This window comes from Thamnophis elegans, chromosome 8, assembly GCF_009769535.1.
Source record: "Thamnophis elegans isolate rThaEle1 chromosome 8, rThaEle1.pri, whole genome shotgun sequence".
Lineage (NCBI taxonomy): Eukaryota > Metazoa > Chordata > Lepidosauria > Squamata > Colubridae > Thamnophis > Thamnophis elegans.
In genome coordinates, this window is record NC_045548.1 from 16174148 (window position 1) to 16246236 (window position 72089).

The following is a 72089-nucleotide window of genomic DNA, read 5'->3' on the forward strand; positions in this document are numbered from 1 at the left end:
TAAAGAAATCATTTGTAGTTTGGGATTTCTGAAGCACTATATGTGCTGTGGCTCAAAATCAATTAATGTATAAAAGTAATCATAGAATAGAATAGAATAGAATAGAATAGAATATTAGAGTAGAGTAGAGTAGAGTTGAATAGAATAGAGTAGAGTAGAATAGAGTAGAGTAGAGTAGAATAGAATAGAATAGAATAGAATAGAATAGAACAGAATAGTTGGAAGGGACCTTGTAGGCTATCTACTCCAACCCCTTGATGAAGCAGGAGACCCTATACTATTTCTGACATATGACTGTCCAGTCTCTTCTTGAAAGCTTCCAGTGGTGAAGCTCCGACAACTTCTGATGGCAAGCTGTTCTATGTGGTTGATCGTTCTCATTGTCAGAAAATTTCTTCTTATTTCTAGGTTGAATCTCTCCTTCATCACTTTCCATCTATTATTCCTTATCTGGCTTTCAGATGCTTTGGAAAACAGATTGACAATCCCCCCTCTCTGTGACAGTCCTTCAAATATTGGAAAATTGCTATCGTGTCATCCCTAGTTCTTTTCTTCATTGGACTAGCCATGCCCAATTCATGCTCAGCTGAAATGTGTATGCTAGCATATATGTTTGCCTTCTTAATACTGCTATTCATTAAGTGTTAGGTCACCTTAATTTAAGACACATAATAAATGAGGTTTTATTGGTGTTTCGAGGTTGAAAAATCCTGATAGGAAGTTTTTGTCATTATTTTATTGCCTTAAGGTATTGGCAGAAGATGGGAATCACATGACCAACCTTAGCTGAACTCAATATCTAAAGATGGAGATACCTGGTTATTTCTTGGTTGGGGGAATTTTTAAATCTTAATATTAAATTAAGAATACAACAGCAAACCATTTCCATTATGGTGCCAAAAAAAATGCATAAATGCAATCACTTGGAATAAAGCTGAACTCAAGGACAACTTTAATTTACTTAGTACATGCTGCTAGTCATACACATTAGCTTGCTTCCAATGAATCCAGTGAGAGCGATCATCTTTCATTTTTGAAAGATTATGCCTGTGTACTTGAGGAAAAAATATAATATACAATATTCAAAAATATCTTAGAAAAAGCTATTTAAAAATTCCATAAATGCCCATTTCTGTGAAGCCTACCCATGTTTGAGAACCAAAATATTATTAAGAAGGTCACAGTTTTGGAAGCTCCTTGTCTTATAAATATCTCTATATATTTTCCTAAGTAAAGATTGCACAAAATGACTTGGTGGAGATACATAGATGCGCGCATCCTGCATTTCTTCATGTGTTCCTTTCAGAGTAAGGAATGTTATAAAAAGATCTGAAAGGAAGTATAAAATAATAAACTTAAATACCATGACATTAAGAAAAGGAAATGGAACTGAATCCTATTCATAATTATACAAAACACTATATGCATCGATCATTCAGTCACTTTTGTGCAGCACCCATTAATTCATTCTTGAACATTTCTCTTTTTTTTGTTTTACTTCTTAAGCACACTATCCCATTGCATTGAACTTTTATATTTATCCTACTACATACTCACTCTCACTTCCATAATCCAAAATAGGAGAGGAAACATTCTTCCATACCGGCATTTTCACTTCTGTCAGAAAAGGTTCTCCTCTAAATCACATTTCACTGTTCAGCTTCCTAGCAGCATTTGCACATCTTAACATTTCTCCACCGACTTGCTTGTTTCAGTAAACATTCTTCTATTTTCAAACTAGCTGATAACTTGGTGCTGCCCAGGTATTTATTTAACAACCCCACTTCCATGAATCTCCCTGCAATTTCTAATGTTAGATTTTCCCCCTTACCAGAGGAGCCCCCTTGTGTAGTACTGGGAAGCCGTTACCATTGCAACTCCACAGTGCTGTACAGTAGAAGCCATTTTAAGGCACAACAGCCTGTATCTTAACAGAATACACACCCAGGGGGGTGTTAGGGGTGTCTTATCCCCACAGTATTTGTTTCCAGAGAATAAGTAATCTGTGTACCAAGTTTGGTTGAAATTGCTCGAGGCGTTCCAGAGTTATGCTGGAACATACACAAACACACAGCCATTTGGATGGATGGATGGATGGATGGATGGATGGATGGATGGATGGATGGATGGATGGATGGATGGAGATAGATAGATAGATGATAGATGATAGATAGATAGATAGATAGATAGATAGATAGATAGATAGATAGATAGATAGATAGATGATAGATTAATAACATTCAAGTTAATCATAGATTCATAGATCAATCCAAGTTAATGTATAAAAGAATAAATAAAAAATGAAATAAAGAGAATTTTAGTCATGTTTGTGCATGCACATGAAACATAACTACTCAGAAGCAATATATTGTAACTGTGATGATCAATTTCATTTGCTTACAATATATAAATGAACCATATGAATTAAACAGAAAAAAACCCTGCAATAGTTCCTTTCTCGTGTTCTGCAGGAGCTGCTTAGATGAAAGAAAGCTAGAATGAACAGGATGAAAGCTGTAAATCAAGTCTGAGTTTATTTCTGACACATAAAATAAATTCCTGGGGTGCACCTGTTTTTCTTAATTCTCCAAATATATTCCATATTCATGTCAAGATGACTGATTTTCCCTGAACCTCCAGGCATAACCAGGAGACACTTTGTGGAAGATTGACAAGGTTTCTAGAATTGCATAAAATCTTCACATTTGTTTTGTGGTTGGTGATAATCCTCTCCTGGAGGAAACCTTTGTGATTGATGGCTAAGAGTCAACCATGACTTGATGGCCTATAATCACTCAATCAATGTAGTAAACATCAGCTTCAGGTCCCAAACATACAAAACTACAGTTTCTCGTGGGAAGGTAGAAAGCAAAAAAAACAAAACCTCTTATGTATCTGTCAAGTCTTCCAGTTTAGAAAGGACTATCATGGCTTTGGGTCTATCCTTCTTCTTGGAAAAAGATGCTACAGTGGGTAGATCCTATGGGGCTTTCAAAAGCAACATTCTGTAGGAGGTATGTGAAAGAGATTCCCTGCTGTGATCACCAATTATTTGAAGAAACTCATAGCAACAATGACCTGATCCTGATTAAGACCTCAGTTGCCACTTTGGAACCATCATTTAAATAGGGAAAGTTAGTCAGAAAGAAGCAGGATGTTGCGAAGATCAGCAGGGTGTATCATAGGGATACAAGCCATGAAAACTCAAAGGCATGGTATGGTTAGGTGTAAAGATGTGAGAGTAATTTCTTTTCAGTGAATTATTTTGAAACAGAAGGGATGTAGGTGTTCCTTCATGAGAAGTTCTTAAGAAGAGATCAGACAGCCACTGTATTTGTCTGAAATAGGATAGTACATAGCAGTCTTCTACTTGAGCAAGGGTTTAAAAGACCTCCACTGTCCCTTCCAACTCTGATCTTCTGCTATTCTGTTATACTGTCATCTACAAGTGGATGCTTTTATTTTCAAAATTATATTGTTATGACATTAAAATCATTTTTTTCTGGTGCCAATCAGATGTGGTATTCTACCGATTTGGACCAGTTCACCCAAACTGAAAATCGTGGTAGCCCCTCCCCACCCACCCTGGCTCTATGGCATCCCATTTAGGCCCTTTTTTCACCAAAAGTGCATGTGTGGAAGGCTGAGCACAGGTGTGCATGCTCACATTTGCGAATGTGCATGATCACATTCCTGGTAGGGAAGGTAAGTGAATACTACCCCTGGTGCCAATCATGTCTCAACACTGTCCACCTGTCCAGAATAGCCACACCACAGTGGATGCAGAACTTTTTCAGAGTTTGATCTTAATGGTGAGTGATCGTTTCATGAAATCGATGAGCAGTGATGCCTTTTATTATTTGAATATGTTTTTTTGGTATTTGTTGATCTATATAAAAGAAAGACGACAACTTCCTATTTTTCAAAAGCTTTCTCTTTTTGATAGCAAGAGCAATGAAATTAAAGCAGGAACCTGGAAAGAAAGGCTTTTAATGGAATGAGGCCGTGGCATCATATTTGAGGAGGACCTCCATTTCAGTTTTTAGGGAAACAAACAATTATACAGCCATCTATTAACTTTATCAGAGGTCACACAGATAGCAGAATAACAGAGTTGAAAGGGACTTTGGAGGTCTTCTAGTCCAACCCCATGCTCAATCAGAAAACCTACACCATTTCGGACAAATGGTTTTTCAATCTCTTCTTAACAACTTCCAGTGTTGGAGCACCCACAACTTCTGGGGGCAAGTTGCTCCACTGATTAATTGTTCTGTCAGGAAAATTCTCCTCAGTTCTAGGCTGGTTCTCTCCTTGATTAATTCCCATCCATTGTTTCTTGTCCTGCCTTGATAATTCAGCCTCTTTTAGAAACAAAGTCCAATTTTGGTGAGACAATCTCAAAGAGAGAGTTTGTAATTCCGAGTGGATCTCAGACTTCTCAACAAGAAAAGAAAAATAGCCCACATCTCCCACCTTTGCTAGAGAACAATAAGCATGTGGGAATTAATAGCTGGATCTGCAGTGTTCTTTTCATTTCATGTTAGACCTGAAACTTGTCTGCATTTAGAAAGCGTTGCATTTCACTACTTCTGTCAAGAGCTGTGTGCAGCTGAATAAAACTGTGTAATTTAGAGGCATTAATTCTGCCAGAAGCCCTGACAAGACAACACTTATGTAGGCTGCAGCAGAAAGCATGCATAGCAGCCTTAAGAATCTGGCTCCACATATTTCATTTAATTGTTTGTACACTTCAGGTGTAATGAGAAATTCATCCACATCAAATCTGTAATTGTAACTCCCCCTTCGGTGGCATTTGCTCTCCCTCAAGCACCACTAGAGGGCTGAAGAAAACAGAAGGATCATTTGGTAATAGAATTCAGCATCTATGGAGCCTGTCCTTTTGCTCTTACTAACAATGGCCATCATCGCTTCTCAGCAACTCAATCCCTAATTTATTACTGGATGTCAGGGCTATTAAATTCCCTTGGGCTTCACTGAAAGGGAAGAGTGTGTGCCTTTCGCAGAGCATCTAAATGAATGGTTTCAAATGGGCACTTGGGATGTTTTGCCCCATTTATCCAATGCATTCATTATATGAAGTCCTTGAACGTGTTTGCCTGCATTTGTACAAATGCTATATTAAACCAAACATGTTTATCTCTTCAAAAAATGTATAGATCCATCAACATAGTATGCGGCATCCATACATCATACCTATCCAGCCTGCTGCACAGTTGTCAATATTTACATCCGTTAAAGAAGGCACACTTACCATTTAAATTGTGCTTCTCCAGTGTTCATGCCAGCATGCACTAATCTGAAGAGACAAAGGCACTTTGCCAACAATTTACAAGGTATTCAGACCAGGCTGCAAGCTAACAGTTCTGCTGTTGTGTGTATCTACATTTGAGTTCCAGGAAAACAATGGCAAACACTTTTTTTAAAGTGTCTGGATCTTATTGGGTTTATAAAAGTTTTATTATTGTTGGTCTGAATCAGCCTAGGGCAGGATGGAAACATCTTCACTGAAAATTACACACACACACACGCCAGAGGTGGGTTCCTACCAGTTCACACCAGTTCAGTAGAACCGGTTCGTAAAATCTACCGAACCGGTTAGAAGAGGTTCCACCAGTGGACCCGGAAAGCAGGCCATACCTACAGAAGAGGTCCCAAAAATTTTTGAAACCCACCACTGACAAACAAACAAACACACACACACACACACACACAGACTCACACAGAGAGAGAAAGAGAAAGAAAGGAAGGAAGGAAGGAAGGAAGAAAGAAAAAAATAAAGAAAAAGTGAGAGAGAGATGAAAGAAAAAAGGAAAAAGGGACAGAGAGACAAAAGGAAGGAGAGAGAGAGAGAGAGAGAGAGAGAGAGAAAACACATGGCCAGCAAGCCACTCCCACCAGGTCACATGGCCGGCAAGCCACTCCCACAAAGGACACCACATCCACAAAGTATTTTCAAAAAAAATTTGAAACCCAACACACACACACACACAAACACACACAAACACACACGTATATAATGCAGGCATAATAAGCAGCTTTAAAAATATGGTTCTTCTTTTCTGTATGAATGAATAAGTTTTACATCAGCATTGCTAAAACAGTGCAGGGGTTAAAACATATGTTCATCATAATTTAGCCAAAAATCTGAAGAAATGTTGGTTTTTTTAAAAAAATATTCTTCTTTCCTTGAGTAGCTGGATTTTTTTTTCCTTAGGCCTTCCAAAATAAAAGTTTACCACTGAATAGCCAGCATTTGTAAACACTTGAGATGGCAGAGGTCAGTCCCAGCTCCCAAATACCAAAATAGCTGATGGTGACTAAATTAAATGGTGGCCTGAAAAAAATGGTATAACAATAAATCTATGGGTGCTTAAATATAAAACAAGACAAAAAGCCCAGAGGGAAGGAGATTTTACTTGGGGGAAAAAGAAAGGCACACAGACATAAATTTTCTACCTGGTTTCAAACGAGCAATCTTCTCCACAGGATGCGAAGAGGAACCAGTGTGCTGTTTCAGCATACTGATAAAGAAAGGTATAGAAATTATTAGAGTGCATAATAAGCACTGGCTGAGTTGATATGTTGACAGCAAGAAGAATGCTTTATGCACAAAAATGGAAAGATATTTTAATTACCGCAATGGATGAATGGCTGGAAAAACTGCCAGAACTAGCAGAGTTTGGCTAAATTCACTTTAAACAAAGAAAAGAAACATCCAAGTTTGTTTTGGCTTGGAAGCTGCTTCTGAATTTTGTGCTGGAGATGAAAAAATATGAGAAACATGACTTTGAGTTTTTCTGATGAAGTCTGTTGTTGCGGAAATGGGTAGTACATAGAAGTTGGAAGTTGTACATAAAAGCCCTAAATAGTTGGAAGTCAATGCTTTTGTTTCTTTTTTCTCCTTTACCCTATTTCGTCCTCTTCTCTTTTTCTCTCCCCTATTTTCCCACTATTTCCTTTTTCTTTTCTATGTTCTATTTTGATACGCTTAATTAAATTATTTTTTTAAAAAAATAAAAGCACTGGTTCAGTTGAGCAGGGGTGTTGGTGGGCCTTCTTTTGCAAAATAGTTACAGCTTCTGATTAGCCTGCACAAAGGGAGGCACATTATCCCATCCAGATTGCAGCACTCAAAGTGACAAGATGTTTTCTAACACAACATGTCTTTTTTTTAAAAAAAAAAAAGTGGTTTGAAGAGCAGTGATTTAATCTATCTGGGAGATTGGAAGAGGAGAGGTTTTTAGGAGGGGAGGGAGTTGTAGTTTTTCACTGTGTATTGGATTTTTTTCTGCTTTGAAATGGGTATTTATTGTGATTGGTGGAATTAAAACTGAAGTATTATGTTATTCTTAAAGGTAAATGTTCCCCTCATACATATGTGCTAGTCGTTCCCAACTCTAGGGGGCAGTGTTCATCTCCGTTTCAAAGCTGAAGAGCCAGTGCTGTCCGAAGACGTCTCCGTGGTCATGTGGCTGGCATGACTAAACATTGAAGGTGCATGGAACACTGTTACCTTCCCACCAAAGGTGGTTCCTATTTTTCTACTTGCATATTTACATGTTTTTGAACTGCTTGGTTGGCAGAAGCTGGGACAAGTAATGGGAGCTCACTCCATTATGCGGAGGTAGGAATTCAAACTGATGAACTGCTGACCTTTCGATCGACAAGCTCAGCGTCTTAGCCACTGATCCCTTTTATGGTATTCTTCATAGTTTTTATATTAGCAGAGTAGAATATCTATTTTAGGTCACATGCTTGATAAAAGAAGTCAACTGAAGCTATGGTAGTTGACTTCTAATATACCTCCTGTTAATAGCTTGTTTAGCTGCTATATTTTGTTCTTTGCATTTTTCACAGTACTTTATGATTTAAGATTTCTTTTAAATTTCACTACTCTGTGTTCCTGGAAATCTGTCACTTACCTGTTCAAGGTGATAATGAATTTGTACTCACTCCCCAAAGTCATTTTTGACATGCTTATTATGTTCAGATTCGTGCAAGATTCAATCTTATCAACCAGTAAGTAGAAGACTATATCAAGTAATCAGTGACGTGTGGTGAGCTTTATGACTGGTGAGGCAAGCGGGCAAAAGCCGCCCTGCCGCCCCAGCGCTGTGTCCGACATAGAGGTGTCCCGCTTTGTCCAAAAGCCCTGCCGCTATGTCCAAAAGCTCTGTCGCTATGTCCAAAAGTCCTGTGGCTATGTCCAAATAAAAAAGTGCCAGCCCACGCACCAGCAGAGGCAGGTAAAGCACACACACACATACATGCACGCACACATATTACTTACAATAATACAATTACTTACAAATTACATTAATTTTGAATTCCTCCCCCTCCCTCCGACCCACATACCTTTTCCAGCTGTTTCACAGAGGATTTCAACTCTGCTCTCATCTGCCATGATGAAAATGTAAAAATGTAAAAGGAAAAAGGCAAGAGCTGCTGAGGTCAGGCTGGGTTAGCTGCTGCCAGAGTCTCCAATGGATGACTCTGCTTAACTGTTTAAAAAAGCCTCTAAAAAAAGTGCCCTCTACAGGAGGAGGCGAGAGAACCACGTGCCTCATCTACATAAGGAATTTTTCAGCTTTTAACCCTTGCTTAACTCTGCTCGAGTGATCATAAAGATAGAATAAATGAGGCACGTGGTTCTCCCGCCTCCTCCTGTAGAGGGCACTTTTTTAGAGGCTTTTTTAAACAGTTAATCACTAAGCAGAGTCATCCACTGTGACTCTGGCAGCAACTACCTCAGCCTTTTTCCATGATGACAGTGGTGAGGCCCTGCCTCCCCTGACTACATGTCACTGCAAGTAATTGTTACAGTTGGCTTTTTTTTGTCTTCCTGAAAATGTCCTGGAAATGTTGTCTTGCTCTTTTTAGCTAAAATTTACCTAACAAAAAAAAACATAATGGAAACAAGAAGCAGTCGACATAAAAATATTATCTTATTGTATTAAGTTTGTGATGTTTTTGTTTAGTTGTGATTTTTATTTTTATTTTGGTTGACTATTCATCTGAATAGAACATATGCATGAATAATTGAAAACTGTAGTTGTGTGCAGACTTGTGCCTTAACTGTGAATTATTTTTCACAGTTCCCAATTTTCAGAGATTGTAGGCATGCAAAATTCATATACCCGTAATCTTGTGCTGACCTCCAAACCATGAGGGAAAACCAGAAACAATGAGAAAGAGATAACTTTTATCCCTCACTGAAGTGATATGATATGATATCTTCAGCAATAAAAAAAATTGCTCAAGTTGCATTAGACTTCTGGAGATTCCAGGGGAATCACATCTAGTTTCAATCCAGATCCTGCTACCTATAAAGACTGCGTAGCAATAGATGTGATATTCTTAACAACATAGCAAAGTGCATGAGGTTGAAAGATACTAATTTCAAGAGTTCTGAAGTATAGCTTATGTGAAATGAAGTTTAAAAAATTAAGGCATGGAGTGAGAAAATGAAAAGGACAGGGTAAACATTTTTTTAATGCAAATATCGTTCACTCTGCTTCATTATATCATACACATATACAATCAATCTCCTACTTACACTGAATATTTTCTTTATGATATTGTATGCAGTTTTTAAACAATCTGTTAAAAGTCTGCTTTGAATGTTGCATTGATTTGACAAGACACTATATTTACAGTATTTCCCATATTCCTATCCATGGCTGAAAATTTTGCTTTCATAATACATTACAGCTCAATTTTTTTTTCATTCAGATATTGACCTATCAAAAAATATTCACTAGCAAAACGCATTGCCGTACATAAATGGGCTTGCTCTGTTCTTCCGAGTTACAAAATTGTAATTTTTTTTCCCTAAAAGAGGAAACATGCCACACTAACAAGAAAATAATAATCAAATATTTTACTGTGATGCCTTCAAACTGGACATGGTTTCAGTTTTCATCTCCATTTCCTCAGTCAAATTTTTAACCCACATGCTTCAAGTAAGTGAATAGCAAAAGGCTCTACAAAGAATAAATATGACTCACTAAGCTGGGTTTCTCCCAGTGTTTTAATTAGCTCATTAAAATGTGGTGGTTCAGGGCTGCCTGTGTGGTTGATAAGATATCTTGCTTGTTGTTCATTTGGCATATCTGTGTTGGCGAGATATGTAGGAACCAAAAAGATGCCTTCAGAGAAAGGAATTTTGAACTATTTATGACTTGATAGCTGCCATGGATATTGTGAATACTCTATGTTCTATACTATAGTATTCTGCTCATGGTACAGAATGTAACAGGGAAGGGGACAGAATGATAAGACTATGAAGAGCCCAAAGGAAATAATTTTGTCTGTATGTGTGTGCATGTGCATGTGCAAACACACACATACACACACACACATTGTGGACCACTTGCAGAGCTCCAACAGCTTGGAATGTTATTCTAGTTTCTTTTTTCCTTGATAAAACCATTGCATGGCCAATTATTCAACTGTATGCATCGTTCCAATACAGGAGAATATTTGTAGCTCAGGGATGAAATGAGGGATCCTTGGTGCTCTCTGAGCTTGCTTGTTTTCTTGCAGACTTTTCATTGCCCTAACTAGGTAACATCTCAGTGATGATGCACTAGCACCAATGGTGGGATTCAAATAATTTAACAACCAGTTCTCTGCCCTTATGATTTCTTCCAACAACCAGTTCACCAAACTGCTCAGAAAGTTAACAATCGGTTCTCCTGAAGTGGTGCAAACTGGCTGAATCACTGATCAGCATTGATTGTGTTACCTAGTTAGGGCAATGAAACATCTGCAAGAAAACAAGCCAGCTCAGAGAGCACTAAGGATGCATTTATGCATCGTTTTTATGCAGCTATTTTAAAAGCATGCAAAAATAATCAAGGTTTTTGTGCAGGTGTACCATAATTAAACCGCTTAAATGTGCAAGAACATATGGGGAAAAGCAGTTCTCCTACTTGTGTAGTAATCAGACGAAGGGGAAAAAATAAGAAATATTACTTTCAAGGATATTGGAGTCACATGTACTTTAAGGTTGATTAATTATGATACACCAGTGGAATATGTAGTAAGTTAGTTATTTTGATCATGCAAAGCCTGAAGCCCATACAAGCAGTGTTGAAAAAACAATTGTGGTACATGAAATGTATTCCCAGAAGATGGTCCCGCTTGCTATTCTGCCCATGCTTGCCAGGTTTGCTGCACTCATGGACTTGGCAGTAGCTGAGGAGATGCCCCTTCTATGCTAATGCTGTGTACTTTCTTGTGCTGGATGCAACAGAGGAATAGATGTTCTTGCAGCTCATTTGAATCTTGGAAGTCTCTTGCTGCATAGTGATTTTGGAGATATCTGCAACGGCATGGGCTGTTACGTATGCCTATAAAACAGCATGTTACATCTCTGCTCCATGAGCTGGCTGCCAGTCTGCTTCTGGTTCCAATTCTAAGTGCTGTTTTTGACCTTTAACACCCTTTATGACATATCAAAGTTAAAGGCAAAGAAATAAAGAGAGACTACTATAGTCATTTCAAGCTGTTTAGCTTTCATCAGCTAGCCATATCCTTCTGGGATTCAAACCCAGGGCCGCTTGCATATTAGGCAGATGTATTAACCTCTAGGCCACTGGCTCCCCTCACTTTGTTGGTTGTACCGGGGAGGATCATTTTTCCGGTAAGACTGGTCTATCAGGGCAACCTGGTCTACCCAAATATGGGACAGAGCCAGAGGTGGGTTCCTACCAGTTCGCACCTATTTGGTAGAACCGGTTCGTCAAATCTACCAAACCGGTTAGAAGAGGTTCCACCAGTGGACCCGGAAAGCAGGCCACACCTACAGAATAGGTTCCAAACTTTTTTGAAACCCACCACTGGTCCTTGGATATGATTATTCTACACTATCATGCTCATATTTATAAAACTCAGTGCCTCTGTGAAAGGTAAGGATGACTACTGCATTTGTGGTGCAATCAGAACATTGCGTGTGTTGAAGTTGTTTTAACGCAAACCAAAGATGCCTTTTAAAAAACTAGTTTACATCATATTCTTATGCATGCCAGTGCTGTGTGTGAGGTAATTTAAGGTGGTTCTATTCTCGAATACATTTTATTTATTTCATTTTCATTTTCATTTTATACAATCACTTATATACTGTGCGTAAAAAAAAAAAGAGAAAAAAAAAACCCAACATGACACTTCATTCCCCCATACACCCTCTCTTCTCCCCCTCCAACTTTCATTTCACCCCTCCAGCATTCCCCTCTTCTACTTCCCTTCCCCCTCAGACATCTCCCCCTCCCTCCATCTCACCCTCCTTGCATTCCCTCTCACTCCCTCTTTACTTCTCCCTCCTCTTTCCCTCTTCTCCTCGCTTTGGTGTATCCATACATTTCAGTTTGTTTTAAAAGAGAAAAAGAAAAAAAGAAAAAAGAAAAACGAGCCGCAGTATACAAGTGAATTCTTATTGTTCTAAGAATTGAAACTGTAATTCCACCCTCCCCCCTCCCCCCTATAATCCCCCCTCCCTAACCCCCTTACGGCTTCGCAGGTCCCATACCCGGCATAATTCTTTAACAAGCATTTGAGTATAATAAGGCCAGCTAACTTTAAAATTATAAAAAATAAAATAAAAGTAAAGCCAAAGGAAAAAAAAAAAAGAGAATAGTAAAAAATACAAAATAAAAAAACACACACACACACACAAAAAGAAAGGAGAAACAAGAAGGGTCAATAAACCCACTACGTTAACACAGCTTCCCATTATCTGTAAATCTTAAACAATGTAGCTCATTCCAAATTTCGGTTATTTTACTACTTGCAGGGTTTCAAACTGTATTAGAGCCAGGTAAGTTGATCAATTAGGATTCCCCAACTAAAAGTCTCATTGCTTTGTCTATCTATTCAGACCTTTAATTTATCTCTTTTTTATCCGAATATCCAAACCTTTCTATAAAACCATTAAACTCAAGTACTTCTTTCATTTTTCATTTCCAACACCTCCCTTTCTATCCTTACCCACCTCCACATGTAAATTTTTTTACCTTCCACCCTGCCTTTATCCATATCCACATATATATTTTATCCGCATCCATTGCTCCTCCCATATTTACTCCACTTTCCTGAAGACTCTCCGACCAATCTTTCTTGACCTTATATTGAAATAGCAACTCAAACAAACATCAGCTTGCATTCTAGCCCCAGGTAGTCTAATTAAGCTTTCGCTACCCTTCCCTCTCCCACGCGCCTCCCAACTCCGTTCGTCCCAGACCACAACTCAAAAAGATCGCAATCTCCGCTCTCCTCGCCTAGGAAAATAATTCATGCGCAATTTGAGTTAGAGTTCAGACAAATCTTATATACAATATGTGTCCACAATCAGCAACGCTTCTTTCAGTCTCCATGTCTCATCATCGATATACAACTTTTCCATTTTATCCCAGACGGAAATCATAAAGCTTTAAGAACATCGCTAAGTCTTTATTCTTTAGTCTTCTGCCCTTCGGGAAGAGGAAAGCAACACCCTCCGCCTTGTAGCCACGTGTCTCGCTGTTTGTCTTCTCCTTCTCCTTGTCTCTCCCCAGGTCCGGATGAATCAGGAAGTCTCGCCTTCAGGGTCTCGTAGTAAAATTCTCGGGCTTCACAGAGAGAATTAATGCGGTGTTTTTGGTTGCCAAATGTAACTGTAATACCAGCTGGGACTTCCCATTTGTATGGAATCTGAGAATTTCTGAGTTCTTCGGTTAAGAAAGCGTACTCTCTCCTTGATCTTAATATTTGAGATGGTAACTCTTTAAAAACAATCAAGTCCTGTCCATCAATTCTCAACCTCTTGCTGTAAAGCCTCTGTATTATCTCATTTCTGGATTCCCTTGTGGTAAAGTATATAATTATGTCCCTCGGAAGCTGTCGCTGTTTTGCTACCCACGAATTCTGGCGGTAAATTCTTTGAATCTGCCAATCAAAGTTAAATCCCGGACTTCCCACCAAGCGGCTGAAAGCCTCAAAGAAGATCTGTTTCAAATTCTCCTGTTGGTTTTCACGCAATCCTCTAACTCTTATGGCAAAGGCAGTCTTATTATAATTTATCATGACAAGTTGTTTTTGAGCATTTTCAATTTCCTGTTGTAACGTTTGAATTTTGGATATCAAATTAAGATTAGTTTCTTCCAAAAGTTCCAATTTGTCCTCCGTTTCAGCAATATAATCTGTCATGACTGTCATTACTCCGATCATATCCTTCTTTGCCTGAGCAATTTTAGCATCAAATTGATCATATAAATCCAATATCAGTTGATTAATTTCCTGTCTGAAATCATTAAGCGTTTTGAGAAGAAATTCTTGTGTTAACAAATCTCCCGTGGAGGGTGTAGGAGGCAAGGGTAGCGGCTTCATAGCAGTTTTTGGAGATATGTTATTAAGGAAGCGCTTCTGTTTAGATTTGGGAGCCATTCCAGAGTAAAAATAAAAGACAAGCAATCAAGCGAGCCAAAAATCAAAGTCTCTGCTCCCCTCAGTTAATCTTTTAGCAATTAGTACGGAGAAGCCTTCAGGAGGGTAGGGCTGACTAAGTACGTCACATCAAACACAAAAGCTACGAGATCGCCATCTTGTGACGCAGCTAAAAAAGAAAGGGAGCCTTTTGCGAAATTGAAGCTGGTATTTTATATAGTAATAGAAGAAATACCTCAGGAATGGTCCCCGCCCGGATTGACTTTTAAATAGCTTAGCTTTGTCCTGGGGGGGGGGCAATCTGCCTAGGGCTGCAAAAAAGGCAGCGCGGAAAACTGGCCGGAGTAAAGGCTCAGCTAATGTTGAACCTCTTCTCCATTCACAGCAAAAAAAGGCTATGAATTACAAAGAGATCCTAACGACTGACCTTCTCCCTGCCCCTTTCTGCCAGAAAGGGGAGATATCTATAGATCTTATAAGATATACGAACCAGAATCCTGACAGGAGCTTCATTGAGCTCCCGACGGCGGCAGCCTCCTCCCCCCGAAGCCCGTAATTTAAGGTGGTTCTGACAAGTGTCATCGGCATCTTCATATCCGGTCACATGGGCGGCAAGCCACTCCCATCCGGTCACATGGGCAGCAAGTCACTCCCACAAAGGAGGCCACACCCACAGAGTAGGTTCAAACAATTTTTGAAACCCACCATTGGACAGAGCATACTCCAAAGAAGAAGAAAGGGGAAGCAGTATGCTCCATCCCATATTTGGGTAGAGCAGGTTGCTCTGATAGACTGGTCTCACCAGAAAAACACCTTTATGACAGAGGATTAGGTTATTTGAAGGACTACTTCTTCCTGATCATATGTCCCTATCCTGTCCTTACCACTTTCTATAGAGAGACGATCAAGAGTCTTCTGTCATATTGCATTATAGTCTGGTTTGGAAACATTACTGCTTGAGACAGGAAGGCAGTGCTGAGAGTGGTGAGGATGGCAGAAAAGATTATTGGCAGTTCACTCCCTTCTGTCCTATAATAGCATATAAGCTATATAACCCCGTTGATTGAGCGGAGACCTCAATATTTTCTAGGACACTTCACATCCTCTTCATGATCTGTTTTTCTTGTTACCTTCTGGAAGGAGAATTCAGGGTATATGGAGCAGAATATCCAGATTCAATCACCATTTTCTTCCATACAGTATCAACCTTGTGAACTCCCAAACTTCCTCTTTCCGCTATGTATTCAAGATGAACAGTGTTTAATATTTATATGTATTCATATGTAAGAGTGAAGGTATATACCATGGTAGGATTCAAATAATTTAACAACCAGTTCTCTGTCCTAATGAGCTGGGTAGGCATGGTTCATGTGACCGGGTGGGCATGGCCAACTCAACCTCACTCAGGTCGATGGGTGCTTCACCTTAGCTGTTATAACATAATAAGGGTTACAGCAGGGCAATAAAGATTAGTCTAGAAACAACACCAGAATGTTTCCTCCCTGCCTTCCTTACAGGATTAACCCTGTAAAGTCGGGGGGGGGGAAACAAAATGAGAATTCTTCCAACAACTGGTTCTCCAAACTGCTTGGAAAGTTAACAACCGGTTCCCTCGAATAGGTGCGAACTGGCTGAATCCCACCATTGGTATATACATATGGATGTGTATCACGTATCTACGTGTGTGTTATGTATGTGTACACTTTTGAAAGCAGGCAACAGAATTTGATTTTTAACGCGTGCCAGTGTGCCCACAGTTAAAAAATGACAATAAAGGTTATTTTATCTTATCTATCTTATCTTATATCTGCCCATTGTATCAGATCTGGCAGAAGAAGCATGATACAGATACCATCTGCTAGGAAGCTACATCCACAGGCCTCAGGAGGCAGGCCTTTTCTGCTGTGGTGCCCCTTATGCAACATTGAGAAAGGCTAATTCCATCCCTGTTGATTTCCCCCCAAGTCACTTAAAATCTAGTTATGTCTTCAGTCCTGGCAACCAGCAAAGTACTAAGGTGGCTCCATTGTTGTTAACATCTGCTGTCCTCTTTTAGCCTTTGTGGTTTTATTTTTTAAATATTTTCATATCTTAAATATTTTACAATCCTATTGTAAATTGTTCAGAGAGATGGACAACCATATAAATTTGATTAATAATTAAATCAATAAACCATATGTCACATTATCATTGTTTTTTTATTTTTTTCCCATTAATGGAGAAGATGCTACTTGATATAGAAACACTTTTATTTACACTGATTGGTCTCCTACGAACTTTCAACACTTGTACTTATATAAAAGAAATGCCACCATGAAAATAATGAGGTGATCTGACTGTATATGCATTTGTAATTCTTTAGATGACCTAGCAATTAAGCTGTACTCTTGAAGTATGTAAGATAGAGAAAAGCAAAATTGGTACCATATTCATCTTTAGATAAATGTATATGCTACAAAATGTGACCTAATTAATAATATGTACATATCAGATCTTCAGGCTAATTGCAAAATATCTACTTTTAAAAAAAACATTCTCTTAAGTCTGCCCCAGTGGGATCAATAATGTTTTGAAGCCATGGCCATTTATTCACAAACTCTCCCTGAGCTATTTAATTTATTTTTATTTTATTCCATTTCTATGGACACCCATCTCAAATAAATGACTCTGAAGAAAATTGCATCAATATAATAACATAAACAGAACATGAAAAATGAGAATTCCCAATTAGAGTAAAAGTGTGGGGGGAGGATCAAGCAAATAAAACTCTTAATATCTCGCAAGCTCATTTAACTTCATGACCCCGTCTAGGAGCTCATCACAGTGACTTTTTAGGGAGACTTCTATGGTTTCAGTGACCCTAAAAAAGAGGGAGTTCCTGGTAGGATCAACCTTGCTAGTAGGGCAGGGGTATCAAACTTAAGGCCTGTGGGCCGAATCCGCAGGGTGTTTAAATCTGGCCCATGGGGTCAGCCCAGAAATATCAAAGGACTGGCCCACAGTGCCTCTGCTGGCCAAAACAGGCCATGGGGGGGGGACACATGTGGGCCGCCTTGTGGCCCATTTCTAGCCTCCATGTCCTTCTGCAGCACTTTGCCAGCCAAAAATGGGTCACGTGAAGGCCCCATTTTCAGCCTCCCTGACCTCCAGCAGCACATGGAGGGCCTTCAATGCAGCTCATGTTTGGTTAGGAAAGTGCTGCAGGAAGCCAGGGAGGGCAAAAATGAGGCTTGGGGACCATCAGGGCACTGTAGGAGGTATCCATCCCATTTACACCCCCCCCCTCCCAGCCCATGGAGGGGAACTACAATGCTGATCTGGCCTTTGGAGAAATCCAGTTTGACACTTCTTTAGTAGGGTATAAAATAGTGAAGGAGGAAGACAGATCCAGAAAGCAATGGCAAGCCACTTTTATATTGCTACCTAGAACATTGTTATGAACATGGTTGAAAATGTTAAGAGAAATTTGGGTGAAACATCACTTTGACAAATAGTTCCAAAGACTACAAGGAACTGGTCACTGACAGTAGAACTGAAAATAGAGTTCCTTGTTTTTTAAAAAAACTGATAGAATATGAAATACCTACGAACCAAGAAAAACTCAACACTGACAACATGGAAATATCGTTTACCAGATTGGGCATCTTAAGAGTAAGAGAGTTTAGGCGAAGTGGAATAGGGACTTCAAATCAGATACTTTCATGGATTATCCAGGGCATAAAACAACATAAAAGAAAGAAATGGCAGAAAGTTTATTGCTACGTGATTGTTCAATTATCGAACAGATGATGAATGAATAGTGTGGAAATAAACAGAGAAAAATGTATAACAATAAAGTATAGCGGAAGTTTTGACTTGAAAGTTGTCCAATCCAACTAGGGAATCACTCTAAAGAATAGATTCAGTAGACTTATAAGAAGAAGAAGGAAAAAAAAACCCTGATGGAAAAAGTTAAGGGGCATTGTGAAAATAGAAGCAGAAAAAAACATTCCAGCACTTCAGATGAAAAGAATAAGCTGCAACAAAAGCAAAATGGAAAAATAAAGGCCTTGGGAAACAAGGATTCATGACTAGCAAGTGAAAATTTACAGTGTTGTGCAAGGAAAGACAAGGACAAATAGCTCAATCAAGAATGTTAACAAGGAAATAAAAATAACAATGAATCTTGTTAGAAATTTTAAAACTGAAATAGAAATAGTAAAGAATAATTACGCAAAAGATTTAATAGAGGCAATTGGAAAGAATAAAGGAAAATGTAAAAAACTACTGAAATGCATACAAATGGGATTATAGGATGATAGAAACATTTCTGCATTCTAAGCAAGTCAATACTCAACATTATATCTTAGCTGATGGGAAATGAACAACAGCAAAATAATATCTAGGTTTGAAATCCTAACTTGCATAGGATGTCCCAAAGGTGTTTTTCAAAAACCAACTGGACTTTTCTTACCCCCTTGAAGATGTTTCACTTCTCATCCATCACTTCTTATCTTGAAGCTTCTTGGATGAGAAGTGAAACACCTTCAAGGAAACAAACAAAAGAAAGTCCAGTTGCTTGGACCTGGATGACTGAGAAGCTCCATAGACACTTGCATAGGTTGGCAGGAGCACAGTTGGGGTAAAACTGGGCTTTAGTTGTGCTTCCTGTTACATTGTTAAAGATACTCTCATGTTGACCTGTATATGGTTAGCAAGAAATAATGAACATGGCACAGGTTTACACTTTCTGTAAGTTAATTAATAATAATATGTGAAAGCCCGAATTGACAAAGGCTATAATGGGACACAGGCTGTTCAACAGTGTAAATGGAAAGGTCACTCTAATGTAGGTTATACTGAAGCTGACCAGGAAATATATCAACTCATTTGCCAAACATATGGTATACGTTGAGGACATCGTGGTATAAAGTTAATTGTGATGTATTGTAAATGGATACACATAATATTTCTTCCCAGTATTACTATCTTTTAATAAAATTTGCAATAAAAGGATCCTCGTCTTGTGTATATATAAACTAACTTTCTTTCTCTTTCTTTTCATTCGTTCCTTCCTTCTTTCCTTTTTCCTTTTTTTTTCTCTCTTTTGCATACACAGACTCTCTCACACACATGCACAGACCTCCTGTATTATCCAAATTGAACCACATTCCAGATTTGCCTGGTTACAACTGTAACTCCAATACATTCTGAGAGTAAATTTAGAAAATATCCTCTTCCTATTTAGCATCCCTCTTTTCTTGGTTTTGCATAATTAGAATTTATAGTCATCAGTCAAAGTTTAGTTAATCTTTATCAAAGTTAAAATATTTTCATCTTTTAAGAGAGTCTCAATCATATCCAGTAGATATGTACTACTACGTCTTCAAATATAATATGCAACATCTCTGTTGCATCTTATCATATTTTGGTCTACAAACATAATTTAATGTATTTATCATTTTATAAAAATGTTTTATCCAGCTCTTCTAGTGTTTGTGAACTACAGATATATATTAGCCAGTATACAATTAACATATATATACATGAAAGTGATTATTGGCAGTAAAATGTTAAACTTTTGATGTTATTTCTAAGTAAGGATCTTAATTGGGAATCAAAGAGAAGTAACTCTTTACTCAGTGCTAAAATGAAGCAGTTTGTGAATTCGAATTGCCAACCTAAGATCTGGTTTTTATTTAAATCAACAAAATAATTGGGTTTTTTCTTTTTACTTTTCTAACACATTTATCAATTGAAGAGTAAGATATTTATTCTTCTCGCCACCCTTACCTCTCTCTCTCTCTCCCTCTCTCCCTCTCTCTCTCTCTCCCTCCCTCTCTCTCTCCCTCCCTCCCTCTCTGCATGTATTTGTTTGCTGACATTATTATGAAATGGAAAATGAAAAATACACCTGTGGAAGAGTAGAGCTGACTAAAAACAGAATTGGAAGCAGATAAGAGGAGATTCAAAGAATGATGAATAAATGTTAAATATGATAAGACATATTCTGAAACAGGGGGATTAGTTTAGCACATGATGGAATGACACTGGAAAAAAGAACAGCTGTATTCATGCATTTATGTATTATGTAAGGCAAAAATGGAGGGAGACAGATGTGTCTTTCAAAAGGCATATGAAAGAGGTAAAGGTAAATCTCTGTCAAACACCAATTTATGTCATGATGTGCATCAGATAGAAGACAAGATAGATAGATAGATAGATAGATAGATAGATAGATAGATAGATAGATAGATAGATAGATAGATAGATAGATAGAAGTTTTGAAATAGGTTTCACCTATTGCTATAATTTTATTTACCCTTTTATCAATGAAGTTACTGCAATACAATTTGATGACCACTATTTATTTCGCTTACTCTTAGAAACAGTATCTTCTACAAACAGTATAGCAATAATAGTTGACCCTGTTATTGTACTTTTAAAAGTTAGAGCAATTAGGAATTACAGTTTAAAACAATGTTCATCACTTTACTTACTTTTTTTTTTTTTGCAGAAACAAATACTCTGCCATGTACAGGGTAGGCAATTGTCACGCCTCATAGACGAAAAGCCAGAGGTTTGTGTGATGTAGAAGCACTACTTTCATTGGTGCAAATGAAATTATTGCTGCTACATGTAAATGTTGAGTGCTGTTTGAGTCTCAATTTGAATTGTATCATTGGGCTTATCTTACCTAAACCTGGACACTAATAATGTTGGGCCATATAAGTAACAGACTACCAGGGAGCACCAGACTTGTGGGATACACTGGGAAGTCAAAAATAAAATAGAAAAAATAAACTATCTGGAAGGGTACTGTGGTAAAGCAGTTATGTACATTGTGTACACTATCTGTATATAGTATGAAAGCACTCCTGTACCAGAGGTGGGTTCCTATCAGTTCGCACCTATTCGGTAGAACCGGTTCGTCAAATCTACCGAACTGGTTAGAAGAGGTTCCACCAGTGGACCCGGAAAGCAGATAATGCAGAAAAATGTGTCACAACAAAGCTTTGTATACAGCTACCCAGTAACTAAGTAAATTAAAAACTAAAAAAAAAATGCCTGCGATATTATAAATAAATGCAATATTAAGAAACACATGTAGTATCAAGCAGTGTTTATATTTTGTGCTATGCGGCCAGGTACAGAAATACATATGCAATTTTTCAACAGAAAAGCAAAACATCATAAATTAAATAAGTAACACAATCTGGTTAAAGTCATTGCTGTGTGATATTTTGTGCACAGTTCTGAATTAAATTCAGTCTTGGCAGCATCCATTTCTTCTCATTCTTTACTTGTCACATGTTAGTGATGCTTCTTTCTTCAGTTTACAAGATGCACAGCTATGAAAAGTATTGTTTTGTAAGTATCCAAAAGAGAGTAATGCTCATAAACATGCATTTTCTTTCACTTGAATGGTTTCAATCACTACATCATTCAAGAAAAGAATTTTACTTTGGGGAATATAGAGCTCTTCTTAATTAACATCTTTATAATCGGCATGCCTATTTATATATCTATTTTAGCAAAACCTTTATGCACCTAACTATGATCTCCCTCTAAAAAAAAGCCCACTTTCTTAATGCTTCCATAAGACAGCATCAACAATCTGCTCCGAAGGTATTGATTGAGATGTTCTCATTATCACATTCAAGGATATGTGGACTGTTAAGCTGATGCAATATCAAGCATTAGAGAAAAACAGTACCGGACACAGATTTCCGCTGCTCCCATTTATTGGATATTGATGGTTAATTGGTAGAGTATGATAATGAAGTAATCTTGAGTTCCTAACATTTTTATAAAATCCTTGAGCAAAATTGCTGCCAATTACCTCCCACAGACCCATTAGATCTCACAGGGTTGGCCTCCTCCGGGTGCCATCTACCAGCCAATGCCACCTGGCTATTACCTGGGGGAGGGCCTTCTCTGTGGCAGCTCCGGCCCTCTGGAACGAACTCCCCGCAGGGATTCGGACCCTCACCTCTCTCCAGGCCTTCCGAAAAGCCATCAAAACCTGGCTTTGCCGGCAGGCCTGGGGGTGATGAGTTCCCTCCCCTCTCGACATGTATGGCTGTGCGACTGTTGTCTACTTTTATTATTTGTATTTTGTCTTTTATGTTCCCCTTTTTTTCCCCCTTGAATTGTTCGCCGCCCTGAGTCCTCCCGGAGAAGGGCGGCATACAAATAATAAAATTCTATTCTATTCTATTCTATCAATCTGAAGAGAAACAAGAGACTGGGATATGTTGTAGAAAATACCTGCTAAGTCATTTTTTTCTTTTTTTAAAAAAAGGAGTCTAGCATACCAAAGATGCTTTACCTCACCCTAAAATCTGGCACAGGTAGTCATAGCAATAGCAGTTAGACTTATATACCGCTTCATAGAGCTTTCAGCCCTCTCTAAGCGGTTTACAGAGTCAGCATATTGCCTCCACAGTCTGGGTCCTCATTTCACCCACCTCGGAAGGATGGAAGGCTGAGTCAACCTAGAGCCGGTGAGATTTGAACCACCAAACTGCAGCTAGCAGTCAGCTGAAGTGGCCTGCAGTACTGCATTCTAACCACTGCGCCACCTCGGCTCTTGTCATTGTGCTTAACAGCTTTACCTAACAAGCTTCCTTCCAGATCATGGGGATATATCAGTAAGATAAATATCTACCTAAATTAAAATATATCCACAAGATATATCCATCAGATATGGAGTCAGTTTGGACTAATGTTTAAGGCACCAGGTTAGAAACTGGGAGAGCTTAAATTCTAGTCCCACCTTAGGCATGAAAGTTGACTGGGTGACCTTGGTCCAGTCACTCTCTCTGTCAACCCAATTCACACCATTGTGGTGGTGAAAAAAGTGGAGAAATAAGTGTTATGTATGTTTTCCACCTTCAGTTATTCATAGAAATAATAAAGACAGAATTAAAAGAATCTTTAAAAAAAACAATCAATCATCAATCATCAAAAATGCATCAGTAAGGAATGTACCTATACCATGATTGATGTGGGGTAAGAATGATGGACCAATGATATGCAACAATCCCTATGTGCTGAAATTAACAGATAAAAACACATCTAATTAGGAAATCCGTAACACTAAGGCACCCAGTGGGGTATATACAGGCTGTTTGCACAGCTCGTTCACTGCTCCCAATTGGGACTGCAAGAACTACAGCATTACTTTCAATGTGTATTCCCCACTGGGTGGTTGCCGAGGTGGCGCAGTGGTTAGGGTGCAGTACTGCAGGCCACTTCAGCTGACTGTTATCTGCAGTTCAGCGGTTTTAATCTCACCGGCTCAAGGTTGACTCAGCCTTCCATCCTTCTGAGGTGGGTGAAATGAGGACCCAGACTGTGGGGACGATATGCTGACTCTGTAAACCGCTTAGAGTGGGCTGAAAGCCCTATCAAGCGCTATATAAGTCTAACTGCTATTGCTATTGCTATTCTCTTGTAATTTCTTCCTCTTAAGTAATTCCACTCTACAATGGGATAAAAACAACAATAGGCTAGGCAGAACACAATGTGTACAATGTAGATCACCAATGCAGGCATTGGTTCTAACTTCAAGCAGTCAGTGAATGAGGCCTTCATTATGTGCAGATTACCTGTGTTTTTAGTTTTGCATCTTTTCTTTCTAACACTGCCTGTTATCATCTCATCCTTGTTACAGTTGGGCTTCTGGCATCTGACCTATATTATTATTATTGTTGTTGTTGTTGTACAATTGTATCACAGCGGCCAGTTGTTTCGCCGGATTTGGCATTGGTTACTAGTCGGGCCCCACCCAGGGGCCTAGGACGTCGTAACGTATTATTATTATTATTATTATTATTATTATTATTATTATTATTATTGTTATTATTATTCTACAATATTTGGAACATTTTGACTGTGTGTTTCAGAATTATCAGAGCCAAGGAACTCAGCAAAATGGAGGCACAGGATTTTGTAACATGCAACAATGAACTACGTACTCCCTCATTCAACATGGTCTTAGAACAGATTTGAAGTTTAAAAATACATATATATTTTTTAAATGCTTGATAGAATCAGTTTTCCATTATAATTGTATTTCTTTCAGTTAGTCACATAATGTACAGGAAGGTATCCCATGCCTTTGTCAAACACACTTACAGTAGTAGTAACCGTTAGGTCTGAATGAAAGCAGGTATATATCAGCTTGTTGCCTATTCTAATCTTTCTATAAAAATGCTTATGGAGCACCTTTACCACCTTCTTTGCAATTATAGTAAATAATGAAGTTCACCACCCATAATTTGTATCTCTGGCGTTATGCACTTTATGTAAATATCAAGTACCAGGAAAAAAAATCAACTAGTTGGAAATCCACTCTAATCACAAACCAGGCAGATAAATAGTTAGCATGGATCCAAGTTACAGATTTGTTTAAATAAGTAAGCAAACTATATGCTATGCATAAAATTACTGACAGAGGCAGAATATAAATTACAATACTATTAATTTTGAATTACTTTCCTTAAAATCTAAAAATGTGTCTATACAAACTAATGTTATGCAAGAGTTACTCTACAGATAAGTTCTCGACTTACAACCATTCATTTAGTGACCATCTGAAGTTACATCAGTGAAAAAAGTGACATCACCATTTTTTCAGTTATGATGTTGCAGAATCCCCATGATCACACATAACTTTGGTAGATAGAATCATTCCACAATTCATGAAAATAGTAGGATATTCCAGCTCAACTATTCAAATTCTCCTGGTTCAATTTGAACCCAATTTCATTTGGGGTACACACAAGCTGAAATATACATATTGAGAAAATAATGGCTTAAGTGATTTACATTAATAAATTTGTATAAGGAAGAAAGTAGTATTTTAAGCATAACATAAATATACTAGAGCAATATGAATTATATATTAATCTTATTTGATTTCTGTTTTAATTTTAAAAACAACTCTCATTCAAAATTCTTTCAGAAAGAAGGATATTAAAGTATTTTGTCTATGAATCAGATTTTCTTACTCCTTTCAGCAACAAAATTAATTGAACTTCGATTAGTTGGATACCAATGACCAATACAAAACCTGAAATATTTGCTCACTTTGGGAAGTGCATTTTTGTTTAAGTAAAAGCAGCTAGAGCAAGTCCATTCCTATGAAACTACAGTAGAACAGCCAACCACATTCATTCTTCAAACATGTGTAGAATTAGTAAATGGAGGCGTCTCTATATTACTCTTATTATCTTTCACTTCATTCAGAGGCGAATTGTGACCAATCTGACACTCAAACACTTGCTTATAGGCCTTCCTAAAATTCTCAGAAAGGAATGCATATATAATAGGATTCACTGAAGAATTACTGTAAGCCAGGCAATGTGCTGTTATTCTGAAGAAAAATGAAGCTTGAGTTATGGGGAAATCGCCAAATTCAGCCCAGAGGTGGACCACGTGATGTGGCAGCCAGGATATCCCAAAAACCACTACAACCACAAGGACAGTTTGAGCTGTCTAAGAGAGAGAGAAACAATAAATAATGTGAAAAGGCTGTCACATAATTAAGTTATACAAATAATTACTAATACACCATAAAAGCAGTGAAAACAGAAAGGCTATATGTTAAGCAAATCCTCTAGTGGCTTGAGAGCTTTGATAAGAGCAAGGTATTATTTTATGACAGGAATTTATCCCTTCAAATCCACAGATAACAATCCTAAAAACACTTAAGTTGAAGTAAGACCCATTCAATTCTGAATTATATCCTTAGCAGTGCCTTGTAAATTATTCATTGGCATGCTGAAATTTCTGTATTAATCTTGTCAAAACTTTTAAAACTCAAAGCCCCACATAGACTCCTGGATCTTAACTAACCATGAAGAGACTTCAAACCAAGATATGACAGTCACTGGTCCAGAAACCTTTAAGTCAAATGCCTACGCAGATAATCAATAGTCAATTTTCCATAGATTATCTGAATTGATGGTATCATTATAAAATTGAATAAAAACTTAATTTATCTTTATCTAAAAGGCTCTGATTGTTATTAATTTAACTAAGGAGGAGTTTTTTATCTATCAACTTGTTGTATCATCTGCTGATAATATTGAACCATAATTCTTTCTATCCATAAACCCAGATAAAACAAAAGATATATTACTTACATTTAATTTATAGGTATCATTCCTTTGTCCTTTTTAAAAATCCTGAGGTGTATATGTTATAACTGATGACAGTTTAAAAAATGAGAAATGAGCCCTTTGAGAATAGTAATTGCATATAATAGCTGAGAATCTCTTGCAAAATCTTATTATGTTACAGCCATTATAGTCATATCCTGTTATTGATAGGAAACCAGAGAGATTCTGTTATTGTTATTGTTTATTTATTGCAATTTTATACACTTCCCTTAAAAAGCAAAATACGTGAAGAATAATTCTACCAAACATGAAATGCATTTTAAAACCATGTATGTTTACACATCAAAGCCAGACTGTGAATCTTTTTTTACATCACCCCCAAATCTTGTAAGGACGCCAACATCTTAGATATTATGCAAGATTTCAGCCATTTGTATTATTCTAGTTTTAATTTAATTATATGAGATTAAAACTATCTTGTTGGGAGTCTTTTCCCAAAATGAGGTTAAAGCCATATGTTAAAAACAACATATGAAGAAACTATTAGACTTTTCTTATGAAAGTTGGTGTTGATGAGGTATTAGAATGGAGTGATCTCCCCACAACCGACAGGACTTCTGAGAAAAATACTGAAATTACTCAAAGTAAATTACCAAGTTGTTTTTAATTTGATGGACTATTTAGTGTTGGCTAATATAGTGAGACAAAATAGCTAGTATAGTGACAAAGTGGCTAATATCCCTACATTAGCCAATTTGTCACTATATTAGCCATTTTGTCTCCCTATATTAGCCAACACTTAATAGTCCATCAAAAATGGAATTTCAAGACAGTATACTTATTTTTTTAAGAATTCTAGTACATCCTCAGAAAGCTGTAAAGCTTAATATATGTTACCTGTTGTCTCATTCCTATTCTAATTTTAACTGGCAACTCCAATTTAAACTATCATTTTCCCACCTTTTTTTTCCTTTGCTTTTTCATAGTACACTGATGGCGAACCTTTTTGGCACCGAGTGTCGCACACATCAAATGTTGTACACACACCCACTCATTGGTGCTCTGGGAAAGCCAAACTTCCAGGTTCTAACGTGCATGTGTGCTTAACAATCAAGGGGCCGGCCCGCATGTGCAGGCCGGTTTTCAGCACTGCCGTGCACGCAAAGGGATGATGCTCTGGAAAAGCCAAACTTCTGGGTTCTGGCATTCATGCGCGCTTAACAATCAGCTGGCCAGCATGCATGAGCACACCAGTTTTGGCACTGCTGCATGCGTAAAGGACAGCTGATCGTTGAGCGTGCATGTTTGCCAGAAACCCACAAGACAAACAGGCGAGCTGCGCGTGCTGGGCAACATGACAAAGGGACCTCAAACACATTCAAATTACTTCAGGACATACTACTTGGTTTAATAAAGATATTGCTCTACTATAGTTTGTTTTATAAGAAAAGCTTTATACCTTCTTCTTGGATGCTTCTGACTTCTTTGATATGTTCCTCAGCTTCTTATGCAGATGATTGAGGACCTGAAAAATATAAGTACCTTTCATATAATTAGTTTATTTGTACTTTTTGGCATTTTATCTTAAATAGGTATTAGTTGATTTTCACAGCAGAAATACCTGGACTGGATTCTATAGCTTGCTAAATATATTACTTAATTGTCCTCAAATGTAGACAAATAATGTTTGAAGGTTTGCAAAAATCTACTGAAAAAAGGGAAGTCCTGTTTTTACAATTTCTCTATAAAACACAAATAATTGAATTAGTAAATAAATCATGTTTTAATTTGATTCATACCACAACATTCACACCACGCAACACCTTAACATGTGATTGTTAGTCACCTGATGTTCACATTGATTAAAACCACCTTTTGCAATTGACTGATGATGATTCTCTGCAGAGCAGCCATTGAACTACTCTAGTTGGCTAGACTGAGGCAAACTGTAAACACTCTGGAAATGCAGCACTCATATTTTTATTTGAGGAAAATGCATAGTACAATGTTTCACAGCAACTTTGTGATGGTTAGTAACACAAACCAGACTCATCTGCCACTTTTAATAATTTTAAAACTGAAAAAGATTTGTATTTATACAAACAGTTTAAGCTTAGCCGAACCTTTTCATTTTAGTTTTTAAACATTTTAGTTCAGTGTAAAAGTTAAGCATTATATGTCCATTCAGATCCCTTACCTTTCCTATAAAATAAAATTAGAGCAATATATTTCCTTCTTTTTCTTAATCTTCAGCCGCAAATCTACATCTCACACCTATAAGTTTAACGTATCAGAAATATGTTGTCTATAGTGACATAGAAGTAAGGAAAAGGTTGTTTATTGTGTTTATTGGTGGGGAAAGAAAGGTGAATATACTATGCAAAAATAATCTACATTATTTTTATTTACTTGAAATAGAAGCAAATCCTTGTATTAAGAGCAGATGCAGTTTTCTTGCTCGCATGATTACTGCTAGAAATAAATACTGTTATATATTATGATCATCTATTGCCTGTTATAGATTATTATACCTGGGTACAAGAGGATAGATCTAATTTGAAGAATATGTGCACTGAATCCTATAGAATTTATATTCAAGTAGACTTATGTAAGACTGTGCTGTTAGAGAATCATTAAAAAATGATATTTTTTTCAGTTGAAAAAAGAGGATTTTATCCTGCATACACAAAAGAATGGATAATACAGAAAATTAAGAAATCATACACAGGTGTAATTCTCAAATATTTAGTAGAATCATCACATTAATTTTCCATATTTTCCATACATTACCATAACCATTCATTTTTAATGTACAGATTTTCATGTTGTAGAAAAAATCCTTCTTATAGATCTTTTTTCTATAAATGTATGATAGATGCCTGTATATGTATACTACTTATTTTGACTTTTATCCTTTCCTGAGAGCAAAGTTAACAGATTCCTTTCTTGAACTTATGTTTTTTTAAAAAATTATGTAGATTTAACTTAGATATGTCTCATTGTAGGACATCACAAACCAATATAACAAAATATTTCAATATTCACCTCCTTTCTACTCTTTGAGTGTAGGAAAACTTGAGGATTATTTCCTTATGTCATTTTCATACGCAGTAGTGGATCAAAACGGATTTCATTAAAAGACAGTCTTCTCTTAGAAGGAACTTATCTTTAATAGAGAAAATTATTCCACTTATAAAAATGCTGTTTGACATTCAATGCAATGTAGTAAAACTTTATTACTGGAGTGTTAAGTATGAAAAATATATAGAGAAGGCAAAAGAACTGTTGGAATTTTTGTCAGGAAGCAAAAATATTTTTTCTTGGCACTAAGATAAAAAAAGAATATAGTGCTTCAAGCCATTAATAATATTTTAAAATTAGTTATTTTAAATTACTGATTTTAAAATCTGTAAATTCAGCAAGGTTTTTTTAAATAAAAGGATCATTATTCAGAATTATTCTTGTTACGATTTATACACTACACAATTACATACCGAATCATTACTTCCATAGGCTAATTATACTGGGCATAATAGTTTCTTTTCATGGATTGAGTATATTGAAATAGCAGCCTACTCTTAACAGTTTCCAGCACAAAATGTGGTACAATATCATAACATTTCCAAGGAAAACAGCCTAAATTTCCCTATATATAGCAAACTATATCTTTTGTTCTTATACAAAACTCTTTGGATCCAGTTCTCATTTTGATTATTGAGTTAATCCTCCTCTAACATTTCAGCATTCAGACTAAAAACTGCTTTTAAAAACTATTTTTTTCTGGAACTTTTAAATTGTTTGTTGAGGTTATGAATCAATGTATGAATAGGGGATAATTGTATAATGCTGTTTTCAGAATCAAGAATAAATAGAAATACACATAAAATCTTTTCATCTCTGGAAAAATGTAAGATAATAAATTGTATATAAATTGCCTAATTAATGTTTAAATACTACAGTAAATGTATCATAATCATATCTGATTAGTATTATCTACATTGTCTAAAAAGAAAGCATTGTCTTACAAGTGATGTTGCCAATGTTTTTAGATAGCTGCTTATGAATTTGTTCAGCTTGTAATTAAAAACAGTAGGTATGATTTAAACATACCTAGAAAGTTAATCATTCTGGAATCAATAGGATTAATTAAATGGAGCTGTCCATCCATCTGTCTATCCATCCATATTCATTTATTCATTCTCTCTTTCCTTCATTCATTCAATAGCAGAAAGGAAAATAATCATTGAAAACTATCCTCAGGAGAAACAAAAGTCTGACTTTTGTAACTCATCTGTCCTTCACTGCTATATAAAAATAGATTTTTTTTAAAAAAAAAATACTGTTAACAGGCACCAAAAGTAATTTATCACTGCTTGCCCAATAAGATAAGAAAAAAAGATTGTTTCAGAGAATGAAGAAAATTGGTGATTGAAGCAAATTCAGCTATTATCCAGTTGAATAAAAGTCACCTCAGTGTAAAAAGGATTTCAGATTTAGGGCTGATTCCTAAATTGCCAGTTTCACCATCCACCTTTATGTATTAACACTAGAAACAGATCTCTTTGCAAAGTTACTAAAATGTTACAATATTGAAATGCCTTACAACACTAGGACAGAAATGCTTACGTAAAAATGTCCTGGTAATTCCAGCTGAATTTGGGGAAAGGATGGTAAAGCAAATTAAAAAGAAAATGGGAAAAGGACGCTACTTCTGTTTTATCCATTTCCCAGTGATGTTGTTAGTTAAGGCCAAGAGGTTATAAACCTCTCTTTGAAAGGAGATAATATCACTTGATTTGAAAGAGGCATTAATGTGCCTTCCTTGAAGACATCAAGCCTGGAACCAGAAAGAAGCGAGCCAGTTTGGTGTAGTGGTTAAGGTACTGGCTTAGAAACTAGGTGACTATGAGTTCTAGTCCCATCTTATGCCCCAAAAGCCAACTGGGCAGTCACTATCTCTCAATTCAACCTATCTCACAGAGTTGCTGTTATTGTTGTTGAGGGAAAAGAGGAAACCAAAGGAGGATGGTATATGTTCACTGCATTGATTTACTTATAAAGTAATGAACACAGGCTAACCATCTAGTAGATAAAATAAATTATAAGCTAGTTTGCTAAAACTATTTAGGCCAAAACAGTGGAATGCATGGTTCTCACCAACTCAAGTCATCTCTTGAACTCCTGAGAGAAAGACACAACATAAATGTAGCAAATAAATAAAATTGGCTACTTGTTCATTTCAAAATTTGTATAAATCTGTTGGAAAATGCTGCACCTGATTAAACAGGGTGTCTTCTGATGAATTGTAATTAGATAACAATGCAGGGACCTGCTCTTAACTGTCCTGGTCCATAGCATTTGCAGACATGCAGATAAAGTCTTGTATCTTTATTTAAAAGGTTTTCAAATAGAACTCTAATGCAAAAAGAATTGAACAAACATAGTCCCTTACACCTCAAATGCCAAGCCCATAAAAACTCAACCAATTTAAATTAAAAACAAGAGGGTCAAACAAACATGGTTTTAAGGTCTAGGATCACTATCTGAAAAGGCAGGTTAAGGAGCTAATGAACATATTGGTGAGATAACAATTTATCCGCCCCCAACAGTTTATCCTTATATAAGAGTGGCAAGACCCTAATTTCTTCCTTCAGAAGGGCAGAATTCTCTGTGGCCAATAAGCTTCCTGGATGCCTTTGTTCACCCATGCTCTCTTCATGGAGGGCCCTTGATATGAGGGGCAGAGGGCACTCTAGCTCCACTCCTTTGATCCTGGAGACCAGCAAAAGATGTTTTCCCGGCCTGAGACTCTTCCAACTTAATCCCTTACAGACCTACTACAACTCCTCTTCATCTTCTGAGTGTGAGCTGGCCCTGATATTAACATCCACACACTTCAGAGAGAAAACATGATCAAGCTGAAAATGAAAAAATGCATCAAAAATTAAATACGATAAAATCGCCTTCTCATCTATTCCTCACTGAAATTGGGATGCTTCTGTACTGAAAAATGTATTTAAAGTAAGCACGTATAAATTGTGCTTAGAAAAACCTTTCCATCTGGGAAAAACCCTTTGAGGGCTTTTATGCATTAATAGATCAGATAGATCTTGTTGATACATCATCCACACTGTGGCCTTACAATTTCCCTCCCAGAGTCCTGGGACCTGAGAGGACCAATATATTATATTTATTAGTGTGATTGAAAGGAATTTAAAATTATGAGCTGGTCTCAGATCGATCACATCTCATTTTGAGTCAGTGGATTCTGTGTAGGATAAGAGATTGATAATTCCACAAAAATATAACTACTGGTAAGTATTAGTAGAAAGTGATGTATTACTTCCTTCAAGTTTGAATAAGGTGCACAGGGCCTAATTAGTCACATATAGTAAGCCTACCATAATTCTTTCCAGTCATACCACTTCCGATAGAAGAGTATATATACCTCAATGTTGAACTTTTGAGGGGACCTTGAAGGTCTTCTAGTTCAGCCCTCTGCTGAAGCAGGAGATCCTATACAATTTCAGGCAAGTGACTATGCAGTCTCTTCTTAAAAACCTCCAGTGATGAATCACCCACAACAAGCTGTTCCACTGGTTAATTGTCCTCACTGTTAGGAAGTTTTTCCTTAATTTCTCTATTGTTTCTTATCCTGTCCTATTGCGCTTTAGAAAATAAATTGACCCATTCCTCTTTATGGCAGTGTCTCAAATATTGGAATACTGCTATTTGCTTGCATACGTTTCATTACCCAGCTAGGTAGCATCATCAATGCTAGCGGGGACTTGCTCTCAGTTTACAGACAATAGCCTGTTCTGCCAGTGTTGGCAGTGGTAATTAGAGATTAGAGTATTGGTTTCTGATAATTTGTCTGGTATTAATCCTTGCTTATCTGGGTATTGGATGCTGGAGTGTTCTAGTATTTTTGTTGCATCCTTAGCTTTTTTATTTTATCTTTTGAATGGTATATTCAAAAACAGCTGTATTACTATTATCCTTCTAATCTTTCCTATTACCTACTCCTACTAGTATGACTATCGTTTTGTTGGTTGTATCTTATGAATTATGATTGTAACATATGATTTATCACTTTGTTGCTTGTATGTACACTGCGAACTTATGCAAATTCCTCATGTGTCCAATCACACCTGACCATATTCTATTCTATTCTATTCCATTTGATTCCATTCCATTTTATTTAAATATTGTTTATCTCTATTTCAGGCCAGTAAATCACATTTACTATGATTATAACTAATTACAGTACTGTGGAATTCATTTCAATGCCTCCATAAGGTATATATGAAAATACTTTACCCAATACTTTATCTATTTACCCAAGATAAGCATTTATTATAATCCCAGTTTAAAAGTAGTGGTTAAGTCAGGTTTTGGGAAGGCAGTAAATTACCCATTCCTCTCATAATGTAATTTCTTTAGGTCAACTTAATTCTGCAGAAATTGGATTTAAAACTTCTGTAGAATGGACAAATTAGTTTGTTTTAGCTTTGGGCTACACATTTAGCTAATGTACATCTTTATTTTACTTGATTTAGACGCAAATGTTACTCTACCACCATGGTAGAGAAATATTCTGGAGGAATTATTTCTACTTCTTAAACCATTCTTTCTGGGAACTGAAAAAATTAATACTAGCTATTCATTTTATAACAAGTTTATCCAAACAAGTAGAAAATCAATACACAACATGAAATCAGTTTCCTCTGACTTCAAAATGAGCTTAATGCAATTAAAAGTTTCTTTCATATATACTGGATCCTTCAGAGCTTATTTAATAGGTTGGTGGTAATCACCCTGCTGTTAGAAATGTTATTCTGAAATTGGAACAGTGATCTATGTGATTTGTTCATTTCCTACTCTTGTTGCATTGAGGGCTGAGATTAGTTGGATTATTGGTTTCTGATTCTAGATCAACTGCTTTGCATTAAAATTGCATACCTTCTTCGCTATAAACATAGTATATACAATTTATCAACATAATCTACAATTGCAAACTTTCAGGATGTGGATTGGATAAAACAATTATTATAGACATCTGAAAATATAGCTTTGTACCTGATTGGCAGTATAGGTCAGTGTTTTTCAACCACTGTGCCGCGGCACACTAGTGTGCCGTGACATAGTGTAAGGTGTGCCGTGGGAAAATTACTTTATATATAGTCAATATAGGTACAGAGTTAAATTTTTTTAACATTTTCTAATGGTGGTGTGCCTCGTGATTTTTTTCATGAAAAAAGTGTGCCTTTGCACAAAAAAGGTTGAAAAACACTGGTATAGGTGTTGATATGTATTGATTGTTAAGATTTGATTATTTTTTTTTTACAAAGTGAGAAATGAATGACTTTCAAACAATGTGATTGCTGTCTGAAATTCTGTTTGTTACAATTTCCAGGTCATCTCCTTCTTTCTTTCTTTCTTTTTTCCCCCTCATTACCTAAGCTTATTCATTTTATGGTGTGTTAATTGTTTAATGTTGCATTTCTATTCTTATTAGTTTCCATGATAAATTTACTATGCAAACTAATAAAATTTAATATACAGTTATGTCCCATATCCTGCCTGTTCACCTTTTAATACCTTAACTGGCAGCTCAAGTGCACTAATGAAGACATCAGTTCCAACAGAAGAGGGTGACATTCAGTTGTCTCTTCTAAGGATGCTGCCTGTGATGGATTGGAAGAAAATACTTAGATGTGGCAACCAATCAAAATCACAGGACATCATCTTTAGAAGTAATGATGGAATTAAGGGAAAGTGGAGAAATTCTGCTACTTCAGTTCCATTTCCCGCCAGTATCCACTTTATGCTTTTCCTAATGGTAAAAGTTAAAAAAATCCCATATTTAACTCTGAAAAGATAAGATCTAAATATATGAAGTAATTTCTTATATCATGGGTTGAATGGAATAGAACAAATAATTACTAAGTATATAGTTCCTTTCGCTTCTGTGGAAATAGCAAAAATAAAAAATTATTTAAACGTATTTATGTCTGGTTCTTTTCCTAGATATTTAAAAACAATGTTATTTTAATGAACTTTAAAAAAAAATTAGTAACAATTCCAGATGTTAAGATGGAGAAAACAGAAGTCAGCACGGATGTTATTTCCCACCCACCTTCCATCCCTTCAATTACTTCTCAAACAGCTACATCAAGTCATGGACACTGAAGAAAAACTTTTGTAGCCAAACAATCTGTGCATAATTGTACAATTGCATAATTGGAACAATAGAATTCGAGGATATCTTGTGCCAGCAAGTAAAAAGGGAATAGGCAGAACAAGCAGTATTGCTGGAGCATTCCATTCCATAATATTGCAAGTAGTATTAAAAATATCTAAAAATAGATAGCTGTTGGGTTGATTTTTCACAAGACTTCTCATTTGCTGAGAAGAAAGTTAGGGCTTGATCTTAATACAAGATCTTAGAGGGGAATATCTAACATTCAAATCACTTTCTCCTATTATGAATGATATCCCTAGCATTGAAACATATAGTAAATTGGAAATGATGGCCAAAGACTGTTAAGAAGCTGTACTGGTTACAAACGGAGTCAGCAAGTATAGCTTTGTGCTTTGCTAATCAGATAATCCTCTTTTAATTCTAGCATGTAAAGGTATCCAATACTAAAGAATATATGTAGCTCTGGGTTGGAACCATTGAGTTCTTGCTTTTCTCAAAGCTTGATTATTTTCCAGCCAAGCTTAGAGAATACCAAGAACACAATACAAAAAGCATGGAATTTCCACTCAGATGTTACATACTGGATACCAACAGTTTCACCGCACTGATCATTACTTAAATACAGATATGTCTTCAGAGGCAGGTTACAGAACAGGATATTGTTCCATTCAAGCATTCTCCATGCATGTATCTTGAAGAGGATCTAGGCAACATCCCAGCATGATACCATTAGCCATACTTTCTACTATCCACACACAAGGCAGGCAGCTATACAAGGAAAGCTTTGCAGTCTTCTATGCTAAATGCTAACAGCATAGATCTCCTGCTATATAAGACTGTAGATAAGTCAGCAGAAGAATCCCATTGCTTAATTCTCCATTAAAAAATGTGCACGGGCATATTTCCTTCTCTCTCCTCCACAAAAATGATAGTTCTGCTATTTCTGGCGTTTAAAATGGAATATTTCTCCTTAACTTTCCAACTATCTATTATGTTTAATGTAGATGGTAAATCAGAACAGGTGCATGGTATTTAACTTTTTTGTTTCATTGGGAAACTTGGGCTTGCAGAGATTCCAAGTGAAACTTCTTACAATTATTCTTAAATTCATAGATTTTTTTCATTGCGCGGTTGAAAGAAACTGTGTTCAGAGATAGGTTGTCTTCTCTGCATCCTTTCAGTGTTAGTCTATGTGCTGCCGAAGCAGAGCACTTCATAGATAAATGATCAATATTACAAGCTGTGATGGTTTCAAATAGGTGATAATTTATTTACATGCCAGCAACAAGTACTAACTTTAGATAAAGCACTGTGTGGATTGTTCCATATTCAAAGGAACCAGATTCAAAATTCAGAGAAAGTGAATCAGAATGATTCAGTCCCTTTAGTTCTCGGGATTTCTGTTGATTCTCTTTTTTTCAGCCAGATATACAAATGAGTTCATCAGCGGATTGTCTCCTATCAATAACAGATTTTCATGATGCAGCATGGGGATCAGACAGATCTTCTGGCTTTCTTGGTGTCACAATTCATTCTTTACCAAACATTACAGAAAATTTCCCTTCATTGCAATAGTTTATTCAAACCTCAGCCAATATTTCATTCATTTAGCCACTGATGGCAATTCTGGGATGTATTTCAAGAACCCTTAATTTTTGTCAGCTCTTAATAGGTGATTCTAAAAAACAGAGGAACTTAAAGGAGGCAATCAAACAGAAAAAGCAAATAACCCTGATTAACCAAATACAGGCAGAGGAGATCAATGCAAAACTTGCTCTGGGCTCTGCTTCTTCCTTTGATGAGCAGCTATGATGAAGCTGATTAACCTCCCTGATAAACAGATTAACATTTAATTATTAAGTATATTGATTTATTTTTCAAACCTAATTCTAACAAATCCATTAGTTTTAAACTTTTAAGAGAGAACCTGACATAATTTCATTTATCATTTGAGGGGTCAGTTCTACAAAACTTGAAATCTCCTGCTCCAAAATATCCTCCAAAATGCATCATCTATAACTTCCTTAAGCATCTATACAGCTGAAGTGTTATGTGCTCAACAGAATGTCCCAAATGTAACTTTAACCCTAGTCATGTTGTTCACTATATAATAATAATCCTGCATAAGATTATGTGCTGGAATTGAACAGCCCTAAACTGTTCAAACATTGAACAGCACCTGGAATAATCCTCTCTCAACTATTCACTCAAGTGTTTGCTACTTGCTTTAGCGTTATACTTACAAGACATGAAAGAAATAGCAAGAAGCACTGTTAAAGATAAGATATGAGTTGCGTGTTTCCATATTATCACTGTGTATAGACACTGGATAAAATACTGTGAATTTTTGCTGCACCAAGTTTCCATGATCCTGGGAAAGGCTGTCCCATGCATTTGTTGGGTAGCACCTCCATCCTTATCAACCTCACTTACCTTAGCATAGCAAAAGGAGATGAGCAACAGCGGTAGCAAATAGCCAAAGATGAAGGTACACAAGACATATACTTTCTTGTGCTGGAGATTGGGCCAGACTTCCCAACAAAAGGTCTGATTGAGGATTTTTTCATGGACAATGTGCTGGTTGTGAGCCACAGGGGAAGCCATGGCGATAGAGAGAAGCCAGATGAGCCCAACCCCCAACAGTGCGTTACGGGACACCCGCACGGATGAGGAGCGCCGGGAATGCACAATGGCCACATAGCGGTCCACAGACATAGCCGAGAGGGTAAATATGCTGACCAACATGGAGACAGTGAAGAAGTAGTGGATGAACTTGCAGATGAAGGTACCCAGGGACCAGTTGGGCAACATGTACACGGTAGACTGGAAAGGAATGCAGAAGAGTAAGTAAGCCAAGTCAGCGATGCTCAAGTTGAGCACAAAAATGTTGGTGGTGCTGCGGGGTTTGCCCGGCTTGCTTCTGGCCAGCACCGTGATGACCAGAGAATTGCCCATCACACCCAGGGTGAAAATGAGGCCGAAAGCGACCAAGGTGATGAAATTATCGACGCCGATTTCGGAGAGAAAAATGAGTTGGTCCGTCTCCGAGGACTGAGAGAGGGGGGACCTGGAGGCATTGAAGTCCAGCCAGGGCGAGCCCCAGGTCTGATTCCGGTCGCTGGGAACGGTAGTGGCTGCCGCGGCCATGCTCTGCTGCGCCGTCTTGGGGCGGGGGTGTGTGTGGAAGCAAACTCGACAGGTGGGTCCCGCGTGGCTCCCACCGAAATCCTCTCGGAAGGTCCCCTGGCGAAACTCTCCGCTCTCCCTCGCTAACTCCGCGTGGAGACTCCAGAGGCTGAGCCTCCTTTCCTCTTCTCGCCCCCGCCTACTAAGTAGCAGCTCCGAGGAGGGAAGGGGAGACACGAGCCGGCGCTGCTTCTGGCTTTCCAAAGAAAGCTCCGCGCGCGCCCAAGGCTGTTGCTTCCCCACAACTACGCTGCCCTTCGTTTTGCTCCCCTAGCTAGCAATGGGAGAAACTTCCCACAGCCGAGCCGGGCTGAGCGTGGAAAGACTTCTCTTTCTGCCTTTTTGTTCTCCCTTGAGAATGCGTGCCAGTCCTTGGACACAGCCCGGGTCAGGCTCCTGAGGTTCCCAAAGCCGAGCCGCTTTGGGTGCCTTCCTTTCCGCGCGTTCCTGGCTCCAGTGAGCTGAACGCGAGGCTTAGCCGGGGCACTGAGTCAGCGACTGTCCAGCCGCAGCCGGTGTGTATTGGCTGGCGCCCTCGCTGCTTCCCTCACTCCTCGTTTCTCCCAATATCACGCTCCTCCCTCAGCCTGCTTGACGTAGGGTGAACTCTGGCAGCCAAATCAGGGCCAGGTCGGCTTCCCACGTTTCCTACACCCACGTTCAGTGAGTAAAACCTGGGTCTCTACTATCTCCCTCCGCCCCCCCACCCTCCTCCCCAAGAAATCAATCCCCTTCCCCTGCCTGGAATCAGCACCATTCTAGAATCCTGTGGGATTGATGGGAAAGGGTCTGTCTTGCCCCTTTTATGCTGTTCCTTTCCTTTTTTCTACTTCATTTTGACAAGAGGCCACCTCAACTTAGCCAGGCATATAGTAAATTACACTCAGGACAATGTAACTCCGTCTGGATATTTGTTATTATATTTCTAATAGGCGTTTCTTCTCAAGGAGCCCAGAGCTGCATGTATGCTTTCCCTCCCATCATATGCTGGGCCATCCATTAAGGTAGGTTGGGTAGAGACAGAGACAGAATAATAAAGCAAGCTAAGAAGCATGAAAGCATTTTGCTTTTAAATCAGATTTGTAACTCTCTTTTCACCAACAAGCAAAGAAAACAGCCCCAGTTCAAAAAAAAAAATGCATCCAAAAGTCAGTTGTTAGCTCAAAACTAAGGGTGTTATTTTGGCTGAAAAGTTGAAATCATATCGTTTTAGCATACGGAAACAAAACACGTAAAGTTTTGCCACATAATAGTGTCATCTCTTTCATTTCTGCTTGGTTGCAATGTCAAAACAACAAAACCAAATAAAACAAAATTCTCTCCACAATGAATCTCATAGCCAAATAGGCGGAAAAAAGTTTTGGGTTCTGATACCTTGTTATCACTATTCTATTAATGTGATTTTATCGGATCACTGCATTTTCGTATATTGCATTTTCCTTTCAGACCATGCTCTGTATTGTAGCCTATCTCAACTTGTGAATCTAAGACTCCTTTTATTAAAAGTAATTGCATTCGTAGAAGAGTCTCTTCAAGCAGCTTCATTCAGTTATTTATAAGAAATGTGAAGTAAAAATACCTTCATCTTTTGCATTCATGTTTTCCTGCAGAAAACTTTACCCTGTTTATTTTTATCAAGTTATTTAGTTCTTTGTAGTGAGTGTCCTTCTCCCCTCAGAACACAGTGCCCTTGGATTTGTTTTCTCTCTTTAAAATGTCACCAAAGTTCCATTTTCTGTCCTCAATAGCCGGGACAAGACAATCTGTATCCATTAGCATTCTACACATTATAACTGTCATTTTGCAACTGTTTGTTAAGTACTAGAATATTTTAAAAAATCTATGTCTTTGATCTATCAAAAACTAAATCAGTATCAATATCAAAGACTGATGAGTCGGTACAGTTCATTTCACCATTCTTGCTGGCTGCCCAAGAGTATGATTTAATTTATACAATAATATAGAATATACCGTTAAACTCTAGACATGAGTTGAGTCCCAAGATTCTACACAAGAAATAATAAACAAGTAGAAAATATAGACTTTCTTTGAAGCATTTTTATTTGAAATTCTTATTCTCATCATCTATCTTTCTTACCCAAAATTGGGGTATATTCTTCAATTGTAAGTGGCATGTGAATTAAGTAAATGTGTGTGTTTGTGTGTGTGTGTGTGTGTGTGTGTGTGTGCGCGCGCGCGCGCATGTATCTATGTATAAATTTATATATGGAAATTATCACTAAAAATATTCCACTATATGTGGGATTGTATGACTTCTGAAGTATTTCAACATTCTTAGCATATTTTAAAAGATTGTGTCTTTTGGCCTTTGGATAAATAGATCAAAAGTATTTTGCCTTTTTCTTTTCTTTCTTGGATGATATTTAAAAGCCAGATCCTCATCAATAGTACTATGAATTCCCAAGTACTGTAGTTAGGCTGTCTACATTTTCACGGTAAGACCCATTTGTAAGGCAATTTATCAGGAGTATTTTTAAAGTAGCAATTGACCGCATCATCCTTACAAGAAGCAGTGGATGGGGACTAATCAAAGAGAGGATCAACCTAGAAATAAGGAGAAATTTCCTGACAGAACAATTAATTAGTGGGACAGCTTCAGAAGTTGTAGGTGCTCCCCCGAACTGGGGGTTTTTATGAAGAGATTGGACAGCCACTTATCTGAAATGGTATAGGGTCTCCTGCTTGAGTAGAGGGCTGGATTATAAGATCTCCAAGGGCCCTTCCAACTTTGTTATTCTGTTTGGTAATGAAGAAAGGCTTTCTAACTTCATAGTAAATGGCAGAATCATTGGAAGTTGGACAACATACAAATTCAATAATATTTTATAAGGCTTCTTCGGGGAGGGGGGAATCTTTAAAAAGGAAATATAGTCAAACAGAAAAAGACTCCATTCTTTGGCTAATCTTCCCCAAATGACAGTCCCAACTTACCGATACTGCTTGTTTCTTCCCAAACTCAAATCATCCAATAAATTCTAAAGTTTCTGCTGCTGTCACCTACTTTACACACTGCAGCGTCTCACAAACAAGGCCTATCCAACTAATTAAAAGCCAACCTGTGACTGCACATTAGTAAATTTGCATCTACATATAGTTATCTAAAGTCACTAAGAGCAATTATTTCCAATGCAGAGAAGACCAATATTTGGAAGGATAGTTGGTAAGGAGCACTGGTAACCTCCAAATATTACATATACTGTAAATAAGGCTATTCGGCATTCCCATCTTCCAGTACTGTTCACACCATCTAGAAAAGACTATGAATTGTAATGGATACCGTTCTAATCCAATTAAGTTTGTCAGTCAAGTATCTTTCAGCTCATGCATAGAGCCAGAAATGTGATTGCTTTGAAAAGGCAATAACAACCAGAACAAAAGTATTTGTAAAAGCTGGAAGGTCAATGTGATTTTTTTAAAGTTATCTGAATAGTTAGTTATCTGAACATTTAGTTATCTGAAATATAATTAGATCCTGTTTCTGCTTATGCTATTTCCCTTTTTAAAATAACTGATTGTAGATTTTTTTAAATTATGATTTCTTGTCAGCTCTTTGAAGAATGTTTAACTATGGATAATAATTTAAGAATGCATTTGCTTTCATTATTTTATTTAAACACACATATTTTTAATCTTCATTTGTGGTTTTGTCTATTCTTTGTTAATTTAAGAAAGTTCTGGGCCTTTTGTTGGCTTTTAAATTTAAAATGGCTTCAGTATTGACCTTTGCACTAATGAAATTATACCTAATTTGTGCTAATGATTACATCTAATTGTCTAGTTTGCTTCCTGAACAATATATTGCCAATTTTACAGACAAAGGTAAGCCTAACAGATTGCTTTTTAATGTGTGAATTGAGTTATTTGCCTCGGTTTCCTTTTTCTGCAATAGGGTTTGTTAGGGAGAAAAAGAGGTCCAAGAACCATGTCAATCATCCATCAACCAAGGCAATCAGTCATTCCTGTGTATTTTGAGGATTACTTTACATGGGCTGAGTTTTTTTTAATCCTTACTCGCACTTCAAACATTAATATGGCAGACAGTTTAACACTTAGCTTTATTTCAAAATCTGGACAAACTGTATTTCTGACAGTTCAAGTACCCAGCTTAGTCCAAGAAATGGTATAACTGTTGAGTTATGTTGGGTTGGCTATAATAGTTATAAGGCCATAGATTTGGTCCTTCCAAATGCAAAAGCTAGCATGACATTAGTCAACTTGTTGCTGTTATAATGCAAGGCTTACTTGGTTTTGGGATCTTACAAAAGAGGATGATCGTGAGATCTAGTTGCCTTCATTTATACTGATATTGAGTCCCTTGATTTTAGAGAATCACTCAAAATAACCCATTGAATGATTAGGGGCCAATTGCCACTGTCTCCAAGTTCTGTAATATATATTCTTTACAAAAAAAGGCAGGTAATTAATCTGCTTAATTACTACAATTGTGCTGAGCTTTAATTGGTTACTTTGATGAAATGTAAATGGAATGCCTCTGAGAAAGAAAAAAACCATTAGGTCACACACACACACACACACACACACATTTCTAAATAATTGACTAGCCGCCTCTCTTTACTTCAACTGACCAAAGGGGAGGCAATAGCTCCTCACACACTCATACTTCAGGAAGAAGCAAGCAAACCAATTCTCAACATTTACATATTAAAATTCTTTTACACAGGATTGTGGATCTGCATGATACTGCGCATTAGTATGGGCTATTCCTTATTTGGAGTGAATTTTCTGCTACCAGGAGGATCCTTTCCTACTTTAGGTTTCTCAAAGATCCACCTACTTTCTTTGAGAGACTTGTTATCAATGAAGCTTAGATTAACCACATCAGCAAGTACTGTATGTTTCAATTTCAAAATCTAAAAATCAAAACCACTTCAGTTTTCTTCTCATGTCTGTCCTTCAGTTCTTCTCACTTCTCTCCTAATACCATGATTCTATCTGTCTATCTATAGCCAGTAGAACCTAACCTTCAGCCTGACAGAATTCAGAAAATGTGACATTATTTCACGACATTTTAGCTAGTTCTAACAAAGAGAGTAATCTGTGGTTAATAAATTGACATCTGAACATGAATAGAGCTGTAGATATGTGTGTACCATACAGAAGCTGCTAGGATGTTTTTTAAATGATAAGGAAATAATCATCACAAAAACTTTAAAATTTGCTCTTTTTTGTTTCATACAATAATCATGGAAATGGTTGTAGCTGCATTTACACTAATTTTTCAAGAAAAGGTATCTCATTTCAAGATTCGCAACGGGATGGAATATGACAAGCATTATGTACTGCTGTGAGGCTTTATAAAAAAGACACACACGATCATAAAATGATTCATTCAAACATATATATTATGTTAATAAGATAGCAGGAAGGCTTTGCAGAATCTTTCAGGATAAAGAACCATCATTTTAGAATAAAAAGTAAAAAACTAGATTTTGAGGATCCTTAGATGTCAGACTTAAAAAGACACTGTTGAATGTAGCTATTATCAGCATTTTGTTAAAAAAAAATGTGCTCGCCATCAATCTTTATTTAAATAGAAACATGGATGGAGCAAACAAAATTGTAAAAAAAAAGGCATTTGATGATGTTTTTCAAAGAAGGGGTGCTTATAAATAATTCAAATGATATATATTTAATTAAGCAAAATAATTACTTGTAATAATATTCATAAAACTGATGAGAGAAAGTAAATATTCCATTTTAATTGAATTAATTGAATATTAATTAAAGTACATTGCTACAGTCACTAATATTAGGAGTAATTGTCTGTAAAATCTTAGAGAATCATATTTGATCAAATTTACTATTCATCGTTTTTTTTAATGTAAGGCATTCTTTACATTTTATTTACTATCAAATGGTCCCCCCCCCATCACACATATGTGGTACGCGTTCCTGACTCTAGGTAGTGGGGCTCATCTCTGTTTCAAAGCTGTAGAACCAGCACTGTCCGAAGACATCTCCGTGTGTGGCCCACGTGTCTAAATGCTGAAGGCGCACGGAATGCTGTTACCTCCCCACCAAAGGTGCTCCCTATTTTTCTATTTGCATTTTTACATGTTTTCAAACTGCTAGGTTGGCAGAATCTGGGACAACTAACGGGTGCTCACTCCATTACGCGGTGCTAGGGATTCGAACCGCTGAACTGCCAACTTCTGAATGACAAGCTCAGCGTCTTAGCCACTGAGCCACCATGTCCCATCAAATGATATCCCATCAAACTATCAAATGCTTTAAAATTTAACTCAGGGACTATGCTCTTTCACAGTTTTTCATCTGATTATCAATATTTACTTCAAAATAAACTCCACAGGAAACATTGTAATTTACATTCATAAAAGTGTATGGAATGCAATTTTAATAATGTCCCTTGTATTTCTAACCTCTTTTACACTATAATAGCATTCTTTCTAGCTGACAATATTGATGTGTCTCTGCTATATGGTATGGCAGAATTGCAGGTCTATCAATATTTTTCATATCAAAACACAGCAACATTTGAAGTTGGGCATTCATTTTCTTAACTAAACAATAACTCCTCACGCAATCTGTCTATTTTTTTTTTCTTATCCAGAAATATAGATTACTGGAGTTACTTCTCATCTATATGCAATGTATTTGCTTTTCAATAACATTCACTACACAGCTGTGTTGATAAAAACTTTCTTTCAGCTGGTGTGTGTGTGTGTGTGTGTGTGTGTGTGTGTGTGTGTGTAAGATGGGGCATACATATGATGAATGAATAAATGTAAAGATGCTAATTATGGAGCTTTTGAAAGAATAGGCGTACACTGAAAGTTTGGTTTGGGGTAGCAGTTCCTGTGCACAACATTCATAATGCAATGTTGATTTAGATATTTAACATCAACATTGCTAAGACCTGATACTAAAACTTGAATACTGCATATACATGTAGAAAATCTGATATAATATTTCACAAAGCCAAAACCATGCCCTAAATGAAGTTATTAATTAAGGGGAAACCAGGTTTGGCAAACCCTAGCTATTTTTTAAAAAAATCTTTCCAAAATGCTGAAATAAAGACATTGATTAACAAAATTGTTCTTCTAATAAATTAGATTTTATAAGAGCCATGATGGTGCAGAGATGAGAATGCAGTACTGCAGGCTGACTGCCTAATGCCAGGAGTTCGATCTTGATTAGCTTGAGGCTGACTTAGCCTACTATCCTTCCAAGATCGGTAAAATGGGAACTTAGATTGTTGGGGCATGTTGTAAACTGCTCAGAGAGTGCTGTAAAGCACTATGGAGTGGTATGTACTGTATGTCAGAGTACTATTGCTATTTTTCATCTACTGCAAATTATATGTAATGTCTTAGAAGTAGGCCACATTATTTAATACTACTAACTCAAGATGCAAGTAAACAGTAGCAATAATAATGCTTTCTCTGTTTTTCCATTACTCCTAGTGACCTAGGTCATTAGCCAACATCTAAAAGCTAGCTAGTTACCTACTGCTAATAATAATATTGTAGCTATGTTGCGCAGTTCAGTTGAATAGACCGAATAGCACATTTTTAGTTACATAAACAGATTAGTTATAAATTTTAATCTGTCAAGTGATCGATTCTGTGCAAAATAAATTTCATTATTTTCAGCTAAGAGCAAAAATTTACTGTTAAACATAAAATGTACTTTTAGAGTCAAGCTGAATATTAAATTTTTATTCTTAGTTTGTAAACATTTTAATTGCAGTCAGAATATTGCAAATTGGAGTCAAGATGATACCAAACAAGGAAATGTCCTGATTAAAACCTTTAATTCCCAACCCTATCCTTGTTAGACCTGGTGCACTGTTTAAAATGTCCTACTTTTGTTAATTTAATGATTCATTAGTTGCACTCCTGAAACTAGTATTTGATTTGGCACTTCAACTTTCCCAATGCTGTACTGTATTTTATTCATAATATTTCAATATTTGCAATGTAGGTAAGACACCGATGGGTCAGTCTGTCTGTATGTCTGTCTATATGTATGTATGCATCTGTATGTTTACACACACACATACTCACACACACATACACACGCATGCACAAAGAGAGAGTTATACATTTTCTCAAAGGTTTTCTCAAACATTTGGAGTATGTTATTCTTATTTGCCATAAAGGACAGTATATTTTTTTCTTCGGTTTATCTCATAAGTGTTAAAATAGCTTTGTTCAAAAATTAAATATTAAGCTATATCAGCATGTCTTAAATATCTTAATTCAAAAGATATCCGGAACGCATCCCCCGAGATATTTTTTATTATTGTATTATGTAACATTTTTAGCAAGCAACATTATGCTAAATTAAAAAAAAAATGTAAGAAATACAAGCAAACCGAAGGCATAAATTTTAAACAAGAAAGGAGGAGGAACTGAAAAGGAAAAATATTGCAAATAGTTTACATCAAAACTTTCAATATCTCTCTCAAAACTAGAGGTGATAGTCAGAGAATGAGAGAGAGAAAAAGAGAGAGAGAGATAACATGGGAATCGCCAAGCTTTAATAATTTTGACAAAAGCTTTCAATACTCCATTGCGCCATACTTTTCCATCTTTGCTTCTACATGTCCATAGACCATTTTAGGGGTTTTTTTCTCTTTAAATTTCTTACTCTGTCTATTTGGGGATCTAATCATGTCTATACAGCCATGACTTTCTCAATATTCTTCTTTCACTCAGTCTATTTATTATTCCCTCACAGATCAGTTTACATTTTTATCATTGGATAGTTTCTCTGTGTGACCAAATCACCTCAATTACTTTGTTCATGGTTATTCACTTTCACATTCAGTATGTTTATTCAACATCCATTCATGCTTGACTCTTGTCTCTTCTAGTTTTACCATATAGATGTCCTTACTAGTGTAATTTTGTCTCTTTCATATAACAATCTCTGCAAAAGCAAGCTCTTATGCACAGTCATTTTGCTTCTTTAGGCAGACAATATTTTATTACACCAAATCACATAAGTCTAATTGCACTTGATATCCTGATTTTTGCTCATTCTCTCATCTCTTGTTTCCTCTCAGTTGATGTTCTGCTAAATAGCCTCCTCAGCAAACTTAATAAACTAAATCCTCTCTGATGTTTCCATTTTTTCTTTCTACATTTCCCTTTGTATAGGGGAACCATCAGACATTTTTCAGTCTTCAGACGCTTATGGAAGATGTTCCATAAGCCAATATTTTAATATATATTGAATTATAACATTTATACCTTACATACATATTATAATGTTTTTTTAAAAAAAGCTTTTAAATATTCCATGTGTAATTTAAATTCTCTTATTTGGCTCTCTTCACTTACTTCTATTTATTTTAATTATTATTTTTTTCTATCAAATCATCATTCTGCCACTTTTAATCCTAATCGTTCCTTGCTTTTTGATTACATACTTTGCAATGTTTTGGTTCTCTTAAATAGATATCCTACAGTAACTGTATCTTTTATCCTTCTGAGGTCAGTAAAATGAGGACCCAGATTGTTGGTGGAAGTATGCTGACATTGCAGTATGCTCAGAGAATTCTGTAAAACACCTTGAAGCAGTATATAAATCTAAGTGTTGTTGCTATAACTATGTTTGACTGTTATTGTCCTTTATAAGGTGTTTTTTTTAAAGGCTAAGCATCTGTTGATTTTGAGTGTCCCAGGATTGGAAAATTTCCCATTTTTAACACAGTAAAAAACAATTTATGCACAATTTGGAGTTCTTCTAGAGCAATGGCCCCAATCTTTTGGTCACCAGGGAATGGCTCTGTGGAGACAAGTTTTTCTGAGGACGGAAGGGGGCATGGTTTCACATGCTGCTTGTATCCATGGATGGGGCTTCATTTATTTGTGCAACCCTGTTTCTGGCATGCCATGGGGCAACACCAGTCCACCAACCATGAGTTGGGGACCCTGGTCCTAGAGTCAAGATTGAAGAACAAATGATTTGATCAAATCTGCTTTGTGTGCCGATTGCCTTTGTGAGATTCTACTTATGGTCACTTTGTCTTAATTTTTTTTTGAACTGTTGTAAATCACTGTACATGGATTTCCCTTCAAGAATCTGAAGGTTGCAATTGGTCCAGAATAACACAGCAATGGTCTTGTGTGTGTGAAGGCAAACATGGCATATATGGCTATCATATTGATGTATTATTCTCGCTGTATTCCTTTGTCATTGTTTATTTCAATGTTCTATTACTTTACTTCTGTTTTGCTTATATTCCTTTCATTTTTTCTTCCTTTTATATTTCTGTAAGCTGCCTAGAATAGCCCCATGGTGAGATAGATGGCAAATAATTTAACAACTAAATAAATGAAACGCCACTGGTAAATTGTTACTGTACTTGTTTTTAATTGGTTGCGTTACTGCTAATGTTATTTATTGTTAGCCACCCAGATATATTGTTTAACTAAGTAAATAAACTCCACCAAATCAGGACTCTTTTATTATGATCTGTTATAGCCTTCTTCTATTCTTATTTTCACAGACACACAACACATGTTTCTTCTCCCTCCCCCTTTTGTTTTATTTGCTGATTCATCGTCTTCATGCGATGATAAATTTATACAAAGTATAGATGCTTTGGTCATCCACCATAATGCTTATTATTCTTTGGACAATCTATGTTTTTATAAAGTAGTTTTTAGTAAGAGAGATAAGATAGAGACTAGATTACCAGCGTTAGTTTCACTTTTGATGTACGGAGGATCAGAGGTGGTATTCAGCAGGTTCTGACCACTTCTGGAGAACCGGTAGCAGAAATTTTGAGTAGTTCGGAGAACCGGTAAATACCTCTTCTGACTGGCCCTGCCCCCATCTATTCTCTGCCTCCCGAGTCCCAGCTGATCGGGAGGGAATGGGGATTTTGCAGTAACCTTCCACTGCCACACCCACCAAGCCACGCCCACCAAGCCATGTGACGTCCACCAAGCCACACCCACAAAATCAGAAGTAAAAATTTTTGAATCCCACCACTGCAAAAGATTCTCTGGTGATGCTAAAGCAAATACTAGTTGGTTTTGGTAGAATTAACGCTATATTTCTCTCCTGCAGGTAAGGACATATCAGATAAAATTGATAAAAAGTTATCCTTGCCACTGAGTCCATGTAGCAGGCCAACACGATGTTTCCAGGCTTCAAACATGGTTGTTAAGGAATATGTCATAGAAAATAAATAAATTCTGAAGTCCAGTCCTTGTATCTGTAACTTTTTTGTATCTGTATATTTTTTGTTCACATTTAGCTGCTTAATGAGACAGTGATGATGACTGAGGAATTCATGTCTTCAATTTCTTGAAAGTCAATATCTCTGACTGTATTTCGACTGCTAAGACAGTGCCAATTTTCATCACTTGCTACATTGTATTGGGAAAGGCAATAACCCAAATTACATAGAATATTACACTAAAATTGGAAATACTGTGAATAATTTCAACAACTTGGTCTCTCTTATTTCTCTAGAAGTACTTAGTGTTAGGGAATAAAATTAATCATAAAAAGAAAATCCTTCTGGGGTGAAAATATTTGAAGTTGTCATCACAAAATACAGCTGACGAAAGTCATTAAAAATAATGGAAACAATCTAGGTGTACACACGTATGTAGCAGTTCTTAAGGTGCTCTGTTTTAACAATTAACAATAACTGGGGCTACAGATCAAGCAGATTATCAAATTGAGTAAAGTGGAATCATTGCTGCCCATTGGATTTGGATTAATCTAGTACTTTCCCAGCCACAAATAATCAGAATAGAAGTCATGGGAACTTGAACGTTCCCATCCATTTTGCTTGGAGGGTTTTGACATTACGATCCCAAGTTCTAAGAATACAGAGCAATTATACAGTAAGTGATGGGAAGGTGGCAGTGGATACATAGACACAGAGCTCTGTTGACAGGGAATCAGTGTATGTGACAAGCATGGTTAATACTTATTGTAATCCAAGCTGTGAGCTTCAATTCTGTAAATTATTTCATTTGTGAAATAAATTTCTTATGGAATAAAATACTTTTATATATAAGTTCAAGGCTCAGCTTTTTGTGACACTGTATCTACTAAATGTAGTAAGGTAACTGTTGTGGCCCAGCAGGATCCGATTGAGCTGCTGATGGACTCGGATAGCGAGGAACCATATGAGTCTGCCCTGGACGATGTGGAGGACCCTGGGCAGAGTTCAGATGCAGAGCAGGGACCAGAGAGGCTGGTTGGCCACCAGGAGGTGCGTGAAGCATGAGCAGTGGGGAGGATCAAAGGCAGTTTGTTCCTGATGCTAGATTAAGAAGGGCTGAGAAACGGAAGCAGCAACTCCGTAGGCAGACTCACAGAAGATGATTAAGCACAGGTGGTTGGTGATTGGCCCCTCCCAAGAGAGATTATAGGTGAGGCGTTGGGAGAGGACATTTGCAGGAAACAACCATTTGAATTAGTAGTTAAGAAAATCTATCTGTGAATTCTAGCCATGTCTGTTCGTTTGGACTATCTGCGTTGCTTCATTTGAACTATCTGGGTTGCTGCAAAGCTACTCTATTGAATGTGAGTTTCCTGGGCTCTCAGCCAAAGGATTCGTTATCTTAGTAATTGAACAGTGGCAAACAGCCAAGCCTGTGTTCTGGTTTATTCACAGGCTGGGGGATGGGGTGGGTCAGAACAGGTAACTATATTCCAAATGGTGCAATACCAAAAGATAGTAATTGTTATCATTCCTTATAAGCATTTTATTTATTTAAATCTCTTTCAAGTCTCAAAAGTCAGTCCTGTATTATAAAACAAAAAAAGTCTAATCTTTTCATCTTGAGATTTTGAAGTGTTATTCCCAGTAAGAACCCAAAATACAAGACTTAAGAAAGTCAAATAGTCACTTAGTTTTCCAATAATTAGATACTGATTTTCCATTCCAGAATGATGTCATTAATTTTATCTTGTTAAAACTTTTCTTTTTTTACTTCTGTTGAAACAAAAAAACATGCTGTCTTACACATTTCATAAATTTATAAGAGGATCCGAAACAAGGCTTTCCTAATTAAAACTAGATAATAATACAATCATGAACGAACTGATTTATACATATAGTACTGTAAAAAAACAAACTGTAATCCTTGTTTAAATCAGAGCTGGATCCCTAATGAAATATCACACAATATTGTTGTGTTAGTTATTGTGTTTAAAATATTTCTATTCAAAAATGGCTGTTTAAAAATATTCTGGAGCTGACATACTTTGTCACTGGTTTTGAATTTTTTAATAGTTCGTTCCATCTTAGATATAGGCCTAATTTATTCCTGGAGATAGACCTGTTTTATGTTCCTCAGTGTAAATAATGGCATGTTCAGCATTGAAAAAAGAATATAGTATGATTTGAGGCTGTGAATCTACTTTGAAAATCTGAAAAATGAATCACCACACTTCAGCAAGTATACCCAGGCTCAAACACATACATAAACTTTTAAATTACAGGAATTGCAATAGTAGGTACACTCTTTCAGCTTATTGCAATTATAGTTTGTTTTCCAATCTTATCCAGCTTCTGGAAATATCTGAGTACATGCTCAGCTGATGTGAAGGGACATTGAAAGAACTATAGTGAACTCTTAAAAGGGTGCTGAATTCTTGATAATTCAAGCAGTGGAATTAGAGGCCCTTGAATAAAATATGCTCTCAAAAGCTGGAACAACCTGAATGTGTATCTCTTAATAAAGACAATTAATATGTATGCACATGATGTATATCTTCATTTTCCTCTAAGTGTGCACTCTTTGTTGATTGGCAACTTGAAGACCTGACTTTCCATATGCCTTTTATGGCCAATCCTCATATTTACAATCTTCACAAGTAAAATTGTTAAGTAAGGTGATGGTTTTACTTAGCATCTGCATCGCTTAACACCTGAATTGCCAGTCCAATTATGGTTGCTAAATGAGGATTATGCATATATTATATAAATGAATAATTGCTGCAAAAACTCCAAATTTAGCAATTTATTCCATAAAGCTCACTGGACACTTTATGTAATATAAATGTATTTTGAGGAATAAACAATAAAGCACATAATGTAACTATTGTACAAGGTTACTCAGAATTAAACATCATGTGACAAATTAATAGTCCACTATCTTACTCTATTACAATGCATAGATTGCATTAAGTAGTAATTCTGTATACATTTAGTTAGTAAATCATGTTAAACTTAACTAAGGCTACCACGGAGTAGAGCTGGAATCACTAACACTCTCTAGAATGTTTACCTTGTGTCAATGGTGGGTTTCAAAAAAAATTCGAACCTACTCTGTGGGTGTGGCCTCCTTTGTGGGAGTGGCTTGCCGGCCATGTGTTCTCTCTCTCTCTCTCTCTCCTTCCTTTTGTGTCGCTGTCCCTTTTTCCTTTTTTCTTTCATCTCTCTCTCTCCTTCCTTTTGTGTCTCTGTCCCTTTTTCCTTTTTTCTTCCATCTCTCTCACACTTTTTCTTTTTTTCTTTCTTTTTTCCTTTCTTTCTCTTTCTCTTTCTCTCTCTGTGTGAGTCTGTGTGTGTGTGTGTGTGTGTGTGTGTGTGTGTGTGTGTGTGTGTGTGTGGTGGGTTTCAAAAAATTTTGGAACCTCTTCTGTAGGTGTGGCCTGCTTTCTGGGTCCACTGGTGGAACCTCTTCTAACCGGTTTGGTAGATTTGACGAACCGGTTCTACCGAACTGGTGCGAACTGGTAGGAACCCACCTCTGCCTTGTGTGTAACATTTTTCAGAATAAAAATATCTTATCTGTGTTTTAAGCTGGGGCTGCCACTGTCATGTCCACAGGTGAACTGCACAGCAGAATGTCTTCTTTGAATCTGAAGAACTGCCATATCATTCAGCGCATTGCCTAAAAATATAAATCATGATTTTTTTAAAGCCAGGTTTTGCATTGAAATTTACTTCCATGACACCTAGTGCACCAGCTTCTCATATTCTTCCATTGTCTCAGTGAAGATGGGAATAAATCAATGTTTTAGTTCAGGCATTACATTTTTGATGATCACAGCCTTATCTAAAATTGTAAGTTAATTCTACTCGATACGAACTACGAACTCCATTTTATTTTTAATTAATTTATACAATTTGAACTTCCTTGCTGACATTGTGAAGGGATACCTATGAAATCTAAGTTAATTGTTAAGAACTGAAAGTATTCTCATAAGGTAATACATGATTCATAAAATGGAAAAATACTTTAAGTTCATGAATCTCAGAAATGCTTTATTTTATTTAATAAAAGAAGTGTTATAGTTCGGATAACCATGCTCTATTTTCCAAATTAGCATTCAAAACACAGCAAAAGTTTAATCAATAACAAGTTAAGAGAACTTCCAATTGAGTGTAATACTTCTCATTATACATGCATTAAATAATGGAAACTAACAGATAAAGGATTGGTTTATGCTACTGGACCACTTAATGAAGAAGATCTGAATAAAAGTATTAAGAATTGTTACTACCTTATAAATTGAATGGATATATTTATCTGTGCGTGGTTTGATTACAAGGAGATTGGAAATCAAATGTTAATACTGCTGGTACTTACTATGTTTAGACTGAGCCCAGGTACAACAAGATCCAGAAACATTCTGAACAAATGTGGCTATTTGGTGATCCTTTGCAATTGTGATGACATGCAGACAACAGCACATATGAATACTTGCCATTTGTGTCCTGATCAGTGTATATTTGAAGATCCCACGGCAGCACGACAGAAGACAATTAATGGGCAAGATTTGTCTGGTATTTTACATTTTATATTTTATGTCATATAGTATGCTTTATTTTAGTTGTAACATTTCTAACACAAATAAACAAACGTATTATATTGCATTGTCACTGCAGTCGTGATCTTCTAGCTGCAACTGTTAAGTTGCCGAATACTATATTGGTTTACTGCTTGAAGCTAAAACATTCTGCAGCAAATATTTAATCTCTTAGTGAAGCAGAGGAATACTTGACACTATCAATAAAGTTGCAATGTAGCTTTATAAATAAATACAGATAGTCCTCAACTTATAACAGTTCGCTTAGTGATGGTTTGAAGTTACAACAGCACCTAAAAAGTGACTTATGACCATTTTTCACACTTATGACCATTGTGGTATCCCCATGGCCATGTGATCAAAATTCAGATGCTTGACAACTGACTCACATTTATGACCGTTGCAGTGTCTCGGGTTCATGTGATCCCCTTTTGCGACTCTCTGACAAGCAAAGTCAATGGGGAAACCAGATTACTACATTTTAAATACTTCTGTGGGCAGAACAGATGCCGGCTATAAATTGATAAATGGATGCCAACCAAGCTTTGATCCCTTTTCATTCATGAATTCTTATTCACCCTATGAAAGAAGACTGTTGGTTTTTACCAAAAGGAGATATTCTGTTTTTGGGAAGTAAGAAAGTTAAGAACACATATTCTTTGTACATTATACTATGACAACAGAATATTATTACTACCATTTTTAGTGCAACTTCTTTTTACAGTTTTTAAAAGCTAAATACAACAGTTCATTTAATGACTGTTCAAAGTTACAACGGCACAGAAAAAAAGTGACATAACCATTTTTCACACTTATAGCCATTGCAACATACCCATAGTCATGTGATCAAAATTCAGATGCTTGGCAACTGACTCATATTTATGACGGTTGCAATGTCCGAGGTGGCGCAGTGGTTAGGGTGCAGTACTGCAGGCCACTTCAGCTGACTGTGATCTGCAGTTCAGCGGTTCAAATCTCACCAGCTCAAGGTTGATTCAGCCTTCCATCCTTCTCCGTGTAAATATGTTTATTTTCATTTCATTTCGTACAGTCACATATATACTGTGCATAACCGGGGCATATAACATTGAACAATAAACACAGCCCTCCCTCTTGTCAACAATACCCCCCAAAATACAAACCCAATATACCACTTCGACCCACCATACACCCTTTCTTTCGCCCCCCTCCAACTTTCGTTCTTCCCTCCAACATTCCCCTCTACCCTACTTCCCCTCCCCCTCTATCACTCCTCTCTCCCAATACACTCCATCCCTTCCTTCTCATCGTCCCTTCAATCCTCTCTCCCGCCCTCTCTACCCCTCTTTCTTCTTTCCCTCTACTCCTCCCTTCGGTGTATTTCTACTATCTATCAATATATTCAGCTTGTCCTATTTTTACACTAGAATTAAAGAGCAACAGTATACAAGTGCAATCATGTTACTTTAAAATCTAACACATACTATATTTCCCCCCTCCCCCCCCTAAGACCCCACCTCCCTTCCCCCCCGACTTCCCAGAGCCTGTACACGGTATAGCTTTTTAACAAACACAGTCTAAAATATATTAAAACAAAGGAGATTAAAGGAAAAAAAAGAAAGTCAATAAGATCTCTACGTTGAACTCAGCTTCTTGCTGTTACCCAAACTTTAAGCAGTGTAACGTATTCCTAATCTTAAGCATAGGCTATCTGGAATTTCTTAGTCCCATATTTGTTTTGTGTATAGTCAATCCATTTTTTCCAGTCTCGTTTATATCTCTCATTTGAGTGGTCTTTAAGATATGCTGATATTTTAGCCATCTCGGCTAGGTTTGTAACTTTCAATGTCCATTCTTGAGTTGTAGGCAGGTCTTCCTTCTTCCAGTATTGCGCCACCAACAGTCTTGCTGCCGTTATTAGGTGCAGAACCAAATTGGTCTCTACCGCTGTAAAGTCAGTACATATACCTAGTAAAAATAACTGAGGAGTGAATTTTATCCTTCTTTTGAAGATATTTTGCATGATCCACCACATTTTTATCCAAAATGCCTTAACCTATCGACAAGTCCACCATATATGAAAATATGTAGCATCGAGAGAACCACATCTCCAACATTTAGGCTGTACATTCGGATACATAGAAGCCAGATTTTTAGGATCTAAATGCCATCTATAAAACATCTTATAAAAATTTTCTCTCAAATTTTGTGCTTGTGAAAATTTCACATTTCTTACCCATATACTTTCCCACGTGTCCAGCATTATTGGTTCTTCAATATTCTGAGCCCACTTTATCATACAGTCTTTAACCAATTCCGTTTCCGAATCCATCTGTATTAGTACATTATATATCCTCTTTATATGCATTAATTTGATCTCTTATTTGTTTAAACAAATTATCCTCAACTTTGACAAAACCAGTTTTTTGGTCTATTTTCCACCTGGCCTGTAATTGTCCATACTGGAACCATGTTTGAACTACCTTCTCCTCTTTTAGTACCTCTAAAGATTTTAATTGTAGAACCCCCCTTTCTGAAGTGAGAAGTTGTCTGTAAGTGGTTCTATCGTGTTTTTGTTCTATATTCATATTTTCAATTGCATGATTAGGAATTGCCCACATGGGTAACTTATCATTTAGTTTATGTTGATATTTTTTCCAGACCCGCAATAAAGCATTTCTTAAAATATGAGTTTTAAAGTTCTTATCCAATTTTTTGTTGAATAACAAGTAAGCATGCCAACCATATACCAGATCATGTCCCTCGATATTCAATATTCTATCATTAGTTGAATGGGTCCAATCACTAATTGCGGATAGGGCCACTGCCTCATAATATAATTTTAGATTAGGTAATTTCATGCCTCCTCTCTCGCGTACATCTTGCATTATTTTCATCTTTACCCTCGGCTTCTTTCCAGCCCATACAAATTTATTGATACTCTTCTGCCATTCTAAAAGATTCGCATCTTTTTTAAGTATAGGTAGCATTTGAAAAAGAAATAAAAATTTTGGTAAAATGTTCATTTTCACTGCCGCTATCCTCCCCAGCAGAGATAAGTGCAATTTCTCCCATTTTTCCATCTCTATCTGTATACTCTGCCAAAGTGGTTCATAATTATGCTTATATAGTTTCCCATTTGAGGCTAAGATATTGACCCCAAGATATTTGACTTTTTTAACTACCTCACATCCTAGCATCCCTCCTAGTTCTTCCTTTTGTTTAGTATTCATATTTATAGCTAATATTTTGGTTTTTCCTAAATTTATTTTAAAACCAGACACTTGACCATATTGATTAATCGTGTTCATTAAAACCATACAGCCTTCCATCCTTCTGAGGTGGGTGAAATGAGGACCCAGACTGTGGGGGCAAGTTGCTGAAAAAATTGTAAACCGCTTAGAGAGAGCTGAAAGCCCTATTAAGCGGTATATAAGTCTAATAAATAAATAATAAATAAATGTCTGAGGTTCATGTGGTCCTATTTTGCAACCTTCTGACATGCAAGCTCAACTGGGAATCCAGATTCACTTAACAAACATGTTTCTAACTTAACAAATGCAATGATTCACTTAACAACTGTAGTCATAAATGGGGCAAACTTAACAAATGTTTCACTTAGCAACATAAATCTTGTGATCATAACTTGAGGACTACCTGTATATAGCTTAGGCATTATTAATTCATTCAGTAAGTCAGTCTCCTCCTTGTCCGAGATACACTATAGCCAGAGCAAAATGTTTAGCATTTTTATTTAATAATAATAAACAAAATGAATAGTGTTGAAATGGAACACACTAAATTAATATTATAAAACTTCAGTGAAATAACTACCGGGATGATTAGTAGTATACAAAAATATATTTGTTTTCACAGAGCTATTAAGAGCAGTTCTTACGTCAATTTTCAGTCAAGCACAGAGCATTATGACAGGCAGTTCTGGAGAATGATTAAGAGAAGCGAACAGAGTGAAACCAAAGCTTTCCATTTCAGGAAAAAAAATAATGAAGGGGGAAAAAATCAACGTACAAAACAACTGCATGGCTTCTTAAACATAGAAATACAGCCTCTTAGGCTTCCTCTCTGAAAAGTAAAAACCAGAGGAAGTTAAGTGCCTTAATCATATAGGACCTGTGCTGAGCATATGACACCTGAATCTTCACATGCTTCCTCCACCATCCTATGCTGGCTTGTTTTATTCACTACGGGAAATGCCGTGACCCGACAAATGTGCTAGACAAAACCGCAGCGACAAAACCGTGATTATGGTTAGGGTTAGGGTTATAACATTGTTTTCGCGTCCCACTATGTTGTTTGTTGATGGCGCACTTTTGTCGGCGCGCATTTGTCAGCACACTTTTTGGGGCACTATTTTGACGTCGCGGTTTTGTCAGCATAGTTTTGTCATCGCACTTTTGTCTAGCGCTTTTGTCGGTGAACCGGGAAACACTACCAATTTGTTGTAAAGCATACCCGCTCTTTGGCTCCATAGGAATCGGAAACATAACCTTTGAATGATTCCAGAAAACTGGATAAAAGTAAATCTCATTCCCTTTTTCAAAAAGGGAAACAAGGACTACTCAGAAAAAAAAACCTCCAGACATGTCACATCTATACTGGGCAAAATAGTCAAACTAATTATCCAACAGCATCTCATGTGATGTTCTAGTACCGCTTTACAAAGCCTTAGTAATACCACACTTGGAATACTGCATCCAGTTCTAGTGCCCACAATAGAAAAAAGATGTTGAGATTCTGGAAAGAGTGCAGAAAAGAACTGGAGGCGAAAACACAAAAAGAAAGGTTAGAGGAATTGGATAGGTCTAGTCTAATGAAAAGAAGGAGTAGGAGAGACATGATGGCAATGTTCCAATATTTGAGGGGCTTCTACAGAGACAGGGGGTGGGGTGTCAAACTATTTTCCAAAGCACTAGTGAGCAAGACAAGAAACAATGGTTGGAAACTAACCAAAGAGAGAAGCAACCTAGAACTAAGGAGAAATTTCCTAACAATGAGAGCAATCCACCAATGGAACAACTTGCCTTCAAAAGTTGTGGGTACTCCATCACTGGAGGCTTTCAAAAAGAGATTGGACTGCCATTTGTCAGAAATGATACAGGGTCTCCTGCTTCAGCATGGAGATGGACTAGAAGACCTGCCTTGAGATTTTTTAAGTGAAAACCGTATACACCTGCTTTCAATAAATACATACTGTTGAATTATTAATAACACAGTACAATATATTTGGATGTAGTGGATAATTAAAAGTTCGTTAAAAGTCAAGTGATTATAATAACTCGAATATGCATTCTTGATAGAGCAAGAATATATTATCAGCAAAATTTAATTTCTGCAGCTCTGGAAATCTGCACATTTTAATGTCATTTTTCTTTTTGTCTTTGCTTCTATGGTTATAAATGTAACTGGAAAGCTAAGTACTTCTGTGGCTGATTGTCATTATCCTCACTGTGACCTAAAGAGAAAAGTTGTTCAGTATTATTATACATTCAGTTAAGACATACGGTTTGCAGAATGAATTAAGTTAAAATTAATCAAAGGGCGAAAAATATTTCAGAGGACATTACACAAAAAACGAATGTGTATTCTTGCTTAAAAGTGCTATACATTTTTCAAAGGCTTTTTCTTTCATGGCAAATTTCCCAAAGAAAGCTTTTCCAATTTATCTTACAGTGCAGGATATCCAGAAGTAGATTACAAATTCATTCTGTCCCTGGTTGGGGTGCAGCATGTGAAACTAATGATAACATACAAATATTAATCCTTCTTTTGCAGGCTGCTCTCAGAAACCCAAGTGCTAAGTCTTGTGTCATGACTTATATAGTTACTTCTTGCCGTTCACAAGGATTTAGTAACTGCAGACAGAACCTGTGTGTGGAAGGCAAGAATAAAAGTGGAATTTATCCCACTGCAAAGTAGCTGACTCAAAGCTGCAATGCCAACATATTAAATGCAGATCAACAGAACTGTAAATAGTATATTGGGCTGTTCCCCCCTGCTCCCCCCTCTTGCAAAAAAACCCCAAACCCTACAACATGATGAAGAATTCCTCTGTAGGAAGTTAGCACACATTCCTCTCCTAGAAAAATAAGATATTTTAGGAAATATTAAAAAGGCAGAATATTTCCCCTAAAAGGGAGGCAGAAACTCACACCCCCCACCTTTGTCAATGGGCCATTAAGGCCTGGGTCAGTCTATTCTACATAACAAAGATCTACCTCCTTCAGGCAGAACCATAATAGGAATCTCAAAGCTCTTTCATTACATCATCACCCAGCAAGAGTCAACCAAGCCTGCATGGCCCCATGGGAGTCTGACAACCAATCAGAATACAAGCTCAAAACCAAAAGCCCAGAGAGGGCATAAAACTCAGACACTCTCAGAACCTCTTCCCTTTTTGTTATGTGATCCTGTCCACCATTAAAACCATCTTTCCAAACAACCACCATTGTTTCCAGTGTCTTTCTCCCCACTTGGAACTGAACCCAGAGGGACATTTCTTCCATCACCTCACTGTGGCAAAATGCAGCAGATAACTTTCAGAGTATAATTGCTATATCATTTCTTTTTTAAACAAATGTGATAATCCCTCAGGCATGCTTTAGTTGCTTCTCAAATGGTAGCATTAGAGATTCCTGCCATCCAAAATTTCAATTTCTCATTACATTACTTCTCATTACATGGCATCGGACCTGGGTACCTGAGAGACCGCCTCCTGCCGATTACCTCTCTCAGACCAATTAGATCGCACAGGTTGGGTCTCCTCCGGACTCCATCTGCCAGCCAATGTCGGCTGGCGACTCCCTGGGGGAGAGCCCTCTCTGTTGCAGCTCCGGCCCTCTGGAACGAGCTCCCTGTTGAGATCTGGATCCTTACTACCCTCCCGGCCTTCCGCAAAGCCACCAAGTCCTGGCTGTTCCAGCAGGCTGGGGGGAGCGGAGAAGCATCTACCTCCACAGAAATTGTGAATGTTGGTTTTGTTTTTAATACGTTGTCTTTGTCTTGTTCCCCCTTTTCCCTTGTCTTTTGTGAGCCGCCCGGAGTCCTCTGGGAGTGGGCGGCATACAAGACAAATAAATAAATAAATAAATAAATAAATAAATAAATGAATGAATGAATGAATGAATGAATGAATGAATGAATGAATGAATGAATGAATGAATGAATAAATAAATAAATTACAAGCAAAGGCAATGGGGAAGCCAGATATTCACATAACAACTATGTTATGTAGCTAACGTAACAGCTTCAGAGTTTCACTTAACACCTGTGGCAAGAAATGTCATAAAATGAGGCAAAATTCACTTAACAAATGTCTCATTTAACCGCATACCTTTTGGGCTCAATTGTGGAGGTAAGTTGAGGACTTACCTGTATATTGGAACATTTTTTTTCTGAAAAATCTTTCCTCCCTTGATACAATCCAAAGTTGACATTCCATTCACATCTCCCAGAACAAATGTTTTGTCTTTTTCCACTTCTGCAAGAATTTGGAAAAGATGATGTAAAATTATTCTTTTATCTGTTATTATTTTATTCATTTTCCTCCTCATTCTCGAAAGGGAATACGTGAACCCTAGACACTATCTGCCAAGGCTTTTATCAAAACAATAAATGCTCTCATGTGCACCTTGTCAAGTAGACCAGATAAAGATACACAATCCAGATGAGCCAATCCTATTTTATTTTAAGGTTACACTAACAGAAACTTGCAAGACTGAAAGTACATCTCTTCCTTGTCCCAAAGGTGGTTCCCCCCCACAAAAAAAAGGTAACTGGACTGTCTTGGTTTTTTTCTTTGAAAATGTTTCACTTCTCATCCAAGAATAGTCTTTAGTTCTGAAGTGAACAACTGAAGAAGCTTCTTGGATGAGAAGCTAAACATTTTCAAAGAAAAAACTTAAGACAGTCCAGATACCTTTTTTTTTGGGGGGGGGGGGGGACACCTTTGGGACAACTATGACCGGGATTCGTCATAGATTAAGCTATGAGGATTGAAATGTCCTTCCATTTCTGTGCATACAGTAGCTTTGCAGCTGTAAAAATATGTAACATCAAAGTTCCATTTTTCCCCTGTCTTTTTCCATTAACCCCCAAAAGAAAAGTTTCTGGTTTCATCTTTTATCTTTGTTTTAAGAATTTTCTGTGTTAAAATATGAATCTTACTCCAAAATTTCTTTGCTTTATCAAACGTCCACCATCAATGATAAAAAGTCCCTTTGAAATACCTTTGTGCATTCTAGATAGTTTATCAGGTGTTAAATACCCTTGATACATTATATTATAAAATTTTTCTTCTAAATTATAGTTTAGTATGAATTTTAAACCTTTCAACCACATATATTCCCATTGTTCAAGCAATCCATTATACCCAAAGTTCCTTGCCCACTGAATCATACATGTTCACTTTCAAATTCAGATTCAGTAACATTTTATACATTTTAACAATAATATGTTCATCACTACCTCACAGTAAGTTTTCCAATTCATGTTCTACAAAATCAAACCCATAACTCTTTTGATCTAGTTTAAATCTTTCTTTCAGTTGTTGGTATGTAAACCAAAGGCAAATTGTTCTAATTCAAGCTCTTCCTTTGAGGGTGGGGTTCCCAGAGTTGAAATATATTGTTTTACCATAGGTCTACCAGTCTGGCTTCGCTACCATTTCTTTCTTTCTTTCTTTTTTATTGTTCTCAACTTAAATTTTAAGAAAAAGTTTTATTAATAAGAATCAAACAAAGATATTTCATTCCGGACAAATCAAGAGACAACGATTCTGGTGATTTAGAGTAAATAAGAAGCCATTCTAAACTTTATACAAATTAAATGGAATAGTAGATTGTTAACAAAGTGCTTTAATGTTTAACTTTGTTGTTGGTTCATCTGTTAGTTACATTGCCTTTACATATTGTAAAAAAACTCACCACCTTTTCTTTTCTTTAAAAAGCTTCCTGGGGAGAGACCCAAAGAGGCAACTTCATAGAGATCCTTGTTTTATATTTATTCCAAACTCAGTATGGCATGTCAAGCAAAGTGATTATTGAAATCAACATTAACTTTGTCGTGCCATAGATAACCGTGCTATCCAAACCTTAATTAATGGCCTTCTAAATCTCTTGGATGAGAAGCTTTTGAAAAGCTTCCAAAGTTACCTTTTAGGGGGGAAAAAAACACCTTTCGGACAACTATGACGTGGGTCAGAGATAGATTGCTGCCGTTTCGGCCCAGATTGGCTGAACCGATAGTGGCAGTGGCCAAAGGCTCCGTCCATCCACCCGGATGCTTCTGCGCACGAGCAGAAGTGTTGCACATGTATGTAAGTGCATCCAAACCTGTAGTAAAGAAATTGGCAACCCACCTCTGACCTGGATGATTGAGAATCTCCATAGACCTTTCTTCCTTGCCCCTTTTATAGCCCCCAAAAGTAGGGGGGGTCCCTTCTGAGATGTTTGCCGCCACTACTTCCTTCTGAGGTCTAGTTTCCACTTATCTGATTAATGAAGCTTAATCTATCTTTAGGTAAAGGCAAAGATTCCCCCGCACATGTGTACTAGTCATTTCTGGTTCTAGGTGGCGGTGCTCATCTCTGTTTCTAAGCCAAAGAGCCAGCGCTGTCTGAAGACATCTCCGTGATCATGTGGCCAGCATGACTAAGCACCGAAGTGCACGGAACACTGTTACCTTCCCACCAAAGGTGGTTTCTATTTTTCTACTTGCATTTTTTACGTCCTTTCGAACTGCTAGGTTGGCAGAAGCTGGAACAAGTAATGGGAGCTCACTCTGTTATACAGCACTAGGGATTTGAACCGCTGAATTGCCAACCTTCTGATCGACAAGCTGTGTCTTAGCCACTGAGCCACCACATCCCATTAACAATGTCAATAATCAGAAGGGGCATTGTAGCCAGTTTCTCAAATGCACAGAAACATCTGCCCAAGTAGTTGCTTGCTTATACAGTACGTTTTCTTTCTTTCTTTCTTTCTTTCTTTCTTTCTTTCTTTCTTTCTTTCTTTCTTTCTGTGGTACAGTGGAGGAGTTCTGCTTTTTATTTAAGTTGACACTGGCAAGTTGACTTATCTATGAAGTTTTTAACTTATTAGCATATGCAGTAACAGTGCATGCTAAATAACTTAAAAATAGTGGAGTAATGAATACAAATTCCCCAAACCATTCTACAGGGTTCCAGTTTTTCATGTTAAAGCTGCTCTGCATATGTGTGACAGTGTTTTTAAATATTGTGTTTGATCATCTTTTATTCCTTTTTGTGCTTGCTTTGATGGAAAAGAGTACTTAGAATAGTTCAGATAATTGTTGCTTGTATCGTTCAAGTGGTGACTTTGAAAACTAGAGTAAAAAAGCATTTTTTAGAGATAAAGGATGATAGTTCTTATGTAGGACATCTTAATGCCTTGGGTTGAATTTTTAGATAACTAGATTGTTATTACTATATTGCTCAAAAGGAAATTGACTTTTAAGATTAGTTTCTAGTTCTGTCGTTTATCTATTTAAAAGATTTATATGGCTGCCCATCCTAAAAACAACTGTGAGCTGCTTACAATCAAGAAAGCAATATAAAACAGTACAGGTAGTTCTCAACTTACAACATTTCACTTAGTGATTGTTCAAAGTTACAACAGCACTTTAAAAAGTGACCTACGACCATTTTTCACACTTATGACCATTGTAGCATCCCCATGGTCACGTGATTTATATTCAGATGCTTGACAATTGACTCACATTTATGACAATTGCAGGGTCATGGGTCCCCTTTTGCGACCTTCTGACAAGCAAAGGCAATGGGGAATCCAGATTCACTTAACAACAGTGTTACTAATTTAACAGCTGCTGATTCACTTAAGAAATGTGGCAAGAAAAGTCATCAAATGCGGCAAAACGTACTTAAAAAAATTCTCACTTAACAACATAAACGTTGGGCTCAATTGTGGTCGTACGTTGAGGACTATCTATATCAATACAATTTAAATCAGAAAAACCTGGTATTGTACCCATATGTTTCTAATACACCCACATTTTCATGCCACACTGGCCTTTCCATATCCCATCACATGATGGAAGAACTGAGTTGTACATGGTCTCCAGAACAGTAGAAAAGTAGACGTAGCTCATATCTCAGGGGAGAGAGTATTCCATAGGGCAGGGCCTTCAACAGAAAAGACACATGTCCCAGGATGTATATGATGGAAATGTTAAGGGAAGGGACTTGAGGCATGTCTATCCTATGTGCTATGATGGATGGAGAGATTTCCTCTGGGGGGAGATGACTTGATTTCATGCCATTTAGGGCTTTAAGGTTGATTCAACCTTCCATCCAAGAGCCTTGGGGGTGCAGTGGTTAGAGTGCAGTACTGCAGGCTACTTCTGCTGACTGCCAGCTACCTGCAATTTGCCAGTTCAAAACTCACCAGGCTCAAGGTTGACTCAGCCATCCGAAGTGGGTAAAATGAGGACCCAGATAGTTGGGGGCAATATGCTGACTCTGTAAACTGCTTAGAGAGGGTTGTAAAGCACTGTGAAGTGGTATATAAATCTAAGTGCTATTGCTATTAATGGTAATAACCAGCACCTTAAATTGCATTTGGAAAAAAATGGATGCAGCATAGCATCGATGTAGTATAGTGTAGTATGGGTGAATGTATGGATTCTCAAAATTGTATGCCACTGCATTCTGAGGCAACTATAACTTCCAGGTGACCTTCAAGGGCAGCCCTGTGCATAATAAATTGCAGTAATCTAAACAGAAAGTGACCAAGGTATGAGTAACCAGAGAAAAGTGTGATTAAATATCTGACCTAATAAAATAATTCCAAATATCTCCGTTTGTGAAAATGAAGAAAATAATTCTTCCTGTAATGGCTCATGGACGGGGGGGGGGGGGGACACAAAATTATTTATTATTTTGACAGGGTTCTTTCTCTTAATTCTAAACAGCCAATTTTCCATTGATATTTTTTTAATGTTTCAGAAAGCAACGCATTCCCTGCTACCTAATAAAACAGAAATAAAGTGGCACTTTGTTCTCTGTGAAATGGCTTCCTCAGAACCTGTGAAAAAATCCATAGCAGGGAGAAACTGATAGATAAAAGATTTCAACTTGCTGAAGGTTTTGTATCTATTCCATTTGCTTCTGCTTCTTCATTTTAAGATTACTGGTGGTTTGATGCAGCGGATAGGGAGAAAAGCGGAAGTGCTAAATTGAGAGTCCTAGCAAAATATCTGGTAATATATAACATCATATGTGAGACAAAAACGTATCTCCAATACAAAACACAGAACACTTCCTGATGTGGTAAATGATACCCACAAATGCACACATAGGTGGCATATTTCCAGCCTGACATTATTTTAAAACGAACAAAATGTTCTTGTTTGATTTGTTAATCTAACACTTGAATTTTGTAGTGAGTGATTTATTTATATATATATTTTTTGTAGTGGTATAACTCTCCCATATTTTGTGTTGCCAAAAAATAAATGTTTGTGGCTGGAGAAGTTCCGGTTGACAGACCTGCCTCAGCTAGTAGCAATTGATTTGTGACATGATAGCAACAACATCGATCTATTTAAAGGGAAGGGTACTATGTTCTGAACAAGATGAATAGCAACACCTTATTTTTGTCTGAATTAAGGTTCTGCAGCTTCATTTAGATTGGAGAAGTAGAATTGGGCATCAGAAACAAACAACACTTCATATCAGACGTAATCAGACAGGTTTTAATGTGCGGGTTTGTACATATGCATATAAATGCAAATAAAGTTTGACAGTCTAACCGAGTGATGGCGAACCTATGGCACACATGCCACAGGTGGCACGCAGTGCCCTCTCTATGGTTATGTGAGTCTCCTAGTTCAGCTCCACCATGCATGTGTGCATGTCACTCACCAGTCAGCTGGTCGTCAGGTCTCTGCTGTGCATGTGCGGGTGTGGGGCACATGTGGGGGGAATACATGCATGTGGGGGGACACTGCTTTTGCACAGGGGCCACAGTGAGGCATGTGTGTGTGGGCCACACGTGCATGCATGGGGGGGCAGAGGCATATGTGGGGCTGCGAACACATGCACAGGGGGCAGGACACATGTGTGGGGACCATGCGCTCATTGCATTTTGAGGGTTTGGGCGCACTTTGGGCACTTGGTCTGGAAAAGTTTAACCATCACTGGTCTAAGCCTACTATTTTTCTTTCCTCCCAAAAACAATCTATTTCACTTACACATGGCTGCAGATCCAAGCCACCACTAGATTTTTTGGGCTCGATTGTGGTTATAAGTCAAGGACCACCTGTAACTGTTTCCTCGTCACTTAGAAACCTGCACTCTTGGTTGAGCATCATTTGAACAATCAGTTTCCTTCCATATCCCATTTTGAAGACAATAACTAAATGGAAGATTTGAGCAGCATGCTGGCTTAGTGGTAAAGACACTCACCTCCTACCTAGAAGGTTGAGAGTTCAATTTTAAGTAGCAGCAGATGTTTCTCTCGTAGGGCACAAAGAAAATAATTGTGCTGTAATCTTTGTGTGGAGTCAGGAAGGGCATCCGGCAAGTAAACACTCAGATCCATCCAGTCACCCTGAATTAAGGAATACTCTGAATTAAGGGGCTACAGAGTCATAAAAGGAACTTTTAACTAAATGGAAGGTTTATATGTGCTATCTAATGATGCACTCTTTTTTTTACATTTTTATCCTTTTCATTTAATTAGGCACTTGTCCAATGAAGAAATTGAAAGACTTCAGAAGTGTGTAGACAACATTTCTTTCTTACTTGGCCTAATATAATAATTGCTATAATACAAATAATGCAGATTTTAGAACAATTCTCATAGCCTGGCAAACAGAAAGCTCACAGAACATAAAAAACTATTATTGTCTTGGAACATTGCTTTAAAGTTGGTATTTAGACATGAACCAACTACTGAATTATATAATCTTAACAGAAACACAATTCCATGTAATTTTAAATGTATACAAACACTTTATCTCTCGGATGATCCTCAAACTATCATTAAATCCTAAAACAATTTAGCCCTCCCTTCAACTGTGCTAATATAATTAGGAAAGGCCAGAGAATTAGAGCTGCAGTTCTGTGTCGCAAATATTGGTCATCATTAGACAAGCTTTTAGACTTTTAGCCACTCTATTTTCATTTGGCTTATATCTTCATTATTGAAAAGGAAGGAAGCATAAGATACTCTGTGTAGGGCTTTGCGTAAGAGGTCAAATAAAGTGTCAAATTAAAATCTAGACTTTAAAAAGCTTTGGGTTGGATGATCAGTAAACAACAGGCATTCTTGTCAATAAAAAAAATCATAGCGAATCTCTCCTAGCCAAGATGGCTGGTGCTATGAAACATCTGCTATCTGGTTGTTTCTTACTAATTGACTTCTAAAGAAGAATAAATACCAGTTTCTTGCAACAAATTACACTTATAAAACCAGACATGTTTATTTGCTGTGATGTGAATCTTGTTGGAAACATAAAGTCACACTATGTGCATTTTGTTTAGAAGCCTCTGTATTTCAAGCCCTTGATCACAAGAAATGCGACAGGATCATTGAACATATAATGTGGTGCATATATAATATTCACCTATGCTCTAAAATCCATTAGCAGCCATTTAATGAGGCTGTAAGAGGGACAGAAGGAAGCATGCTGTGAGGGTTTCAAGGCTGATGTCAGCCATTTGAGGTTAGGCCAGGTCAAGAAAATGGATTCTACCACAAACCTATAAAGCCCTACATGGCATCGGACCTGGGTACCTGAGAGACTGCCTCCTGCCGATTACCTCCCTCAGACCGATTAGATCTCACAGGTTAGGTCTCCTCCAGATTCCATCTGCCAGCCAATGTCGGCTGGCGACTCCCCGGGGGAGAGCCTTCTCTGTTGCAGCTCCAGCCCTCTGGAATGACCTCCCTGTGGAGATCCGGACCCTTACTACCCTCCCGGCCTTCCGCAAAGTCACCAAGTCCTGGCTGCTCCAGCAGGCCGGGGGGCTTGTGAAACATCCAGCCCCACGGAAATTGTGAATGTTGCATTTTTAAAGTGTTGTCTTTGCCTATTTATCCCCCTTCCCTTGTCTATTGTGAGCCGCCCGGAGTCCTTCGGGAGTGGGCGGCATACAAGACAAATAAACTAAACTAAACTAAACTAAATGTTGACACTCTGTATTATAGGCTATAGTAACAGAATCTTGAAAACCTGATGCTTATTATCTCTCTTGTACCAAAGAGAGTCAAGGCAGAGTCTCTTTAAGCTCATATCTATTGTAATATAACTGTCAATCCTGAAGCTAGCCTGACCAAAGCCATTTTGAGGCTTCAGTGTTGCCACACTGGAGCTGAGGGATAGGAAAGGGAGAATAGAGATAGTTGGGGTTTTGTAGCCAAAACAAAATACTTTCTCTTGGGAACCAAGGACATTCCCACAGGTGGCTGGAGAGAGGAGGTTTGAGTTACCAGGCAACCAGATGACACCTTGATTGGGCCATGTGACTGTTGGGGGGGAGGAGAAAAACATTTACTTTTAATTAGGTGAAAACCGCGGGAACATTCAGAGTCACTTTTCACCAGCCTGTGCCAATACGATATGTCCAATAAAACTATTCTCTGCCTCAGAGTTCTGTTTGCTATGGGTGTATAACTGGGAACCCTGACAATAACTCTTCTTGAGTTTGGTTCATATGTGCTAACAGCCATTGCATTTCTTCTAATTTGTGTGGTTTTCCACAGTATGTTCTGTACTTCTTGTTCCTCCCTCCCCAATTCACACAAATAATGTGTTAAAGGAATAATTCTGATCAAGCATTTTACTTGGTTATATTTTTGTTTTTTGTAGAAATTCTAAAACATGGTTCCAATTTTTTTTTTAAAAAAGATTCTAGTGTTTGCACTATATTCTCATATCCTCTCTGATATCCGAGAGTCTTAAAAATGCATACCAGGCTCATAAAAATGTCTTTATATCTTTAATATTTATTTATATCTTTCTTTAAAATATTATCTCAGATATTATATTTACCCCCTTTATGACATGCAGTGTACTCTCCTATGTGTATGCTATATACAGAGAAATAAAACACCAGTACTAATAACTTTCAAAAATATTGTAATTATTACATTTAATGGGATTAATTGTGGCTGATAGTATCATCTATACAGAAGAATTCACTTTAGAAGGATATATATATTACAAATTTATTATTATATGGTTTTCCAGAATGTATGCGTTCCATGAAAATGCATCCATGAAATGCCAGAATTAGAAGTGCAACGTTACCAGCTGTCTCTTAACTTAAAAAGAAAAACCCACATAGTTGTCTATGTGCAATCTTTCAAGTATAAGGAATGAATGCAGTTGAGATTTCTTTTGTCCAACCTCTACATAATTTGCACTTTTTAGCTTATTCTAGGGGAAGAAAAAGTTCTAAACACTTTGCAGGTGTTCCTTTGAAAAAAGGTAGACATGTGCCGGCACCACAAACATATTATTTTTCTTAAAAGTTCTTATTACCGCCTTGCTTCTTTTTAATGTCTTTTGACCACACTGGGGAAATAATGTTTACAGTTAATATTACAGCCGGTGGGCAATGGAGCACCTGATCCATCTAGACTTTGTTGTAATTAGCCTTTGGGAATATTCGGTCATCAGCTCAAGTCAACCAGTTCCATTAGCTTCTTAGTTCATGAGGGTGACTGAAGTTCCCATGAGAGCTTGTGGTGTTTAAAGAGAAATGATTTGAGTATCTTGATCACCTTCGAATGCAGGTGAAACATGTCACTCAATTCTAGACTAGAAAAAACATAATCTTTTTTTTTTTAAATGTAGAAGGTAGCTTAAGAGGATAATTACTAAATTCGTGTCAGGCAACTATAACCTTTCCAAGTTCAGAATACCTTTAAACCTTGAATTGTCCAAACTGGATGCTTTCTTTCTTCATTGAGATCACTTGAATTTTCTTTCATTTCGCTCTTATAATTTAAAAGTTTAAAAGTCACAAAGACATTTAAGACTCTACAAGAAATACAGAATGTGCCGTAAATCACAAGGGTTATATACTATATATGTGTGAAATATTCTCCTCTTGAAATTCCAACTTTGAAGTAGCTGCAGGTAGTCCTCGTCTTACAACACGTCATTTAGTGATTGTTCAAAGTGACAACAGCACTGAAAAAATGTGACTTGTGACTATTTTTCAGTTGCGACCTTTCTAGCATCCCCATGATCATGGGATCAAAATTCAGATGCTTGGTAACTAGATCAGATTGATGACTGTTGCTGGGTCCCAAGGTCATGTGATCACCTTTTGCAACCTTCTCAGAAGCAAAATC

General features: G+C 37.2%; 1 protein-coding gene across 1 annotated transcript; it reads right to left on the reverse strand.

The window, feature by feature from the left end:
• Positions 1-25519: 25519 nt before the first annotated feature.
• LOC116512402 (galanin receptor type 1-like) lies at positions 25520-38904 on the reverse strand. The gene is made up of 3 exons (XM_032222871.1): positions 38191-38904; positions 28012-28077; positions 25520-25926 (listed from the first exon to the last, which is right to left on the reverse strand). Exons 1-3 carry the CDS (start codon positions 38902-38904, stop codon positions 25609-25611), a joined length of 1098 nt encoding a protein of 365 aa, XP_032078762.1. The 3' UTR covers positions 25520-25608.
• Between the last annotated feature and the right edge of the window lie 33185 nt (positions 38905-72089).

Excerpts from the sequence above, each read along its gene's own strand:
- LOC116512402 (XM_032222871.1), bottom strand. The coding sequence starts at position 38,904 with ATGGCCGCGGCAGCCACTACCGTTCCCAGCGACCGGAATCAGACCTGG. Across the intron at positions 28,078-38,190 it reads TCTCCTTTTGCTATGCTAAG|GTCCTCAATCATCTGCATAA; the intron begins GTAAGTGAGGTT and ends TATATTTTTCAG. Across the intron at positions 25,927-28,011 it reads CAGAAGCATCCAAGAAGAAG|ACAGCTCAAACTGTCCTTGT; the intron begins GTATAAAGCTTT and ends TCTCTCTCTTAG.